General features: G+C 51.1%; 17 protein-coding genes across 17 annotated transcripts; 9 read left to right on the top strand and 8 right to left on the bottom strand.

Annotated features, from left to right (window-relative positions):
- Nucleotides 1–4,617: 4,617 nt before the first annotated feature.
- Nucleotides 4,618–5,412, bottom strand: V1518DRAFT_422460 (uncharacterized protein). Its single transcript, XM_066905461.1, has 2 exons — nucleotides 5,109–5,412; nucleotides 4,618–4,982 (listed from the first exon to the last, which is right to left on the bottom strand). The coding sequence occupies exons 1-2, from the start codon at nucleotides 5,299–5,301 to the stop codon at nucleotides 4,957–4,959; spliced, it is 219 nt and encodes a 72-aa protein (XP_066757318.1). The 5' UTR covers nucleotides 5,302–5,412; the 3' UTR covers nucleotides 4,618–4,956.
- Nucleotides 5,413–9,126: 3,714 nt separating this feature from the next.
- On the bottom strand, nucleotides 9,127–9,664 carry V1518DRAFT_422458 (uncharacterized protein). The gene is made up of 2 exons (XM_066905460.1): nucleotides 9,517–9,664; nucleotides 9,127–9,456 (listed from the first exon to the last, which is right to left on the bottom strand). The coding sequence occupies exon 2, from the start codon at nucleotides 9,425–9,427 to the stop codon at nucleotides 9,221–9,223; it is 207 nt and encodes a 68-aa protein (XP_066757317.1). The 5' UTR covers nucleotides 9,428–9,456; nucleotides 9,517–9,664; the 3' UTR covers nucleotides 9,127–9,220.
- Nucleotides 9,665–17,383: 7,719 nt separating this feature from the next.
- On the top strand, nucleotides 17,384–19,346 carry V1518DRAFT_407470 (uncharacterized protein; the record flags this gene model as incomplete). The annotated part of the gene is made up of 2 exons (XM_066901998.1): nucleotides 17,384–18,011; nucleotides 18,067–19,346. 2 exons carry the CDS (start codon nucleotides 17,384–17,386, stop codon nucleotides 19,344–19,346), a joined length of 1,908 nt encoding a protein of 635 aa, XP_066757316.1.
- A 553-nt stretch (nucleotides 19,347–19,899) lies between these two features.
- Nucleotides 19,900–23,397, top strand: V1518DRAFT_397749 (XRN 5'-3' exonuclease N-terminus-domain-containing protein; the record flags this gene model as incomplete). Its single annotated transcript, XM_066901827.1, has 3 exons — nucleotides 19,900–20,398; nucleotides 20,670–22,323; nucleotides 22,402–23,397. Exons 1-3 carry the CDS (start codon nucleotides 20,394–20,396, stop codon nucleotides 23,395–23,397), a joined length of 2,655 nt encoding a protein of 884 aa, XP_066757315.1. The 5' UTR covers nucleotides 19,900–20,393.
- A 51-nt stretch (nucleotides 23,398–23,448) lies between these two features.
- Nucleotides 23,449–26,274, bottom strand: V1518DRAFT_120772 (uncharacterized protein). Its single transcript, XM_066900692.1, has 2 exons — nucleotides 24,330–26,274; nucleotides 23,449–24,275 (listed from the first exon to the last, which is right to left on the bottom strand). Exons 1-2 carry the CDS (start codon nucleotides 25,994–25,996, stop codon nucleotides 23,759–23,761), a joined length of 2,184 nt encoding a protein of 727 aa, XP_066757314.1. The 5' UTR covers nucleotides 25,997–26,274; the 3' UTR covers nucleotides 23,449–23,758.
- A 278-nt stretch (nucleotides 26,275–26,552) lies between these two features.
- Nucleotides 26,553–27,512, bottom strand: V1518DRAFT_377637 (CRAL-TRIO domain-containing protein; the record flags this gene model as incomplete). Its single annotated transcript, XM_066901586.1, has 5 exons — nucleotides 26,553–26,790; nucleotides 26,837–26,988; nucleotides 27,042–27,170; nucleotides 27,224–27,397; nucleotides 27,453–27,512. The coding sequence occupies 5 exons, from the start codon at nucleotides 27,510–27,512 to the stop codon at nucleotides 26,553–26,555; spliced, it is 753 nt and encodes a 250-aa protein (XP_066757313.1).
- A 1,096-nt stretch (nucleotides 27,513–28,608) lies between these two features.
- Nucleotides 28,609–32,285, bottom strand: V1518DRAFT_422427 (Frag1/DRAM/Sfk1 family-domain-containing protein). Its single transcript, XM_066905459.1, has 12 exons — nucleotides 32,172–32,285; nucleotides 32,070–32,115; nucleotides 31,927–32,014; nucleotides 31,797–31,876; nucleotides 31,625–31,741; nucleotides 31,359–31,574; nucleotides 31,181–31,307; nucleotides 31,032–31,064; nucleotides 30,904–30,979; nucleotides 30,808–30,853; nucleotides 30,725–30,753; nucleotides 28,609–30,666 (listed from the first exon to the last, which is right to left on the bottom strand). The coding sequence occupies exons 1-12, from the start codon at nucleotides 32,220–32,222 to the stop codon at nucleotides 28,732–28,734; spliced, it is 2,844 nt and encodes a 947-aa protein (XP_066757312.1). The 5' UTR covers nucleotides 32,223–32,285; the 3' UTR covers nucleotides 28,609–28,731.
- A 98-nt stretch (nucleotides 32,286–32,383) lies between these two features.
- On the top strand, nucleotides 32,384–33,594 carry V1518DRAFT_422424 (uncharacterized protein). Its single transcript, XM_066905458.1, has one exon. The coding sequence runs from the start codon at nucleotides 32,438–32,440 to the stop codon at nucleotides 33,194–33,196; it is 759 nt and encodes a 252-aa protein (XP_066757311.1). The 5' UTR covers nucleotides 32,384–32,437; the 3' UTR covers nucleotides 33,197–33,594.
- A 90-nt stretch (nucleotides 33,595–33,684) lies between these two features.
- V1518DRAFT_407465 (uncharacterized protein) lies at nucleotides 33,685–34,775 on the top strand (the record flags this gene model as incomplete). Its single annotated transcript, XM_066901997.1, has 2 exons — nucleotides 33,685–33,807; nucleotides 33,861–34,775. 2 exons carry the CDS (start codon nucleotides 33,685–33,687, stop codon nucleotides 34,773–34,775), a joined length of 1,038 nt encoding a protein of 345 aa, XP_066757310.1.
- Nucleotides 34,776–35,450: 675 nt separating this feature from the next.
- Nucleotides 35,451–36,736, bottom strand: V1518DRAFT_422419 (Alpha/beta knot methyltransferase). Its single transcript, XM_066905457.1, has 2 exons — nucleotides 36,417–36,736; nucleotides 35,451–36,368 (listed from the first exon to the last, which is right to left on the bottom strand). The coding sequence occupies exons 1-2, from the start codon at nucleotides 36,690–36,692 to the stop codon at nucleotides 35,892–35,894; spliced, it is 753 nt and encodes a 250-aa protein (XP_066757309.1). The 5' UTR covers nucleotides 36,693–36,736; the 3' UTR covers nucleotides 35,451–35,891.
- Nucleotides 36,737–37,104: 368 nt separating this feature from the next.
- Nucleotides 37,105–39,053, top strand: V1518DRAFT_377622 (uncharacterized protein; the record flags this gene model as incomplete). The annotated part of the gene is made up of 2 exons (XM_066901583.1): nucleotides 37,105–37,764; nucleotides 37,815–39,053. 2 exons carry the CDS (start codon nucleotides 37,105–37,107, stop codon nucleotides 39,051–39,053), a joined length of 1,899 nt encoding a protein of 632 aa, XP_066757308.1.
- Nucleotides 39,054–39,425: 372 nt separating this feature from the next.
- Nucleotides 39,426–41,285, top strand: V1518DRAFT_422417 (Alpha/Beta hydrolase protein). Its single transcript, XM_066905456.1, has one exon. The coding sequence runs from the start codon at nucleotides 39,466–39,468 to the stop codon at nucleotides 41,011–41,013; it is 1,548 nt and encodes a 515-aa protein (XP_066757307.1). The 5' UTR covers nucleotides 39,426–39,465; the 3' UTR covers nucleotides 41,014–41,285.
- Nucleotides 41,286–41,347: 62 nt separating this feature from the next.
- V1518DRAFT_377765 (uncharacterized protein) lies at nucleotides 41,348–42,823 on the top strand (the record flags this gene model as incomplete). Its single annotated transcript, XM_066901589.1, has 1 exon — nucleotides 41,348–42,823. The coding sequence occupies one exon, from the start codon at nucleotides 41,348–41,350 to the stop codon at nucleotides 42,821–42,823; it is 1,476 nt and encodes a 491-aa protein (XP_066757306.1).
- A 1,131-nt stretch (nucleotides 42,824–43,954) lies between these two features.
- Nucleotides 43,955–46,048, top strand: V1518DRAFT_119866 (general substrate transporter). The gene is made up of 4 exons (XM_066900691.1): nucleotides 43,955–44,178; nucleotides 44,234–44,311; nucleotides 44,360–44,445; nucleotides 44,499–46,048. The coding sequence occupies exons 1-4, from the start codon at nucleotides 44,123–44,125 to the stop codon at nucleotides 45,875–45,877; spliced, it is 1,599 nt and encodes a 532-aa protein (XP_066757305.1). The 5' UTR covers nucleotides 43,955–44,122; the 3' UTR covers nucleotides 45,878–46,048.
- A 97-nt stretch (nucleotides 46,049–46,145) lies between these two features.
- Nucleotides 46,146–48,498, bottom strand: V1518DRAFT_422413 (cytochrome P450). Its single transcript, XM_066905455.1, has 3 exons — nucleotides 47,675–48,498; nucleotides 46,945–47,623; nucleotides 46,146–46,895 (listed from the first exon to the last, which is right to left on the bottom strand). Exons 1-3 carry the CDS (start codon nucleotides 48,005–48,007, stop codon nucleotides 46,297–46,299), a joined length of 1,611 nt encoding a protein of 536 aa, XP_066757304.1. The 5' UTR covers nucleotides 48,008–48,498; the 3' UTR covers nucleotides 46,146–46,296.
- A 5,232-nt stretch (nucleotides 48,499–53,730) lies between these two features.
- On the top strand, nucleotides 53,731–54,655 carry V1518DRAFT_119836 (GAF domain-like protein). The gene has a single exon (XM_066900690.1). It carries the CDS (start codon nucleotides 53,948–53,950, stop codon nucleotides 54,566–54,568), a length of 621 nt encoding a protein of 206 aa, XP_066757303.1. The 5' UTR covers nucleotides 53,731–53,947; the 3' UTR covers nucleotides 54,569–54,655.
- Nucleotides 54,583–56,347, bottom strand: V1518DRAFT_422402 (uncharacterized protein). Its single transcript, XM_066905454.1, has one exon. The coding sequence runs from the start codon at nucleotides 56,312–56,314 to the stop codon at nucleotides 54,743–54,745; it is 1,572 nt and encodes a 523-aa protein (XP_066757302.1). The 5' UTR covers nucleotides 56,315–56,347; the 3' UTR covers nucleotides 54,583–54,742.
- Between the last annotated feature and the right edge of the window lie 174 nt (nucleotides 56,348–56,521).

Genomic DNA, 56,521 nt, shown 5'->3' with positions numbered 1-56,521 from the left:
TACATGGCGTTCCACTCGAGTGGACAATTTACAACTTGTACGAAACTATTGTCACGACTCTGAAACTGAGATCGATAGTACAGATTGATATTCCAAAGCCTTCGAAACGGTGAAGTGACCTTACTATTGTGACGTGTACGGAGACACCCAATAACTATTCTCTGGAGTTTTCGGCACCCGTTCCAAATCTATTATCATGTCTTGTGAATTGCTGAGTTTTTGAGGCCTACTCCATCACTCTTGATAGCTTTCCTCTTAATCCCAGCATTTGTTGCAGTTATATGCATCGATATCTAGTGCAAGACGTGAATAACAGTTAATTGTCTGGTCCTTATACTGTGACCTTGAAGTTATTCAAAAAGAAACCAATTGGTTAGTTGACCTTGATGGTGCAAATCAAAACTTTTGGTTGCAGACTCCGGCAGAATGATTTCATGTCTGGGCTTCCGGCCAGAGTGTCGTACCATACCGTTGGAATAATGGCCGTATAACTGGGCACAATAGCCCGGACTGACGGTTCGCATACGTGGCGTTCCACTCGAGTGGACAATTTACAACTTGTACGAAACTATTGTCACGACTCTGAAACTGAGATCGATAGTACAGATTGATATTCCAAAGCCTTCGAAACGGCGGAGCGACCTTAGTATTGTGACGTGTAAGGAGGCTCCAATACTACTTTTTGGAGTTCCCGGTGCCCGTTTTAAAATAATTTTCATGTTTCGTTAACTGCTGAGCCGTTGATACCTAATCGATTGATCTGGATATCTTCGTCTCCTAATGCCAGCCGGCTTGCATATATAAGCACCAATATCCAGTGCATAGCCTTAGCATTGGTGATTTTCTGATCCGGACACTCTAAATCTGAAGTATCAAGCTCATTTAGAGTCCAAAATTATGAGATTGATCCAGAATGGAAAACTGTGAAGTATTCGATTTCGACCACCGCAATTCAGGGAGCAACTAATCGGTCAATTAATGTCGATAGTGCAAACCAGAAGAAGGCTCGCGTTTCGGCTACAGTCTTGCACATTTGAGATTCACTTTATTCAAATCAAGGTAGTTTGGTATTCTAAACTTCCGAGAGAGCAATCGGAGAGTCTGCATGACAACTTGTGTCGAATATTGAAGGATCTCATCAGTTTTCACACGGCATATCGTTGTTCAGCAAATAACCGAGAAGTCCATCTGTCTTCAATTTAATGAAGTCGATTGTTAGTCGCTCATGGCCGATATCTCCATGTCGATCGAGGGTCACTGGATGAGCAACTATTGAACACATGCGAAACACCTGGTTCTTTTGATAGCGGTAAGCTTCGATATGTTGCAAGTCATGTGTTCTGTATTTTTTACAGCACACTAAATGATTTAGACCTTCGATGTTCTCCTCATGACTGCGATGCCTATATATTAGACTAGTTCACGGTCTTACGGACATGTGAGTTTGATTACGACCGCCACTCCACATCAGAGCGTGGAAGGCGGCGACCACGACTGTTTTTGGCTCATTTGAATGAGTTTCATTCTCTTTGTCGTGCAGTATCAGCTCGAGAGAAGATCGCCAATGACTTGAAGCGCGCTTGGAATGCAAGGCCAATTTTCACCTCAGAGACAGATTTATCGAAGTTCAGCATACTGACAAGACAAAGGACCAGCTACAATACTGATATTATCGCAATAATGATGTATACTAGAGGACTAGAGTATTAGAGATGCGCTGAAGTTCGGTAGAAGAATTTGAGAAAGTTAGAACTACGATTGCTTCAGGAAACTTGCATATTTGGAAGGATGTACATGATTCAATGGGACAAGCGGATTCGCGACTTTGGACGGTATCTGAGCTTGTAACCCAGCCGGATGTCAAGGTATTTCACGCTGAAATAGGCAAGTTACAGAAGACATTTATGCCTAGTTACACTATTCCAGACATAGTGGGATGTTGGATTTTCTATCGTCGCGACTGAATCGGCAGTGGATTGCGGCGCTGTCTTCGCTTAGCGTGGACCCAGTATTTTTTGGTGCACTAGCAGCAAATGCTGGGATACTTACAGCTACGTACTATTGAGAGGGAAGTCAGGATTTATCTGTTAACGCGGAACTGCAACGAGAAAGAATCTTACTATGTTCCAGCAGATATTTTGCATTCCAACTTTATGGGCCAAGTCAATTCTAGGAGAACATGCCGCGCGGTACCAAAACATAGTTTCAAGATGTTAAAGCATAGCGTGAATTTGATCGAGGATGGTGCGTTCACCATGAGCGTGCGCGAGAGATTTGCGAGCTTCGTGGAACAGGCTGACACCTCGAAAAAAGGGCGAACGCTCGTGGCATCCGATTAAACTGCGGATGTCAACAGTCTTCAGGCTGTGCTGTAGTAGATCGCGCGTGCACGTGACTCGTGGGCTAGTACGAAGACTGGCATCACAGATCATTGCATCCTTGCATACAACCCAACACGGCACCCAGGCGATATTGAGATGTGAATGTAATTTGGCAAAAGGGAAGTGGCGACATCGTGTTTACTTCTAGTTATCGATACTCGGGACATCTGGACCATGGATGGCCTCGCGCGGCGATCAGGACGGCGACGAATGTTCTGTGATCTGAAACTGGCAGTCAATTGCGCACATTGTCGACTACACGCCTCTGCTGCTACCGGTGACGGCTCAAGACAAGAGTTTCTCGGTCGAAGACTGGCGGAAGTTTATGATCGATTACATGAATAAAGAGAAACTTGGTGTAACTGCGCCGGACCATCTCGCGTTCCAGGACTCTACCGGACTGTACTAGTGAGCAAGGTTCTAGGGAAGCTTTATGGCCACTTTCAGAAGTTTATGTTTAAGAAAGAAAGAGCACACCCTGGTGCTAGCTAGTTACCGGAGGACGAGTATAGTGTGGACGAGCAAGAGCTGTGGAAGACGCGAATTCTGAAGAACAGTGTGACCGTACACGTACACCATATGATGCTGCAGCAGAGTACTGAGAAGGAACTTGAGGACTTTACTGGTTGCATGATAGTGTACGAAGCCGGGGGAGATAATAAGTACTATAAAGACTGGGAGGAGGTTGCTGACCTGATTTCTGAGGTTGCGAATATGATGCACAACAAGGTATGATGAAATCAGTTTTTGCGACAGCACCAAGCCGGCTGATATGTGCGAGAAACGCTTTGGGTGAGCTTATTGCTATGATGCGTGAGGGCAGAAATAGTACTGCGAAAGACAAAGTAGGTTCTGATGTTGACGGACGCGAACTTGATGTACATCATTGACAGCACATGCCAAGATGGAGGAGACGAGAGTCTGGATGACGAGGGCGCAGAGGAGAACGGCGCCTACATCGGGATACAATGACGTATCGTACACTAGGAGGCTTGATGTTGAGCAGACGCTCTTCAGGACAGGGGCAAATAAGGAGGAGGAGGACTCTCTGGGTTTGACGACAAGGACAGGGGGTGAAGGCGCCAATCATGGTGGGGCAGCGGTTGTTGGTTTGCGGCTTCGTAGGACCGGATGAGTGCTGAGAAGGGGTACAGGGAACTTCGTTGGCGGCGCATTGATGGAAGACTTTGGAGAGAGCGGCGCGGGCGAACACGTCGAACAGGGTCAGGATGGCGTAGACTGGGCTTGGAATTGTGGTCTTCGCTGTTTGTGGCTCGTCCGGCGAGGATGCGTCGAGCGAGGTGGTGGCATAGTGGATGCTCAAAGTAGCTGTCAATCATATGTAGCCATGTAGGCGAACCACTCAAACAAGCCGCGCAAGTATATGCGCATGAGGAGGTACATTTTGTGTGACACGCAGTACGTCAATCGAGGTCCAGTTGAGGCAGATCCTATGCTAGAGTGTAGCCATGAATGGAATCACCACAGAGTCTGGCGCGACATTGACAGATTTGCAAGGGATTCTGCCATGGTTTGTGGCGCGGTGTTGCAAGCAGTCATCCAGGTTGCTATATTAAGGCGGTTAGCGTGATCCAGAGACATGAGTGAGAATGAGAACAGCGGTCGGCAGACGAACTGCAGTAGAAATCTTTCCAGACCTTCATGTGATCAAGCTCTGAGAATAATAAGTCTCAGCGGAGACCAGGGCGACTCATTTGATGCCGGCGCTGCGTTCGTACCAGTCTGTGTGAAGGGAGACGTGGATCGTACGAGACTGCGAGTAAGCAAGATGACACGAGAGAAAATACACCATTTGCGGCAACCTGTTTAAGAATGACAAGCAGGCCAGTCTGAGAAGTGACTGTACCACTATAGCGGCTAAGTGAGGGGATCCTTTAGGGTCGCCTAAAAATGCAGAGACCATCGTTTGCAATCGGCAAGAGTATGAGACTGGTGGTAGATATACCACAAGGAAGTAATGTTCAAGATATTCATTCTCCTCCAATAAAACAGCGCGGAATCATTTGGCGCTGATCATTCAATGGATTAATATATCTTTTTGAATACTCTATAACAGAAAACTGAAGAGTAAATTATCAAATTGGATGTGTAGTGTCCGACCGAGCATTACGCTCCAGAAGAGGTAAGGGTTGTTCCAAACATCACGTGAATAGAAGTCGCGGCTCAGCTATCACTTCGCCGTTTGCAGATCAGCTCCTCTCTATCTTCTAGTTATGGTCTTCTGAACTAACAAGGTTATTAGTATAGATAAATAGTACGACTGGACTATGATCATGAAAAGCAAGCTTGTATTTTTCCGTCAGTATTGATTGAAATTTTCTGCCAAACTTGCCACTTATCACTCTACTGCACTAGAAACAACTTTTCTCACTAACTTTACTTAACAAATAGGCTGTTAGTTGTTTTAAAGCCTAGGGGCTCCGAGGACCATAACAAATTTCAATCAATAAATACTGGACTGTCTACCTAAGATATATCATGGCGCTAAGTTGTTCGTTAATTCAGACTAGCGAACTTGTTGGCTACACCGCTTCACTGCGTCGTGATCTACTATTTATAGTGAGATAACGACCCAACAAGGTCTGCCACTATTTTCACTTACTAATTTAGTTATTTCGACGAGCTACCCACACAGGTCACCGTCAGTGGATGCACTATGCATTCGAAGTTAACTCCTGTAGACTAACTACCTACAAAATCACTTAGTTAATAGGACTAGCACATACTCCCAATGATACCCTGCATTCTTCGTTAGTTCAGATGTTGCCAGACAAGGACTCATATCGGTGGCTGGCATAATAACGCCAACAAGAACCAAGGCCGCAACAACAAATGACTGCAACTTATAACTATTGTGGGATTGTGCACATAATTTGTTCGGCAGCTGTTGATTGAACATTTCTTGCAATATACACTACTTTAAAATATGTACGAAATATAATAGGTAGACGGGTTGAGCTGACCCGTTATAGATACCGTATCATCTGGCATCTATGGGACCACCAATGAATTTAACAGAGCTAAAGTGATCACGCAATGTATGCGTTTCATGTCTTAATTCAAAAGCATATTAGGATGCGCCGCTATTCCAGAACGCCGTGCGTACAGCAAGATCTTCTGAAGAGAGTCGGCGCGCTGCTAGCCAGCGTTATCTATTGTCTACAATTTACTCCCTGATATAGCATGACATACAGGTGTCGTCAAAGCTGAAACAGCACTTTACGAAATAAGAAGTATTGGAATCATATACCGCTTGGTAAATACAAGCGAGCACAACTGACAATAATGTAGTTAGCTCCTATTGATGACCGCCTACGTGGTGCAAACTGCGGCACCTTGTGAAATGAAAATAATGAAAACTGAAGTCCGGGTCCAATTTGCAGTGGTAAAAATGTTGTTAAATTAAGAAGAGAGTTACCAAGACTAAGAAATTCGGAGCTGAGCCCGGAACAAGTCATGCAGGCACTAGCAGCGAGGCATTTTGATGTGCCATAAGTCCACTTTGACCAAACTGTTGCATTAGTAGATAATCCAATTAAAAATACGCATTACAGTTTAATAGCGGTCGCATTCTGCGTCCAGCTGATAATGTTGTTGGGCGAAGCGCATTGAAAAATCAATGGTTTGCAGATGACTTGATCCATCGCGCAGCTTAGTCCGGGAGCCGCACCTGCAAGCGCGATAACAACCACTTCATCACTGCCCATGAGTGCATGCTGCCCTCTCTACAGTGTTAAAGGGCTGGATTGATTTCGCCGTGAAAATACTCATGGATGGAAGCTCTTTAAATAGGTCTCGCTATGCAGAAAATTTGCGACGAGCCGTATCCATGTATAGATTGTTAATACGTCACCTAGAGAATACTAGACAGGGTTGTATGGCACTGAGATCTCTTTCATTGGCGCTTTAGTAAGAATTACGGAATTTAAAGCACCAAAAAATACAGCATGTCAAGAATAAAACTTACTCAAATATTTGATATTAGAGCATTCGTAGAACAATTAGTTCTATGCCACTTCACTCAGAAGCTCTCAACGGCTGCAAGCAATACAGCTCTCACTTACGCATATCTCTGTATATAAGACTGATTTTGGGGCATTTCTGGCACGTTGGATCTACAGGATATCTCGTTGTCGATACTGAAGTTCCGGAGCGGCAGAAGAGCACTTCTGTTCTCTAGTAGACCCCGGAGAACGCTCTCTGTCGTTTCGAAAGATTCCCCAGACTTCGTAATAATATGTACGCTTTTCAGACACTAGGATTCTAATTCTCTGATGCCACATTTAAAGCAATTTCTAACAGCCTTCTTTACTTTGGAAACTCTCTGCTGATTCAATAGAGCTGATATCGAAGATTCTGCCGCTGTGCAAACAAATGGTCCCCGTTCAGACCACAAATATAGCTCCATGCCAAATGTATCTCTCATAGGATCCAAAACTGGCGTAAATAATGTCCACTCACTTGAACCACGAAATTTTGAAGATGATACTGACAATATATCGAGCTCCTAAGTCTTGAGATTTAGCACATATTCAATATTCTAGAATGCAGTATTAAAATGCCGTTTGTCAAATTACCCGAACTTGTTAAAAGTTCCTACTGTCAGATGATGCTTATTAGTGAATCAGAGCACAAGCAATATAGTCTAGCGCAAATTTGTGCATGTGAATATTTGTGCGTTCAAGTATGACATACTTCGCCTTCCACCTGATCGTCTCGCGGACATAACGATTCGTGGAGCCCATCTGCATCAACACTTGACTTACGGTGTAATAGTATAACTTCGAATCAGAAATATTGGCCCGAGAAGCAGATATCCAGAAATAACTTTCGTCTCTTCCATCTGTCTGTGGAACTCAATTGCTCCATCTATAGTGATTGTACGGTAAGCCTAAATGTGTCAAACAGCAGCTGTAACTTGTGATGCAATTATAATGGTAGTGAGTATCTTGCTTATCACACGTCCAAAACAAGAGATTCGGGATTCTCTGCCTTTCTCCATATCAAAGGATGACCCTTTGCTAGCAAAACTGAAGACAAACATTCCTTATTCATGCTGTCTGAAATTAATGACATTAGCTCAAAATTTCATTGCAACTCGTCACAATACACAGGATAGATTCCGACTCTTAATACTGTCCATTCAACGCCAAACACCATTCAAAATCTGAGAAATAGTGCCAAGTTTTCGGACTATATATACCATATCAACGAACTGAAATTCAAAATCTTGGACATTGACCAGAACATACTTGTTCGCATCAAATTCAGTGCAAAAAGTCCCCTGTAGATGAGTGCGCTTGCATATATGGTCATGAGCAGTAATAATTTCTTTGTCTTGTGCAAGTGATTCACCTGAATTTCCTTCTGTAGCATCTTCGAATTTCCGCCAAAATGAACTCGTACATCCCTCGAAACATAGTAGTTATTGCGATAGAGTCTGTTTACTGAGTTAGTAAGTTTGTAAAATTGCCAATAATTGGATTTGCAGATCTTGTCTGGACTCCTTCGGACTTTGTGTAATATTGAAATGCATTGGGGTATACAATGAGTATGTCTTTAACATGTTGGTTTGGATACTAGCGAAGTCGCCAGATTATTCACCTTACCACCACAACTTGATGTCGTCGGAATGATGTTCTTAAGTCAACCTTTGATCTCATATCTTCGAATTTTTCTAGTAAATGAATTATTGCAAGTTGGACAACAGTATCTTCTGAATTTCATGTGAGAGGTATCTTGCGAATGCGCCACTCTTCTGAATCCGGATAAGCCTTTGAGCTCTGAAGAGTACTTTTATACAGATGACAGTTTTTTTCGTGCATATCAGAGTTCTATTTGGAAGAGCTATCTCTGGTATGCAATGAGAGAGCATCATTTCATAACAATGGATTCTTGTCGAGACAATTGTGTAAATGTCGAAGGCAACTATAACGTTGTTTATGATTGTATAATGTACACGTGTTACGAATTGTGTGCTGAATAAGTTGTGGGTATTGCTGAAAGTCGTATTGCGATATTCATAGCAACACCCCAGCGTTCAAATCGAAGTATTCTGTTGCACGCCGCTGATACAATGATTTTGTGTATTTGAGAGAGATATTCAAGCGCGAATCTTACGCGTGATTATCTGCCGAATATTGAAAGAGCTGCTTACCAATAGTATCTAGGACGAGGTGCTCTAGTACAGCCTCTAGTACAGCTGTAAAGGACTGGTGCCATCGTTACAAATATGAATTCCTCTTGGACCAGCTTAGTATACTGTGAGATCGGACATGGTAATTTTTACAGCGCTTCTGGGCATCCATTGATGCAAAATGATTCAAAAATGTGCGCGTTCTTTCAGAGTCTCCTTTGGGATAAAGTGAATTATACTGCAGTTTTGCTTATTACTATGGCTGACTTATGCTGGCATTCTGTTGCAGAATCAGCAGGTGTGAACGACGAGTGGAACAGTATTTCGAATATATTGGGAAAATTCAGAGAACAGAGCTTGCTGGAATTAATGTTGAGCTTTGCGCATTTCTGGCATATGAAAGTCGCCTACGGGGCTATGCCATAGAGTTGATATTTGTACAGTTCTGTTGGTTGTCAGGATGTTGCTCTTGCTGTGTACAAGCAATTAATTGAGATTGTTACTATAGTTCCTAACAAATGCTAATTAATAATATAGATTGTAGAGTTTAATTCTCGATGATTTGAGAATGAAGGGTCAGGTCGTGGTCCAGGTGGGAGTTCCCACCCGTGAACAGAAAGGGGAGAAGATTAACTTATGTCTTCCAGATGAGTGCCCGACTGAGATGTAACCCTAACCGCTATTAGAGAAGCTGTTGAATTACCGTCAACAGAACAATACAAGCAACTGTACAAGAAAGCGAGCACAAGAAAGGGGATACGCTTAAAAACAGGCTTGCCCAAGATGAGAGACCGCATAGCTTCAGATAAGCCGAAAATAGAACGAGAGAAATAGTCGTTCTACAGTTCATCGCATAGTTGGCACAGGGGATGGAAGGGCAATCGCACATCTCACGAGCTACGCAAACGCAAGCAGAATGTATGGAGAGTGTATCTTTCGGAATGAAGCAGTTCAAACCAAAAAAATTGACGAGTCAAGGGAGAAATTAGAAGATATTGCAGTAATCTGGAAGATCTGCATAGTAGAGACTGGAGGACACACTCTTGGACACAGACGGATGACGTGACATTGCTAAATAAGACAACAGAATAGTGGTAAACTTCACAGTTAGACCTCAGAATTCCACTACATCTTGCACAGCATGTGCCGTAGAGAAACTAAGTTTGGTGAGTAGTGCGAATTTTGATTCTGCAGTTACCAATTACCATTCAGTGCGTAGGTATGAATGAAGCCGAATCAGTGATGAATGTCATGTCAGCTAGTACAGTAAAGTTTGCGACTCCTTTCAGTAGCTCTAGTGTCAATCATCAACTCAAGGGCAGAGTCTTTCCGCAGAATCCCTTGGTTTAATAGCGAGTCATTGCTTCATCACCGCCTGTGTGAAGGCTTATGTTGACGGTAAGTTTGCGGTTTACATTTCGGCGCGACTGATGAAGACGATTCCGCTTTCCTTTCTGAAGTATCTTCCCTTAAAAACTCATCCGTGATTATCACCGATGTTCGAATATGTCATCGCAGCAGTGTCTGTCTGGGTCTCTCCATCGAGCATGTTCGATTCTTCCACTGACATGTTTAGATCAGTAATTGCTAAAGTCTGATCATTGTTATGCACATACACGAAACTTTACTTGTCGCGCATCTGGTTGATATGCATACTTTGACTCATGAACGTCGTTTAAAGTCTCGTACCGAGCTTTTCAAGATGCAGATTAATTGCACGGCCAGTGTCTCAACTCATTCCTGTGACAATCGTCTTCTTCCCTGCGATGTCTTTCTGGCGGCTCTCTGGTGTTTGAATTCTATTTGACATCTTTCTTGCGATTTCTGCTGATGAGCTAATGGAAATTGAATGCAGCACTGGATCTGGCCGGCGGATAAGGCGAATTTCAAGTTCAGTAGGGATGGTTCTGACATAAGGATAAACTGCTGTATGCGATTTGATATTGTTGAAGTTTAGCTAATGTCATGCCGTTTATTGAAGACCTGGTGAGCTACGGTAGAAGCAGCGTACAGGTATATAGATTAGAAAGACTTATAAAATATCGTGGTCTTGAGTGAGCTCCTACAGAATAGCTTGCTCACAACAGGGGACACTAGACTACCTTTCAAGAACGTCGAGATCCATTTCCTGATGTTCTGCCCTCCCTGATGAAGACTGACATGTCCATCGACAGCACGAGAAGAAAGTTAGGCTTGCAGTTGAACACTGTAGAAGGAGTACGCTTGAGTGAACTAAGCTCCTGAGTATGACACGGCAACATGAGGAGGCACCGAGTTGTGGAATCCCAAGACTCTGTGCAGCACCGTCCAAGAGTTAGAGACGTGTTGATTAATGATGAGGTAGCATCTACGCTCAGCGATGTCACGGATAACACTGTGGAATCTTTGGTAACCTTTGTGATCTTCTAAATTATGTTTGATCAACCCTGATCACTGTTCAACTAGTGATAAGCCTCCACGACCTTCTCCAGAACTCAAGAACACCAAGCAATGGGCTATACCATTTGTGTATAAGCAGGCGCAGTAATTACCGCAAGTACTAACGTCATATATCTTCTTCAATGGACTTAGGTATCTGGATTCTGGTAAACCCATATCTATCTACGCAACTGCGCAAAAGAATCCTCTATTATGTCCCAGTAGGCGCACAGGAGTCACTGGAACGCAGAAGTTTTTGCGATACTTCTCACTTTGTTAAAATTTCAAAAATTCGTCTGACAACTAGAAGGAATGCACATTTTCTTCCAGATTGTCGAACTCAAAATGAAGTCCAAGTCATCGTATCGAACCCAGACACTGTTCTTGCCAACACAAATGTCGTTGGAATAGCGCGGCGGCATACTAGGGGCGGCTTCTCCTTTGTCTTCCATCGTAGGTTTTTGTTTTGGTTCATCTTTGGATTTAACTCCTAATATCTCTTTATCCGTGACAAGATCGTTGTGTAGACCTCTCTTTGGAGGTGTGTTCAAATTCGCGTTATCACAACGCTAGAATGGCAGCGTATTTCAAACACTGAAAGTTAGTCCAATCGGTTGGACACAACATATTATCCCTTGACTTTCGTACTCACCAAAGAGTCAAAGCGCTACTACACCGTTACACATACTGTGACGCTAGTGGTTATACCTCATCGCGTCAGTTAGATGACCGCCGAGCCATTACCACAAACTCGACTACACGTCGCATATAATCGGTGTTGCCTAGTGGTCTGTAAACTCTCCGCCAGGCACGTTGTCGATTAAACGGCCGCTACCCTTCACGACAAGCTCGACCATTTGCTCATCAGCCGTAATTCTGGCCGAAGTTTGTCTCAAGACACTTTATCCCCAGTTTTCATTGAACTAGCTCTCACCTGCCGACTATTCATGAATACCTCCACCATAGACTCCTATATTCATTCCAAGTCGAAAGCCGAAAGCTGAAATACTACACTGTAAAATGTATTCTGAGTTTCTAATTTACTTCCGTCCTCTAAAATTTCCGAAATGCATGTCATCAATAATATTGCCGCTGCGCGTCTAGCAAGACTTTGATTTCCAATCATTTTACTTCGCTTAAATGCAAAACCTTGGTTTTCCGCTATTCTCTAACGCGAAGTCCGCTTTGTGAGAATTTTCCGCTCGCCGCAACCACCATTCTCACCCAACTTCCCGTTCGGCATTACAGTTTGCTCTACTTTGTCTCCCCCTCTACTTTCTCGACCTATCAGGTTTGACGACTCTCTGCCTCGCATAGCGGCGCGCTGTTTCAGTCTGTCTCCTCGATAACATTGCTTCGTATCTCCCGCCCCACTTCAGTCACTGCTCTGCAACGTACGCTCCTCGCTTTCATGTAAAATCACGTCATAGACTCCGTTAAAGTTAGTATTGCCCTGCCGACTTCGTCCGCACAATTGACTCTCCTCGCGACCACCTTCTACGTTCAGTCTGCCGCCGTTATGCCCATCGACCATAATCTCCCAGCTGCCATACCGACATACCCGACTGCTTTGACTTCTTTCATCACTCGCCCTACACTCCCGCCTATGATATCCCGGGCCCAGCGCACTCCCTGTTCTACGACATCTAAGTCGTAAGCCCTCAGCAATTTCGTTTCAGCCAACACTTGTACTCATATTAAGTAGTTGCGGACAATTTCCGACACGGATATCTATTCGACAATCGCTAAATTTCGTTGCACAAGCTCCGCTCCTAGTCTAGCCCGCTCTCGTATCTCTTGAACATCGCCTTGTACCTCACCCTGTACCTCCAAACGGTAACTCTTGACCGCAATCCTCGTTTGCTTTAGCCCCACCCGTAGATTTTTAAATATCCAACTGGCACTATCTCCATGGGTTTAGAATATTAGACAACTTACTCTCATGTTTTCAAACGCAGTATTCTTGAAGTTTGTGTTGATTAAAATTCCCTCTTAAGATGGGTTACCATACATATTGACGATGTGAACCAGGTACATATACATGATGAAATGTCAAAGACAGTAACCCAAGATTGACTGGCGAGACCATTACTAAAGAGCAGACCAAATTACTGCAGTCACCCAGTGAGACGGCAAATTCGGTCGTATTTCAGATGTCTCACGCCTGGCTCACCACGTTTGTATGGCAAATATTGATTGAGTACAAGCTTGCGCAATGCGGTGTGAATCCCGCTTCCCATACCAATATCGAGTACCAACTTCGAGGAATCAAGTGCAAATTGCCACGGTGATCTGCCTGAGCTAATGATGACAGCATATTTGCAATCTCGTTGTGCACGCCGTAGGATTATTGAACAGCACGAAAATGACATCATTGCCGGAGACGATGAGCTGCAGCAGAACTACGCAGAGAAGCAAATTGGGACTAAAAGTTCCTGGTTGGGCAAGCGATAATTGTGGCAGTCGATACAGCTTTCCAGCTACATCATCTTGCCAGTACGGTGCACTCCGAAACGCCGAGCCGGCACGACAAGTTGCCCGCGCGCCTTGTGTGCCTCTCCTAAGCTGCACCGGTCCCCCCTCCTCTCAAACGCAGCTCAGCTTGACGACAGCCACAAGGAATGTAAGATATTCGCTCAGTCGCATGATCTCTTTTCTATTTTAATTGTGCCTCTATCGATAAGATCAGTATTAGCCCAATTGCAAGTAGCGTGAATCGCTCACAACTGATATGATGCCGAACGCAATCAGCTCCAAATCTATCCGTACTTCCCCGACAGCCCACAATGGCGTCACCGATATCTAGGTCTACCTGATGAAGATGCCACTCACATAAGAGGCGCTGACGGACGCCAAAGGCTGCGAGGTACTACGGCGGCTGTACACTACCGTCCGCGCTGTCCCTGACGAGTCACTTGTCAATATATCCATCGGTGATATGACAGTCAGATCTACTATTATAAACGGAAAAGCAGTTGGCCCTATCTCCCCTTTGACTTCAGGTAGCACGGCAGGATGCACCCACCACAAGGCAAGCCGCTTGTGCTAATATCTTTGGAGAATCACTTGGTCGCATGAGTACACATTGGTCTGAGCCATCACACGCTATCAGCACGTTTATCAGCTTCCCACCAACACCCATTAACTCACCTGGATATAGCTGACGAATGAATGTGCATATATGCACGTGTGAATGAGCGAGCAGTGATCACTGTCGCAGACTGTTGGTGTCAGATACGCGCTCTCCATAACTATTCCTCGTCGGTGGTATTAGCAGCTCATTGGACTAGAAACTTACATTTCAGGCAAGTCACCTCATTTAGTGTGAGTTACATTTTGTAGCAGAACATCAACATGTTCCGGCTCAACACTCGACAATAATCAAAGGTTGCTAAAGATATAGACACCAGACAAATACCAATATCCGGCAGATAAGCGGAAAAAGGTACAGGAACAGAGTAGCGACCAGCAATAGCACGGTTCAAGGTTGGGGTTATACAGACTTCATCTTGATTCGTGAAGCAAGAGCGCCATGAACTTGCCACGAAGAGCGTCGAACTGGTGATCTCGTCCAGCATTTCTTCCCCTTCTCGTAGATTTCTATGGCCCTGGAATGATCGAGGAAGTAGGTAATGATCATTGAGTGCATCGGGGCTACTAAATTATGAACTCTTGCGCGAAGTCCTGTTATGTTGGCGGTGAAATTTGGAGTGGGAAATAGGAGTATCTATCAGATCTACTGATTTGACTTTCCAAGTAGTTAGAAGACATTGATATTGGCAATTTCGTATTATTCTTGCTGTATTACAAATATTCAACGGCGACTGCAGCTGCGTAACACCATGAGCTACGAAGGAAGTCGTTTGCTGGTTGCCCGATATACTGCTAACATGAACGACACATATACCAATGTGTTTTTAACCGTCCCAATGTAGAGGGTGTTCAAGATAGGCATAAAGGTCGTATATAAGTGTAGATCCGAATTTCGATCAAGGAATAGCGTCTGGAATAGATGAATGTCGCACATTACTATCAGCTACAGTGCGCGCTTATATGTTAATATTCTCGGAAATATTCGAAGCAAAACATTGCAAATAACAAAATTTTCCCCATTTACTGGAATCATATTACCATGACTTTCCGTGAAACTAACATAAGATCTTCTGTTCGTCCGATTACGTACAGTATTGGCCCTTATTATGTTAAGCGGCAGGTGGGTGTACCAAATGAGTCAGCATTTCTAGGGAAGCGCACTCTGACTTAAAAAAGCCAAGGAATCTCGCGGGACTTGCTGCTCCAGAGAGCTCTCTGGTCTTGTTAGCATCCCACTTCACATGCCGCTGCTCTGCAGTCCTTGCTGCTCAGGGTTACTAATGTCTTAAATGGCTCGCCTAGCAAGCTCGCAATATGACCAGCGTATGTAGCCTGCGCTACGCAGAACTCCAACAGAGGTTGCTTGGCTGTTGCTGCAGGTGATCGAAATTGTTCCGCACCTTCTTATGGCCGATTGCCTTAAGACTTGGTTCACACGCAATAACTGTGTCTAGTCTTGAAGTCACTTCGAAACATACCAATCGGCTGTATATACAATGTCAAATACCTAGGCATAAGAAGGGCTGTTAGAAAAGGCTTGCTTTGCTTGCATGTGTTACGGAACGTATTGAGACGACTGAAGCTGGAGTCGCCGTGCCAGTTAGGGGTATCGAGCTCTGAACGAAAGCAGAGCGCTTCTCTGCGGCCACTGAATGCGGTGTTGCCGGTCGTTATCCGAGGTATCAATATCGCCGTTAGCGATCAGGTACGTGGACCAGCGGCCATTCATCCTCGAGATGAGAGCATAGGACGAAGCTCTCAACACCAGGCGATGCGGCCAAAACTTTCCGATCTGTATATACCATCTTGGCCAATAAAGGTGAAGACTTGATTTTATCTCTTAACCGGGTTGACGCAAGTCATTAGATGTCTTGTCCCGCGACCCTACAATTGTATCAAATTAGTCTCTCTAGTAGTGTGTTCCTTGATTTCAGCTTTTGATTTCGGCAGATTAAGCTGATCATGCCTAATGTGCACGGACGGGTCTTCATGGGGTACTTGCATCTCAAACTAGAGGAGTGCGTAGCGTAGTCTGCAATGTTGCAAGCATTACTGACAGTCTCGCGTAACGTTTAATTACTGGAGACATACTATGCTATCAGCGCGTGGCAAGTCGGTTGGTTGAATGTCATTATCACGTGAATGCGTGCTCACACTGCATTGTGACACCGGTATTGTGCACGCCAGCTGTTCTGCTTCTCCGCGATCTCTCCGTCAGACGAAATGCAGTAACTCAGATGTTCCAGCTATAGGGATATATAGTAAAGATGCTTGTGTACGACCCCGCATCTGTATGGATCGCAACTCTTCTGTTATGGCAGCTGGTAGCAATATGCGAGAACTAGTAGATCGGTCTCATTGGGCTTCGCTTCGACATTCATTGCTGTGCCAGTTCCACCCTTTGTGCACGACTAGCATTTTATGACGTCAGATACTTTGTATGTTACGTGCTTGTATTCGCTTTGTATCCGTCGTGCTTTGTTGCTTTTGCCATCGTTCTGCACTCCGCAATCTCGTTCGTCTTCTGTCAGCTGCTTTGGTATACTAGGAAATGCGGATTGCATTATTTTTACGCTGAACGCGTATCTCTACTTATTATTAACGTTGTTTTGCTGCTTCGGAATATGGTGTGTCATATACATACCGATTATCAATTAATCAGATAGGATAGAAGGAACATTCGGACAGCCACCTTAAACTGGATCGTCGCCTGCTTTGATCTGGCCAGATCTTTGCTCTTACGTCGTTATACCTGTCTGTTTCCCGTGCTTGATACAGTATGAACAGTATTAAGAATAAAATAATGATATATACATGGCTGCACTTGATTACATGTCGGAAGAGTTCGTAATGGCAAGGTATTCATGATCTGTGACGGATATGCGCTGCTAAGGCTATCTTCAAGCTCTTCCATTCATAAAATTTGGTACCTTTTAACGTCTACTCCCATCTAAACGAGAATAGATAAGATGAAAAAAGGTCAGTCGCTATTCGGCTGACATCCTTCAAGACTCCCACTATGGCTCATAGATTGAGCGATCTCTTACGATGGTTGAACGTCTTGCAATCCGTCACGGGCGTCCTGGCCCGCAACTTCGTCCTAGAGCTTCGGTAATTACTGTATCCGGTAGCGAAGGGCTCGGCAATCGGTTGCGTTTACGTGTGACCGCGATGACCTGCAAGTCAGTATCATGAAGAACAGCGCGCCACGGTAAACCCTTGCCCGCAACGCGAAAAAATCCCCGTCGCCTCACGCTCCTTTGCATCGCCAGCCTTCCTCCGCCTCCCCAGTCTTTCCTAAACCGCATCCAGGCCACAGCTCCGCGCTGCTGCCATGGCTCCGCTCACAATGACCGCCATTACGGGCACAGTCGGCAGCCACACTGTCGACGAGTGTCTCGCGCATCCGCTTACATTTAGACTTGCGCGTGATCCAGACGATGCTCTCTTGACGGTCCCGCCATCGTCTTTTGTCGTCCTGGACGCGTCAAAGAAAGGTCCCAAGAAGCGTGCAGTTTTGGAGACTATAAACACAGTCAGTCCTATTACCAACGGTGGCACTAAGTCACCGTTGAAGCGCAAGTCTGAGACTGCTAAGGACGAACTCCGGGAGGAACAGGAGGACGACTCTAATAGCGATTTGGAAGTCTCGTTCAAGGAGCCTGATGAACCGCTTTATCCTAAGCACTCACTGCCGTTGGAGTGGACTCAGCGCTATGGCCCGACACCTGGCTTCATTAATAACGGAATGACCTGTTACATGAACTCTGTCCTGCAAGTCATGCTGCACGTTCCTGCGTTGGTCGACTACCTGCTGCACAAGCATCGAAGTGAGCATTCCAGCAGCTCAGAATCCGAATCCTGCTTTGTGTGTACTGTCTGCACTCTTGCCGACGAGCTCTACAGTGGAGGTAATCGCAGGAAACCGCTGTACCCACGGGCGATTCTAAAGAGGCTAAGAGGTATGGAACTGCTTGCCAGTGTCCCGATTGTGAGGCGGAGAGCTGACTGGTATAGCTGGCGGAGCCAAGTTCTCCGAGCATCGTCAAGAGGACGCGCATGAGTTTCTGCGGCACTTCATAGATGGCATGCAGCTCGCCGTCGCGAAGAAGAGTTTGCCAGAGCCAGTGAAGGAAACATCTGTGATCCACCGTATATTTGGTGGCAGAGTCCGTCAACAGATCAAGTGTCGCACGTGCCACTATGCTTCAAACACTTATCAGCCATCCCTAGACATTCAGCTTGATGTTCGTCGAGGCGGTCTGAGCGTTGTTGATGGGCTGAATAAGTTCTTCGCCGGCGAGGAGCTCAGCAAAGTGCGCGGCAATGCATACAAATGCAGCAAGTGTAAAGCTCATGTTGATGCGACGAAGAGGACGTTGATCTACGACGCGCCTGAGTACCTCACTCTGCATCTCAAGAGGTTTGATTTCACTCTACGAGGAACTTCCAAGATTTCGGATTTTGTGCGATACCCTAAGACACTTGATCTAGCGCCGTACTCAACACAGGGAAAGACGCTGATATACAATCTGATCGGAGTTATTGTGCACCAGGGCCGACGCGCGTCGAGCGGTCATTATTACTCGTTCTGCAAGCTGTCCGACAACTCTTGGGCACAATTCAATGACGAAATTGTGGACCAGGTCACCGAGAAGACAGTGCTTAAGCAGGAGGCCTACATGCTCATTTACGCTCGTGCACCGAATGTTCAAAGAGCTGCCTCGCCTACCCTTTCTTCTCCGACAAAGAGAGCGAAGATGAGCGCTATTACTGAGCAGCAGAGCCCGATGTTCAAAGTCAAGGAAGAGAAGGTTCACAATAGCACGAAGAATGATGAAAATCTTGGAGAAGTGATTTCGCGTGAAAAGTTCGAGAATGGCGATATCGTGGTCTCCAAGCCTGAAGAAGAAGGGGATGATGATGAGGAAGCCACCGCCGAAGTCAGTGATTCTGAAAGCGAAGACAATGAGGAAGACAAGAGCGCCAAGTCCGCGATCGCACGGCAGACCCGCGCTCCATCCTCTCCATCACGAAAGAAACTCAAGGCTGATGATCGCAAACGAATAGTTTCCCAGAAGAAGAGCATGATTCAACTGGGGAGCCTAAAAAAGGCGCGAGAGGCGCGCGAAGCCCGCGACCGCAGCTTCTCGAAAGTTGGACCGAAGAAGAAGAAAGTTCTGAGTCCGTTCCAGCCGCAGAATCAGCTCAACAGATCTCCGCTTAACGAGAGGGCCCACGGAAATGGGAACGGCAAGTTGAAGATTCATCATAGTATGAACGGAAAATCGAAATAGATATATCGGCGTTTGGGTTACTAAAATTATGTTGTGTTGCCGGGGATAATCGTGTCTCTGGTGAAATGAGACTTCAGGGACGCACTGTTTTGGTTTTTCTTATCGCTGTTTTGTGTATATCTCTTATGACTTTGAATCATCTTCCGAGGTACCTCGCAGATGGCTCTCCCAGCACATACTTGGCTCATTTATAGAGTTTCGAGGGCTGTGACGTGTTGGGTGAGCGCGACTGCTGGCCCTCGTGGAATGGGCACATTGTAGAGTTGATGTCGTTTAGTAAGCTTATGATGTTGCCAGAGAATATTGCAGTACTTACTAGCCGACGCCGGAAGACTAGTGTGTCGCACAGCCAAACTGACACTGGCCTTGAGTGCTGGACTAAGCGGACGCGTGTAGATGCGTTTGCGGATCACAAATAGAGCCGGCTAACTAAGCTCGACTGACACTTACGGTAGCTGTAAGCAGTTCCTACCTGATCAGATATTAAATGGATAGAGCCGAATATATAGATCTGAATAGGTGACCGGAATTTGTATGTTCGCGCTGCTGACGCATTACTGGGTGTCGATGTCGAAGTACAAAACACTCACCGCTGACATCGAGTCTCCTCACATTTTCCACTTCACAGGAGTATTTTTCACACTATTCTTCTTCTCAACTCCCCATCCCTCGTGACATCGACACTTGGTAAGTTTACCTCTTCTACAGCCAACAATAATGTCTTGACTTCTTCAATTCCTTTTGATTAGCTATTGTGCTATGATGACTAGAGTGCATTTGGCTCGAGAAGTCTGGTCATGTTGAGAATTTTTCTTCCCAGCGTGATCAGGCCTCGATGTGGAAAAAAACACGCTACCTTTAACTTTTGTCTGAGTATGATTCTTGATCTATCACTTGCAAGAACATTATTTTCGGCTGGGATCACATATTACGTGATTGCTAACTAGTTTCTTAGATCTCTACTGCCGTCGGCAGCGTTGTCCACGTCCGGTTCTCAACAAACGTACCTCCCTTATTTCGGTTTGGGATATATAGCAATAGTACTTCATGGGGTTAGCATTTCCTTTTCTTATATATCTTTGTCGCAAATCTGTTTGATTTGTGCTTGGACTTTGATCCGACTGGCGCTTGGCTTCTGAAATAAATGTTGAGTTGTTTCTGCGTAATATATCTTCCACCGCAATTCCATTCACTACTTCAAAATTGCTTTTGTCTCGTTCATTTGTAAAACCGTCGGTCATAATACCACACAGACAACCAGACTTGCTTGGTCTATGGTGGCCGCACTACCCTGGCATAATAATAACTCATCTCATTGTCTAGAGTTCCCGCTCTATTCCGATGGCTTTCTCGAAAGTATCCGAAGATCGTGACGCCTGTTATCGAGGAGCCTGATGTCGAAATTGATGGCTTCACGTATCCGGCGGACTACTTGCGGCCGAACCCAAATGGCGAGCTTGATAACTTGTATCTTGATATGAACGGTATAGTTCATCCTTGCAGTCATCCCGAAGGCCGTCCTCCCCCAGCATCGGAGGATGAGATGATGTTGGAGGTGTTCAAATATACCGACAGAGTCGTCAGCATGGCGCGACCACGGAAGGTACTGATGATCGCGGTGGACGGCGTCGCTCCAAGAGCAAAGATGAATCAGCAGCGATCGCGGCGATTTCGAGCTGCACGTGAGGCGAAGGACAAGGACGAGCAGAATGCTCGAATGATGGAAGAGATGGAAGCGGTCGGCAAGGTCATCGACGACAGCATCAAGGAGAAGAAGTCGTGGGATACTAATGTCATCACGCCTGGAACGCCGTTTATGGGGAAGCTTGCTGTATCTCTTCGGTATTGGATTGCTTACAAGCTCAACACGGAGCCCGGGTGGAGAGATCTTGAAGTGATAATATCGGATGCGTCCGTACCTGGTGAGGGTGAACATAAGATCATGGAGTTTATCCGCAGTCAACGACAGTCGCCATATCATGACGCCAACACGTCGCATGCAATCTACGGACTGGATGCTGATTTAATCATGCTTGGGCTCGCTACCCACGAGCCCTTCTTCCGAGTACTACGCGAGGACGTGTTCTTTCAGGAGCGCGGACCAAGGCATTGCCACATTTGTGGACAACCGGGTCATATTGCTGCGAATTGCACGGGACAGCGAAAACAACTTGAGGCGCCGCAGACTATTTCCGAAGAGGTTGGAAATCAGAAGAAGCCTTTCATATGGCTCCATGTGAATATTCTACGCGATTATTTGCAGCAGGAGTTGTTTGTGTCGCGACTGCCTTTTAAGTTTGACCTCGAGCGAGCGATTGATGACTGGGTTTTTATGTGTTTCTTTGTCGGTAATGATTTCTTGCCGCATATCCCGTCCCTCGAAATCCGTGAGAATGGAATTGACACGCTGATCAACATTTGGCGCAGAGGACTCGCCAATATGGGCGGTTATCTTACTACAGACGGACATGTAAATCTGAAGAGCACGGAATATTTATTGCGGGGACTAGGCATGCAGGAGGATCAAATTTTCCGACGGCGGCGAGAAAGAGAAGTTCGACAGAACAGCAGCCAAAAGCGCCGACGACTTGAAAATGGAAACAGCATGGGTGACGGTAGCAGTAGTTATTCCTCACCGACTCCATCTAACGGGGTTCTTCCGGTGGTCAAGCGCGGTCAAGTCGATATTGGACCGCGTAACTTGCCGACTGATATCCCGTTGTTCACGCCACAGGGTGTCGCCGTCGGCATGGGCTCGGGCGGGAGTCCGAATGGCATGAAACTGGGTGCGAACGTGCGTAATGTGTCGTCGATGGCGGCCAAGGCAGTTGTGAATAACGCCAACGCTGCGAACAAGAGCGCGGCGTCATATTTGCGAGCTCAGTTATTTGCCAAGCAACAGCACCCGTCAAACGCTGACGACGGCGATGACGACTCTGCACAGAGCACGACGACGGCGACGACGGCGCCGACCGAGGTCTCTGACGATGTTACAGTTGATGTGCCGGCGACGCCTGACATGAAATCTGGCTTGAAACAGAATGCGAGTGACGAGTTCACGCCGAACAGTTTCGGCGGCAAGCGTAAAGCGGGCGATTCTGATGCATCCACGCCGGCTGATATGGACGAAGATTCTACAGCCGAAGACGATGACGGCGTTCGACTATGGGAACCAGGTTATAACGCTCGATACTACGCGCAGAAGTTTAAAGTTCGCTCCTCGCAGGAACAAGAATCAGTGCGGAGAGATATTGTGGAATCATACGTGGAAGGTGTTTCGTGGGTGTTGCTGTATTACTACCAGGGCTGTCCGTCCTGGACGTGGTTTTACCCTTATCATTACGCTCCTTTCGCTTCAGATTTCACGAATATTTCGGGTATCATAGTAAAATTCACCAAGGGCGCGCCGTTCAGGCCGTACGAACAGCTGATGGGCGTGCTCCCCGCCGCGTCCTCGCACACGCTTCCGGAACCGCTTCGTGAGCTTATGACGAAGGAAGATTCTGTGATTGCGGACTTTTACCCGGAGGACTTCCCGATCGATATGAACGGTAAAAAGATGGCGTGGCAAGGCGTCGCGCTACTTCCGTTTATCGACGAGGCGCGGTTATTAACCGCCGTGGGAGAGAGGTATCATTTACTCACCGACGCGGAGCGCAAAAGGAACTCGCATGGCAACGAGGTTCTCTACATCTCGGGCGCGAGCAAACTCGGCGCCTCGGTGCTCCGCCGTGCGTATAATCGAGCGCACACATCCGTCGACACCGAGGAAGTGGTCACGATCCCTTTGCATCCCAAGGTGTCCAACGGGCTTATCGGCTTCGTGCAGCCCGTCGAAGAGTTCACGCAAGGCGGCGTGATCCCGTTTCCACTGGCGCCCGAGCCGGACACGTTTGCGTCCCGCGCTCTAGTGAAGGAATTGTTACGGTACACGGATATTCAGCGGGATAGCTCCGTGGTCGTGTACTACGTAATGCCTCCTGTGCGGTTTGTGAACAAAAGTATGCTGTTGCCGGGCTATGTTGCGCCGCCAAAGGTCGTATTGAGATGAAGTGTGTTTGTGTGAAGACAAAAGGTCGTGTATCGCGAGTGATAGTTACTTTGTAAATTATACCTTTTAATGATAAACCTGCTTTACAAACATACCATAGCCGCCGGCTCCCTACTCTCGTCTTCGCAATGCAGATTGGTTATTTACAAATACAAAGTGAAATAACTTCCTTACCTACACGTCAGAAGACAACTCCCAGGCTGTACAATTATGAACAAAGTTGCAAATCAAAAAGACATATCGTGATGCCGAATCATAAAGAGAAGCACGCAGACACGCAACGCCGATATAAACAAGAAACACAAGCAGAGCTCCGAGCAATCATCAAAACAAAAGAAGTGCAAGAACTGGACAAAAAGGCTCAAGGACGGAGGTAGAAAATATTCTCGCCGTCGTTGCCGTTATGTTCATCGTCGTTGACGAGAATATCTTCTGCCATGTCGCGCAACGTCATGAGCGCGATCTGGTCCTCGATGCTCGCTGTAGTGCTAAGGTATGAAAATTGCTCGTTCGCGCGCACGAGAGCGGCAGCGGACGCGCGTGCTGCAGCGTCGATTCCATCGGCAGTTGCAGCAGGAGTGCCGTTCACAGCATCGCTATTCGTCACATCCACATCCTCATCCCCAACGAGCGCCGCCTCTTCCTCCGGCTTTATCAACTTCACTTGTGCGGTGTTGTAAGAACGGCAGGTGTCGCATTTTAGCCCCAAAAAGTGGAACGACACATTCGATTTGGCGGAGCAGTCGTTGCAGGAAATGACGGAGCGCCAGTTGCAGTATGGCTCCGGCAGACGCTGACGTTCGATTTCACGGTCAAGCAAACGAAATTGAGACTCCATATTGATGACGGAACGGGCGCATGTGGGGCATTTAAATGAGCTAGAACAAGGGGGTCAATAATTTAAGGAGGAAGTTGGATATAAGGGAACATACTTCTTGGTATGCTCGTAGTAGCACTTTTGGTGGATTGAATGGCCGCAGGACATGAAGACCACGGTCATGGTGCTGGTGAACATGTACTCGCCGCATATAGGGCAGTTGCACTCTGTCGAATGCTCAATGCATCTGTGTGCGTTCTCAAGCGATATCGACATGCACACATTACAAGTCTTGCAATGAAAGAAATCTCGGCCAAGGCCCTCGCCAATCCGGCAGATGCCGCAGTCCGCGCAGTGGTAGATTGATTTGTCAGGGTCATCGTCCCACAGCTTGCACTTGTCGCAGTAATATCGCGCGACACGCATACCGCAGTGCACGCAATCTTGCGCGGCGGGTTGGGTATGGAGGCAGTACATGCACAGCATATTTTTTGTCTCGTTGCGCACGAGTTGGTGGTCAGTTTCGACGTCGTCGTGGCAGAAGCGGCATGGGTACCATTGGTCGCAGGTCGAGCACTGCAGCTTGACCCCACGCTGGTAGTGCGGGCAGCCGCGGATCTCGTTGACTTCGTCAAACCAAGTCGATTCCTTCTCTTTCTCGGTGAGATCCTCGTCCTCGGCGTCGAATTCATGATCAATATAGAGGTCATCCTCGGCGCGGTCGTCCTCCACAGAGCTGCTATGTACTTCGTCGGGTGAACTAAAGAGGTCGCCTTGTAGTCTATAGTAGTCCTCCGTCATGAGCCTATGCATCCGCATCGCGCGCTCCTTATCCGAGATCTTCATGTTCTGAATCTCAAATATCTTCGCCCGCAACTCCCGCTCCTTCTCTTCCGACAGAATCAAGTCCACCTGCGTTTTTCCCTGCGCCGATACCGGACTCCTCGCCATGTCACGTGTAGGCGGTCGAGCCGGTGTACGTGGCCGTCGGCGACGGTGGCGTCGAGTTGGAGTAGCTCCAGTGGTGATTAAGTCCTCGCTGCGGATAGTGAGTTCGTCGTCACTGTCATACTGTTCTGCTCTAGCGGAGCGGTCGGTGGCTCCGGCCATGTATGTGGCGAAGTCAGTGTCGATAACGTCTTCGTCTGTGCCGCCCTCGGTGGCAGCGAAAAGGTAGTTTGCGAGGTGTCGCGGGAATGAGAACGAGGGTGGCATGAATGAGAATGAGGGCGGAGAAAACGAAAGTGGGAGCGAGGGGGCAGAGAAGGAGGGCAAACTGAGCGCGACCGAGGACGGGGTCGGCATCGAGGGAATTGACCTCGTGGACAGCCATGTCGAGAGCTGTGGCAATGAGGAAGAAAAGTTAAAACCGGAGCTTTGATGTGTTTCTTCTGAGAAGCTCTGCGACGATGACGCGGGTGACGTCGCGGACGCAAGTGTTCCGCGGTCGCCAGCGCTGTTGGAGGGGGTTATTATCGCCTCAGAACCCTCATCGTCGGTATCAGACTCCGAATCGTCTAGGTTGAGCAGCCGCCTCGGTATGAAGTCCGGCAGCCGGATAGACGATAGCGGTGGAAACCCGCCAATGCGCGAGAGCTGTGGAATGTAGTTGCGCCTGTCCGCGTCGTTGTCGGCTGCGGACGCGCGACGCAGGCGCCGCGGACGTCGCGTGGACGATGGGACCGGCAGTTCCGGCGTGGCTTTGGGGCCAGTTGCCACTGCTGCAGCGGCGCCAGCACCAGACACAGCCGGGAGCGAGATAGCAGGTGTTGCTGTCGCCATATGGCTGGAGCACTTGAATGACGTTCGAGCCTGCGGCCGGCGAGGGTGGTGGAGGGACGAAGGGTGTTGGGTGTAAAGGCGGTAAGGTGTTGGGACAAGTGCGGTGGGCCAGCCCTAGCGTGGATGGTTTCGTGAACGCGCCCAGAACCAGGCTGCCAAGTGATCAGTAAATAGGCCCCTTACTTGCGTTTGATGCCTTTCTTTACGCTCTCGTCTGCGGCACATGACGGGACCAGACGTTGTTGTCGCGAGATAAACGCGTCTTGATAATTATAATCGCACGCTCAACAAAATCACGGTAAGACAACTTTGGGGCACGCGTTCAACAACAAATATCTTAACGGCTGTCTGAACAGAACATATTCCGCTTTGTACCACAATGACACCACGAAGCGAGCGACGACTAAAAGTCACAGATAGATAGACAAACACGAACAAAAGAGACACAAAACAGAGGGATGTAATTACAAAAGATGTCTAAGGGTGCCGTTCGCACATATACACTTTTTTTTCAAGTAAAAAGAGATTATTACATATATAAGACGACGGTTGTCGCTTACATGTACTGCGGGTCGTGCCATGGGCCTGCGTCGGACAACTCGCAGCCGCCCTCGCAGTCACACTGACCGCCGAACTTCGAGGGCAGGTTCTCTACTGGGATCTGCTTCACGAGGTCAGGCTGGTATCCGCTACCGAGGATGAAGATCTTGGAAACGGTGACAGGGTCGAGAAGCGGGCGGATAATTCTGAACGCGGTGGAGAAGCCGAATGGCGCATTGATTATGTAGAATTTGCTGTGATTGTCAGCAGGTAGTCAATGGCGAAACAAGGGTGACTTACCCCATGCGCTCGGGGTAGTAGTTCTGGCCGATGACAGACGCCTCACGGACGTACTGATACACCTGCTGGATGCTGGAGATGCCGACACCCTTGAGATCCATGATCGTGCACGATGTCTCAACCAGCACTCCGGCCTTCCGCGAGCAAGCAGGCTGCGATTGTTAACATTCCATCCGCTCAGCACTGTGTACGATGATCCACTTACCAGCCGCTTACTAACGAAGGTCTCGTACTCCCACACCAAATTTTGGAGCATCCGCTCAAAGGTGGTGATCTTGTACATCTCAGTTAAGTTCACAGCGCCGAGCTGCTCGATGTAAACCGGTCGGCCGTCCTGGTGTATATCGTCAGCACAGATGCACACGATTGTAACACCAGAGCACTTACGACATCGGTTTTGTGGTAGTACTGGGGGTAGTACTTTGACACCAAGGGCTTCTCGTCGTAGTGGAAAGTTGCCATAACATCATCGACCTTAAAATCATCCCTCCACTTCTCGCACGCTAAGAACATCTCCTTCGCCTTGGGCACATCGAATTTCCGCGCACGCAAAAACCGGAGCTGCGTCGTTGTTAATTACCTCCTATTCCATTTGTGCACCCAGAAAACAACCTACCAGCGAGCAGTCGTCCAGCCGCTCCGTGCATCCCGCCGCCTTCAGCTCGTTGCGAAGCATGCCGACCTTCGCTTGTTGTTCGAGGGACACATTTCCAGGGAAACCTGAGGGCGCATTAGGACCGTAGGAAGTGGGGATGTCCGACTCGGCGGTCTCGGCGGGGGCGGTCTTGGGGACGGCGACGGGGATAGTACTGCTGAATTCGCGTGTCGCTTTGTTAGACTTGTGGTCTCTATGCCAATGCATTTTGACCCGTCGCGTACACGAGGGAGAAGAAGTACAGCGCAGGTGTGGATAAGATGTGCGGAGAAACACGATCGGCACAAAATGACGTGGCGCATCGCAGTCCTGGCGCGCGATCAACTTACACACACCCAGCTCTTCTCTCCTCTTCTATCCTCGCGTCGCCAAAGGCATTCAATCGAGCTCACCTCTCCTCCTACGGCAATGGCGGTTAGCTTGCACAGTGTAAGCGGGGCACGCCGGCAGACGCGCTCGCAGGACGCGGCGACGGGGAGGCATAGCACCAGAGTAGAAAAGAGGGGAACATACCTCCATGATGCGCGGCTACAGATGGATATAAAAAAAGGAGGAGTCGTCGGACGCGGTGGGCGGGTGCGGGAGGCGGTGTGTTGCTGCGGTGGAGACACGCGACGCGGTAGGTTTGTGGTGGCGGCGGTGGTGATGGCGAGGACGCAGCGATTCCTCGTCGTCTTCGCGTCCTCAAATACACAACGCCGCACCGGCCTCCTTCGCACCACTTTTCTCTACGCGAGCCCAGCACTTCTGAACGGTAGACAGCATCCTGAGTTGACGCTATCACTGTCGTCTTTACTGTCGTCGCGAGTTGGCGCGCGTGCCGACGCGATAGCCGTTGCACACTGCGCACCGTGCTCTCACTAGTTGCTGTGTGCCCCGAGTGCATTCTGCCCGTTGCGACCCGCTACAACTCTGCTTTTCTTCTACAATGATACCCTCCTACAGAAAGAATCGCTGCCCTCAAAAGGCCGTGTGCTGCTGCCCATCGGTGCTACCACAAAAATCTTTTTTCGCAGAGACGAATACGGATTAAACGCGCGCTCTATCACGTGCAATATCGCGCTGCAACGCTCAATCCGGCCCACCCAATGATCGCGTCGTGAAGCGACTACTAGCCTTCTTCTCAAACTATATATATTAGTATACACAGCAAGTAGTATTTTCTTTTGTGCATTATGTGGACACGATGAAATCACTATTATATATCGTCAACCCTCCTTCATACACATTCCTGAAATGTTCACGCGTAGTATCGCGGCTCGTCAAAGACGTGGTACCGATGTCCGCGCACGCCCTCGCCTCTGAACATGGCTGGGTAGTGATACACTTCCGGTACATCTGCCTCGGGGATCTGCGTATTGCTCGACGTGGCATCCACGCCGACTACGAACTTGCCGGTCTGGATCTCCGTGTCGGTGATGGTCGACCTGCTGACACGTGCATACGCGACGCGCTTGATGCCCTTGTACAGAATGTACTCACACCATCTGTCCCAGTCGGACGGGTCGATATCGTTCATACCGGTGTGCTCGGACACATAGGTCAGGTAGTTACCTTCTAGCGGCTTTGTTACGAGGTAACTCAGAAGAATCGTCGGGTTAGAGCTTCCCGCCATGATCTCAGACACGCCGGCGGTCTGCAGTCGTCGATCTTCGACATCCTCCTCCTGGCCGGAGTGAAAGACAACAACATCGACAGGGTATCCATACACGTCCAACGTCGCGTGGATCGCAGGGGCGAGTTCGCCGACCGGCGACGGAAGCAGGTGGTGCGTGGAGTTCAGGATCGGGAACTTCGACAAAAGCGCCGCACCCCACGTGTGCTTGTTCGGTCCTGGACCGTAGTCAACGTACATGCCTAGCTCCTCTGCGATCTGCTGCGTCACATCGCGGTTGCCCATTATGACGCGCTGCGTGTCTGACTCGAGCAACCCGACAACATCGAGCTCAAGCTCACGGATTGCATCTGCCATGCGTCCTTCGCTCGCCCACATATCGTTGTCAAGTCCAAAATGAATCGTCCAGATACCAACAGTCATCAGCTTGGCCTCGGGGTGGTATGGCTTGGGCGCGTCCTTGTTCACGCGCGTGTACGCAATACCAACCGTCAGCGCCGACAAGATCGTGAGCGCCACTACTGTCGACGAGTGCAGCTTGTTCAGCACGTTACTGCCCTTCTTCGTTGCACTGCTGCCGCTACGCGGCACCTTGCTAGCACCGTAGATGCCAAGTCCGATCAACGCCATGGATGCGCCGATGAGAATATCCGTGCGCTCACGGAGTAACGGACCACCTGGCACAAACGCGTACGCCACTACCCACACGTGGCCGAGCACCAAGAAGCTGTAGATCAAGAACGCAAATCCAAACGTGCGTCCCGCCGGGTGAATCGACGCCGACTGCAGAAGCGTAGGCACAATGGACATGATGTACACAGTGAAAACTACAGATCCGATGTATCCGGTCCAGTCCTCGAACTTGTACAGCACAAACGCGCCTGCGCAGCCGACCAAAAATGGAATCCATCCGCCGACCGCATTTTTCTTGACGACGCCAACATACACGCCAAGGATCATCGCGAGAATTGTGACGGCGCCATAGGGCACCGGCAGAGGCCCGGTCAGCGGGTATCCGTTCCACGCGAAATAGATCAGCGTGCTTGAATCGGACAACAGTGAGTGCAGCGTGAACAGCAGCGATCCAAGACCGGCAGCGGCGAACACGCTCGTTCCACGCTTGGACGACGACACAGTCTCGCTTGAGCCCACCTGCGGATGCGCAGCCAGCAGCGCCGTGACGATACCGACGACAATACCGGTCTTGTTCCAGCCACCGTTCTCGGCGTGCATAATCGGCCACACGGGGTTGTTTGCGTAGAACGCAAACTTGGCGATCACTGACATAATCAAACCAATCGAGAACGCGGTGCCCTTTTGCAGGCCCAAATAAGTCCGCGAGGTGATATTCCAGAACTCGACGGCAAGCGCAATCGTGCCGAACATCGTTCCGGCGGTGACCGTCAATAGACGATCACTAGGACCAGGAATAAGGTAGGCAAGCGGACCAAGAAGCTGGCCCAAGTAAGCTAACTGCGGGTACTTGAAGAAGAAAGAAAATACGAATGGGATGCCCAGTAAAAATGGTGCAATAGTCGAGAACAGAGTCGCCTCGTATCCCTGTGCCGATATTAGACTTTACTCCGAGAACAATCACACCATTAATCCAGCGACTTACACTAACGCCCATGTACCACAGCGGGAAGTCTATAAAATATGTCAGAGATCAAACCATATCACCGTTTGTAGCAGGTATCTTACACCAGATGAGCGTAGTTAGTCCCGACAGCGTCGTCCAGAACATAAACTGCAATATCAGCAATTGAAACAAAAAATTCATCTTTGATCTGTACTAACCGAGTTGTAAATAGTGCTGAAGAATCCGAAAAAAGCGGCAAGGCTAAACGCGCCCAAAACTCCTGTCTTTGCTTCACTGCTCAGCTCGTTAGGGTAATTCGCAGAACTGTCAATGGATCGTTACTAACCGGGAAGAAGAGGAGTTTACGGAGGACGAGAATCTAGAAAAAATCATGTCTCAATATTGCTCGCTCTACTATGACGATGACCACACACACGTAACTCCGATATGCCGATATGTTTATGACCCATTTACACATTGAATTCAGGTACGTACCCAGCTGTGACACCATCCATGTCAACAATTCTAATTTCAAATGCCTTGAAATCCAATGCTGTGACAGAGTCGTATGCGACGTCGAAGAAAATCAACGACCACTCGAAGAATGCATATGTCGTGTACGCTATAGTCTATTAGTATTCTATACTTGGACCATAGACTAAGAATTGCATACCTCCCGCGATATGGTTGACCTTGTGCTGAATAAAGTAGTACACCAGCGGCACAATCATAGCGAAGAACGAGTATCCGTATATCTTTCGCCATTTCTTGGCCTTCGTGCCGGGCTTAGTCAAGTAAATGCCGCCTAAAACCCATGGGATCGTCAAGATCATGTACGAGATCATGAAAATATCGTGCCAGTCATGATCGTCGGTCGACGTAATGTAGACTGTCCCGTTAGCAAATATCCAAGCATCGTAACTTGAGACAAATTCTTACCCCATCCACCACAGGTGAGAGTCCGCACCAAGCCAACGACGCCATGAATCTTAGGAAACAAAGCACCAGGTTTGCTGAATAGCAGGTACGTCAACAACAGCAACAGGAATCGAGGACCTGATAGCGAAGTCAGCACTGGCCTACGTTCATAACTCATGCATGTCCAACTTACCCGCCGTCAGTGCAATGAAGACCTGAAAAACACTCCGTTCGGGGTATCTGTCGCCAATAGTAGCAGAAACCGACGGAAACCTGCTCGGCATTAGAAAGATGGCGTAACTAGTAACGTCGAGTGAACGAACCATTCCTCAGGATATCCGAAGTACTCATTCTTAACAATCTTGTGAAAATGTAGGGACATTCCCACTACAAGAGCACTAAGAAAGGCATCTGCATACTCAATTAGTACAATCTCCGAGTAATCAGCGGATAGTAGACAACATACAACCGGCGAACGTGGAATGCGCATAAGATATCCACTTGCCGTTGGCCTGGAGATAACATTAGCTGAATCGAACCTCCCAGCTACGGTTCGAGAATCACCTACCGCGACGACTACGGTGCCGGGCTTTGTCAATTTCGCAGGAGCACCCGACATTATTGCGCCAGGTGGAATGGCCCGCGAATTGGCAGAGGAGGGGAGCTGACGAAATACGTGGAGAGGCGTGCCTGGGACAAAGTTGTAGTGCCTCGGGTAACCTAGCTTGACGGGCGCCGCTGACATTCTGAGGGTTTTGCTCCGTGTACGGATTGTTTACAGCGCGACACGTCCAAGATCATCACTTCTCTAGTAGATAATACTTTGTGCTGGAGATGGAGACGCTGTATAACGCCTCATTCTTAGTCTTCACTACTACACCACTCACCTACAGCGCGCTTGAGTCTTATAACTGCCACACTTACTTTTCCAGCCTGAAATTACAAGCTGCTCCGTATCTCAATGCCCCCAACGTACCGCGATACACCTCTCCGTCCGGATCGTGGACTGCTACAGCTGTTCCTAGCAGTGAAAATGCCGGTTTTGAGCTCTTTGTGCACAATATTGATTTATCTGGTCATAAATTCGCTATTGTGGCCTCATCGCCCGCGGAGCCAGGCGCACGGTTAGTCATACTCTCACGCGCGTCCAAGCAAATGCGCGAGGTGTTTACAACTTGGCTTGAGATGTATTTTGACATCAACGTCCGTCCAGCGTCGTTGTCGTCTGATTTTATATTGATTTTCATCGACGCCTATGTGTCGCAGTGCTACACAGAGCGAGAAGTCAGCGCCGTCGAGCTCGAATACTCCACCGGCATCGCGGAATGCCGTAGGATCACACTTGCGTTTGAAGCGACTGACACTATGCTACTTGTACAAGCTGGTGAGCAACTGTCGCACAGCCTGGAACGGCATATTGAAAACGTTTCGGGAATTCGTCTCGCTAAACTGGCAGTCAACAGAGCAGTCTGCGCTGGGGGGATTCTCTCAAGTGAGGGAAGAGTCAAATTCATTTCTGGACCAGCTGATGGATGGCGGGAAGCGTTTGTGAGTGAATGGATCGAGAAGCTCGTTTCGTACGTGCTACGGTGAAGCGTTGTCATCCGATCAAAGTCACCACTGATATTGCCGTTCCAGGCACACTAAGCGGCTTTAACGTACACATATGAGCCGATGCGGTTATTGGGATAGCACATATTTCAACCTGAGTCGCGAAATACGGTTATGCGATATCTCAGTTGAGCCTGCTACTCTTGCGCTTCTCGCCTGCGACGCGCACCCCCACATTCACACTGCGCAGTAAGCAGCCACAATTACGCTAATGACTTGAACGATCAAGCAATGTATTCTAGAGCAAGCCAAACTTGTAGATTTTACGACAATAGTCGGGCCTGACTTGATAAGAGGAGGTAGAGACGTGTCTCGCTCGGCATGACATACAGATTTCTGACCTCGAGGGAGTCGCGAACGCCGCACGAACTGTGCAACCCCTAAAAATATTGTTCATCCTCGACGCCCACCTTCCTCGCTAACTAACACCACGATCTTGCGGTTTACCTACCACTTCAAAACGCACAAGAATGACGTCAATTAAGCTATCCCGGCCAGTTGCCGACTTCCATGTCCACGTACGCGACGGAAAGATGATGGAGTTGGTCGTGCCAACAATCAAGCAGGGCGGTGTCTCTGTTGCTTATATTATGGTAACACTCTCGCTTTCGTTCTGTGCAGGGCTATTTCTGATGCATGACGATAGCCGAACTTGGTGCCACCGGTCACTTCCGTGTCCGACGCCGTCGCGTACAGGAGCCGCCTACAAGCCGTCGACTCTAGCATCACTTATCTCATGACGCTCTATCTCTCCCCCAAAATCACTCCCGAAGTCATCCACGAGGCCAAGAAGGCCGGTATTACCGGTGTAAAGTGCTACCCCGCTGGCGTCACTACCAACTCCGATTACGGTGTTGCCTCCTACGTACCGTACTACCCCACGTTTGCCGCGATGGAGGAGGAAGACATGGTTCTCAACCTACACGGCGAATGTCCGTCCATCGGACACATTCACGTTCTCAATGCTGAAGAGGAATTTTTGCCGACCCTGAAAGATCTCCACACACGTTTTCCCAAACTGAGAATAGTGCTCGAGCACTGCACCTCCGCCGCAGCAGTCCAGGCAGTCCTCGAATGCGGCCCGACAGTGTCCGCCACCATCACCGCACACCATTTATTCCTCACAATCGACAACTGGGCTGGTAACTCATTCAACTTTTGCAAGCCCGTCGCCAAGTTCCCCGATGACCGCGCCGCGCTGATCAAGGCCGCTACGTCGGGCAACCCGAAGTTCTTCTTTGGCTCCGACTCTGCGCCGCATCCAATTGTGAACAAGGAGAAGGGCAAGGGAGCCTCCGCGGGCGTTTTCACGCAGACTCTTGCCGCCGCATATGTCGCGCAGGTATTCGACTCCGTCGGCGCGATTGACAAGGTCGAAGGCTTCCTGTGCGAGTTCGGACGGGATTTTTACAAGATCGAGGAAATGGCACCATCGTTCAGCGTGACTCTAACGAAGACCGACACCGTGGTCCCAAACTTGCTTGGCGAGGGTCCCGGTGCGGTTGTCCCGTTCATGGCCGGCGAGACGCTGGGTTGGACAGTGAAGACCGAGGATTTATGAGCGCGACGACAACGAGGAAGAGCTTTTAGATTCCTGTGAATAAAGCGAATATTGTGTGACCTGAGCCGCGTGCGGCGTGTTCGAGCGCATCGAGATGGGTCTTAGAGTTTTAAGTTCCGTACTGCATTATCACTGACAGATCTCCCGGTTGCAGAAGGCGAAAGCGTGCTTTGAGGTATGCGACAGCAGTTATCACTCTCATTGGTGAATGCGGATATGCGGAGCCAAATGTGCCAGCTGAGCACGGATGCCAGATGCGTGGGTTAGTGTGGGCTCCAGGGTGGTTGGGGAATTGCTGCTCTAATGCGGTAATGCACTGGCTGCTTCTACATATGTGAGTTCGGTCGGTATTCGTACTCGCGCAGGCAGGTGCGGCTATAAAATATGTAACTATTGCGGTTGATGTTGCAGAAAAATGATCTACAGGGCAGTAACCATGCTCATGCTCTTTCAAGATAGTGCCGTAACTGTGCGAATCTCGGTAAAGGAATTTCATCTCCAGTAGTACGGCAGTATTTCTGATAGACCCAGCAGCCGATGATATGCGCACTACAGACTTGAGTCGTTCCGCATTGAATTCTGTGCACGATACCGCAGAGAACGGCGCAAGTCGCGTACATGAACGAAGTGCGCTCTGGCTTAGACAAGAGACCAACGCCAATTCCGCCTTATTTAGCGGCAGTGGGGGCATGGAGTGAAGCAGTAATGACGCAGTTGCAGATAGGTTTCATAAGACGTATGTCTACATTCATTTTGGAGCTTGCAAGAGGTGCTGACTTGAGCAGATAATGATGGATAACGAAGTGGCCGGACTCTTGCGAGATTGCCCAAGCTTTCACAAATACGACGGCAGTAAAGCATTTGTATCGACTCTAATTCACTACCTGCAGTTTATTGCCTTGACTAGTGCTCAGAAGATTACGTCGAAGATGTACCCTGTCATACTGTTTGGACGATAGGACGCCGGCATTTGTGGGAGCATTCTGTACGTTTTGGTAAGTTTTGCATCATAGCTCAAGACGTGACTTCAAATGCTACTATTCCAAGAATAATCAAGCAGATTAGAAGAACGAAGAAAAGCAGAGAACTCCATTCAAAAGACTATTATTACACGTATCACATAATCCCCCACGCGTCCTCGCAACCGTGACAGAATTTGCTGCACGCGACGGAGGCGGAAAGCGAATATTGCGAAACTCCGATCTTCTCGTCGACCCACTGATCCGCAAAGTCGTCGGCGCCGTGCGCCATGGCGCCCACAAAGACGCAAATACTCTCGTCCGGCTCTAGCGTGGTCACGTAGTCCTGCACGCGCTGTACGGGCGCGTCAGCGGAAAGTGTGATCTTGCGGCACTTCATGGGGAGGTGGTCTGTGATTGGATTTTTGATGACCTTGAGGAGTTTCTCTTGTGAGTTTACGGAGCGGATCGAGAGCTTGTGTAGGAGCTGGACCATCAAGCCTGAAAAGCGCTTGAATGTGCGAGGGATGCGGACGGTGGGGTTGACTTCGATGAGAACGTTCCTGGAGGTGAGGATATACACTTGGAGTTTTCCGGCCTTGTTCACGGGGGAGTCGAGCAGCGTGAGGAGGCACTGTTCGCGTCAGCAGGTGTACCTACAAAACCTCTCGAAATGGCGTACCTGGTGGGTGATATCCGGCCGCGCATCGGCTATGTCCCTCTGCATCCGCTTGAGCAGACCCTGGTGATCATCGCAGTTGAGCAATGCATAACGATCGCCCTGGGCGCCGTTACGGGACGGAATCTTGTGCGTCTCAAGACAGGCCTGGGTGAGCACGACGATGAGTCGCTGAGTATCCTTGTCGCGGGACGAGATGGGAGTAGCGGCCTCTGGGATGAACGTTGGCGGTTCGGAGTCGTCGTGCTTGCGGTGCGGGGTGGTTCGGAGTGGCGGCATGTTGTGTGTGGTGATTGGGGGTGTACGGTGGTCAGTTGGTAATGTGGAAGGCCATGAAAAAATTGGGCGTTGGGAGTTTTGCAGACCTTTCTCGCGTCGTTGCGATGGAGACGTCACAACCTCTCTTCGAGTAGTTGCAAAATGCTGTAAATACTCCGTGCACATCATGGCCGACGACGACTTTGACTTCGACGACGGGGACCTCGATGAGGACGACTTTCGTGAACTGGACAAAATCGAAGAGACCTACATTCAGAGTCAAGTCGTGTTCAACCACAGCCTAGCACCTGCACCGCCAGCAAACAAGGCACGAATCGAAGATGAAGTGCTTGTTCCGCGGGATTTTATGCGGATAGACGACGTGGAATTGGAAGATGCAGATCTTGAGTATGCAGCTGCTGCTGTTGAGCACATGACGCAGAATGAGGTGTTTGCTGGCAACACGGCTCGTGTGCAGCTGCAGGAACCTTCTGATTCTCGCGACCTACAAGCGGAGATCCAACAACTGCGCGCAAAAATGGAACAGATTTACGCAGAAAACGCCATTCTTCGTGCTGAACGAGATAAAACAGAGAGTCAGCTCCAAACCGTGACAGGCGAGATCTTGATCATTCGCGACCAACGACTACGCACAATGATTGATAATGAGCACCGTCTCACCGACATGCGCAGCGCACAAGCCTCTGAGCGTGAGAAAACACAGGCCGAGATCAGCGAGCTGCAACATGCGATCGCGACGCTGAACAACGAGAAACAGTTTATGCAGCAGGATCTCAAGGAAGCCCTGGACAAGCTGCGTACACGAGCGCAGAAGGAGCATCTTGAGGAAGGTGCACCGCTGAGTCCACGGAAAACCAATCGGAATCGTGATAGACTGAAAGACGGATTCGATGTTCTTTCGATATCGCCGCTGAAGAAGAGACGGAAGATGCTAGATTTCGATGTGCAGGAGAACATTCGCGCCGAAAGGGAGGATACGCAGCCGCCGCCACAGCGAAAGGAGGTTGTGGAGATTGTAAAGGAGGTGGAGGTGGTTAAGGAGGTAAAGGTGTATCTAGAGGACAAGTATGATGTAAGTTTCCTATGATTGTGGGTCATGGATTACTGGCTGACGCGACACAGTTCATAACATCGTTCCTGGGGCTGGAGGTCCGGCAAGGCGTTATTGCGCTGGACGTTCTCTCGAAATTCTCGACCGACGGAACCACCATATCCTCGACTATCATGAACTCACTCCAACGGTACGATAAAAGTTTACAAGAGATAATTGAATCGCTTATAGACTGCATACTCGATCTAATGATCCGCGAATACCGTAATGACAGCAACGAGCCGATCGCGACGCTATTACATATTCTCGAATTTGCAGTGTTTCATGGGCCAGACATAGTGTCTCTAGAGTACCTGCAGCGGATCGTCGTGCTGTTTCAAGAACTGGTGGTGAAACTTGAGAGGCAGCCGTCAGAGGCATGGAAAGCCGGGTTGAAGCTTTCGCTTGTGCTGTTTTTCGAGCGCATCGCAGGTACGGCGGATTCACGGGATGGCGACTATAGCAAGCACGATAATCGGATACTGGTGATCTGGAGATCGATGTCGAGCGAGGTTGTTTCGCGAATTCTGTCGAATTCTCAGTTTTGCGGGCAAGACGTGATGGCGCGCGCTATCGCGCACTCGATACTGCCGGACTCGTTTGGACCGATTGTCTACGGAGAAAATAACGCACAACGAACCATAGAAATGGAGCTGGTTGACATGCTAAGTTTTCTGCTTTTATCGCCGCCTGATTTTTCCAATGACGAATGCATGGACGGATCGCTGGGCGCAGTGCCAAGCGACGCAGTTGAGGTCCCGGCAGTGTACGATTTTGACGAAGACAAGGTCGCGTTTATGCTCGACGTGGTGCGCACGTTGCAGATGATCAGCCGGACGGATCATGGACATGCAGCGCTGGTGAGTGCTACGAAGCACGCGTCACGGCTGGCGTGCTTTGTGTCGGAGCAGCTTGATCGGTTGTATCAGAGCGACTACTTCGACGACGTAAAGGATCGCTGTGTGTTGATCTCCGCAACGGTACAACTCGTGCACGATATCGTATTTGGTACAGGGTCGCAGGGCGAAGAGCCCAACGAGCTACAGCGATGGGAACACTCGGGTGGTAAATCGCGACACGAACTTGTGGTGGGCCTAACGCGGATCGCATTCGCGGAAGGCGCCACGCTTCACACGTATTTCGATGAGCGCACTGTGGAGTGCGCGCGCAAGCTTGTGGGTGCTGGGCGGACGATACAAGATGTGAATGTGCTCTTCGTAGCAGTGAATGCGGACAGCGTTGATTCATCGATGGATGAGGAGGGCTGTTAGCGATGAGACGAGACATGCGCACGGCGGTTAGGGATGGGGATGGGGAGGTGGAAGTTGCATTTGGAGTTCTGGCATGGTAGAATAGCTGAGATGGCGGGTATGTGTTCGGGTTGCTGGCGCGTGTGGCGACGGGCTGGAGTGTATATAGCTGTAGTGAAGCAAGTCGAAGGCATTAAGGGCGGAGGCGGAGTAGTTAAGGGTCCTGGGCTGGGTATGTGGGTCTGAGTACAGATTAGCGAAGATCTCTGCGGGTTAGGTTAAGCATCAGGGGTAATCACGTGCGATTGCGCAAACACGCCGCCAACTCGCGTCAGAAGAATTTTTCGGCTTTGTCATTCAGCGCCTGAAGCTGGTGCTTCAGGCACTCGAGATCTTGCTCTTCTCATTTCTCATCACCCACGGGTTCACCACCATGGCCTCCCGCATCGCGCTTCCCCATTCGCTGCGCACAATCGCGACCCCACAGTGTCGTCGCGCCGTCTCCTCTGCAGCAGTTCGCAGAGCAGCCTCTGCAGCCCAACCACTGCCAAGCCAACCGCCCATCGCACCACCCTCTTCCGCACCTCCCACTCCTCCCACAGGTGGCAATGCGTCAGCGGCACGCAGCGGGCGCGCGCCGTCGAACCGCCCGCTGTCATTTCCGTGTCTCGACGTGCTCGAGCATCGCACTCAGTCGTTCGATTCCGGCCCCGAGCCGACCTACTCGCGCAACACGAGCGGGTACACAGTGTATCACGCGGTCGCGCCGCTGAGGCTCGATCACGGCGGGATCTTGCCCGAGTTTGATATCGCGTACGAGACGTGGGGAGAACTGAACACAGATAAGTCGAATGCGATATTGCTTCACACTGGGCTGTCGGCGTCGTCGCATGCGCACTCGAACACCCACAATCCCGCGCCAGGGTGGTGGGAGAAATTCATCGGGCCGGGGTGCGCACTTGATACCAACAAGTTCTTTGTGATCTGCACCAATGTTATCGGCGGCTGCTACGGGTCCTCGGGGCCGAGCTCGATTGACCCTTCCGACGGCGAACGCTACGCGACGCGGTTTCCGATCGTCACCGTCGACGACATGACCCGCGCGCAGCATAGATTGCTCGTCGACCACCTTGGCATCGCTAAGTTGCATGCGTCCGTCGGCGCCTCGATGGGGGGCATGCAGTCGCTCTCCTTCGGCACGCAATTTCCCGACGCTGTTGGTCGCATCGTGTCTATATCCGGCTGCGCGCGCTCGCACCCGTATTCGATCGCTATGCGCCACACGCAACGGCAGGTGCTCATGGCGGACCCGAACTGGAAACGCGGGTTCTACTACGACGCGGTCCCGCCTCATGCTGGCATGAAACTCGCGCGCGAGATTGCGACCATCACGTACCGCTCCGGACCAGAGTGGGAGCAACGCTTCGGGCGCAAGCGCGCAGATCCGCGTAAGCCGCCAGCGCTATGTGCGGATTTCTTGATCGAGACGTATCTGGATCACCAGGGCGAGAAGTTTTGTCTTGAATACGACGCGAACTCACTGTTGTACGTGTCGAAGGCTATGGATCTGTTTGATCTGTCGCTCTCGCGTCGCAATGCGGCGGTGCAGACACGTGCAATGCTGCAGCAGTCGAATGTGGAGCCTGCGACTTGTGCGCTGCCACGGAACCCGTACGAGGAGCAACCCGAGGACAGCGGCGACCTGCACCAGCTTAGTTTCGACGAAGCGCGCGCTGATCTCGTCGACGGCATGCGGATACTCAAAGACATTCCTGTGTTTGTCCTCGGTGTGGAATCCGATATCCTATTCCCATCGTGGCAGCAGCAAGAGATTGCTGATATCTTGAAAGAAGGCGGAAATGAGAGCGTGCAGCATGTGGAGCTTGGTTCGGACGTAAGCTTGTACGGACATGACACGTTCTTGCTATCGCTCAAAGACGTCGGCGGCCCTGTCAAGGCTTTTTTGGAGAAGAGTATCTGATTTGGTGGTGCGCTTTGCTACACGCAGAACTTCGATATGGTTACTGCAATGCATGGTTATGATTTCGCATTTGTTACGGTTACACTGAAGGGGTTGGCACTCAAAACGGGGTATAAAAGATTTAATTATGAGGGCAATGCGGCATTCCCGCGAAAGCTCTGGAGTTTAGAGATTTGTTTTTGGTTTTAGTTAAGATGTCATGTTCTGTCTCTTAAAGGTTCGTGCCTGAAGAGGGTTCGCATAAGTGACGTAGTTAAGCCGCAGGGGAGGCGAGTAAAATTTCGTGATGCTCACCGGCAACCACAAGCGCGGCGGGAATGCGAACACTCTCACCATGACCTGGGATCGAAAATTGATAGTACTGGCCGCGCTGGTGTTGGCGACAGCGTCATCAGTTACGTCTGTGTTTGGAACGCTTGCGTATCAGTCTTATGACCGGAAACGCAAGCTCGCGGCACTGAAGGCCGCGATAGGGCCGGACAGTGACGACAGGGTCACGCCGAGCATCTCGCGCACCGTGTCGCAGGACGATGAGATTCACACGCGCGTTGAGAGGCTGAACGAGTATGGCATTCCTGCGGCACACGCGCGAGAGGTCGGGCTCGGCACGATTCCGGAGGACTACGAGGGGAAGAAGGAATGGGACCCGGTGCTGATTGACGAGCAACTGGCGCGGAATCGGATTTTTTTAGGCGACGAAGGACTCGCAAAAGTGCGGAAGGCGTTTGTAATTGTGGTTGGATGTGGAGGCGTTGGCAGTTGGGCTGTGACCATGCTGGTGCGGTCGGGGGTTGGAAAGCTGCGGATCATTGATTTCGACCAGGTCACGCTGTCGTCGCTGAATAGGCATGCGAGCGCGACGCTGGAAGACGTGGGAATACCCAAGGTTGAGTCGTTGCGGCGGTTTTTGGAGAAGGTCGCGCCGTGGGTGGAGGTTGAAACGCATATCGAGTTATGGCGGAAGGAGAGCGCAGCGGAAATGTTGCGGGGGACACCGACGATTGTGGTGGATGCGATTGATAATATTGATACGAAGGTGGACTTATTAGAGTACTGCTATCGCAATAGGATCGAGGTGATCTCGGCCATGGGCGCAGGTTGCAAATCCGACCCGACGCGCATCCAGATTGGGGATATCTCGGGGTCTATCGAGGACCCTCTTGCCCGGGCAACGCGACGACGGCTGCGGATGCGGGGCATCACGACTGGGATTATGACTGTGTTTTCCTCGGAAAAGCCAGCGCCGGATAAGGTGACGCTGCTACCGCTCGACCAGAAGACGTTTGAGAAGGGCAAGGTCGATGAGCTGAGCGTGCTGCACGATTTCCGTGCTCGGATCCTGCCGGTACTGGGTACCATGCCGGGAATGTTCGGGCTCGCTCTCGCGACGCATATCATTACGCACATCGGCGGTTACCCAGTGGGCGAGTACATCATCGGACGCAACCGCGTCAAGACGTACGACTCTGTGTTGCACAACCTCGCGGGGCAAAAGATGCGGCTCGAAGGCTCGCAGAAGCTACCGCTCGATATGGACGATGTTGGGTACATCATCGAAGAGGTCTTCCGTGGGAGATCTGTCGTGTCGCGCGAGGCGGGAGGAAACCGTGTCGCGCTGACCAAGTGGGATCCGGCTGGAGACTGGACTTCGAAGAATGTCGTGCTGATGTCGAAGGAGGAGGCGAAGGTGCATGAGGAGCGCGTGCTCAAAGGCGGCACGCGGTTGGAGGACGCGTATCCCCCGGAGGTGCACGAGCTTGTGCGGAAACGGTTTGAGGAGGAGAAGTGGTACAGCAGGTTTAGAGAATGATAATGAGCATTCGGACGTGTTGTAGCACGAATCCGGATGCGGACCGCATGGCGGGGCCAGAAGGTGAGGGCTGGAGACTGCCTCAAGTCGCAGGTGATTTCGCGCACAGTGCTACGGCGGTCCGCGACAGAACCTCGCGCAAGACCGGAGAGGAAGGATCGGTATAAGATGACCATGGATCGCCGCTCTCGACGAGAGGGATATATATCATGGAGCACCGTCTTCGCAAACTTCGCGGTCGGCAACTTTCCTTAGCACCATCATTTGCACACCCACTTCTTCGTCCACGCACTGCTGGGGTCATGTCGAACAAAAGCAGTAGTAACCACCCGGCCGATGGCACACAGAGCCAGAGCAGGAGCCAGAACAGCAGCTACAGCCACTATCGCAGCGCAAGCATCGGCCGACGCAACAGCATCTTCTTCACGACTCTTGAACTCCCCGGGGACGCGAACGCGATGCAGCTCGTCAAGGAGACGCGGGAGGTCTCACGTCGCAATGAGGAGCTCGAGCGACAGCACGAAGCCGATGAGATCGAGCTGCGGCGGCTGCGCGGCACGGTTCTGCAGATGCACGACAAGACGAAGCGTCTTGAGAAGGAACTCGTCGAGGCAACACGCGCGCTGGACGCCGCGAGCGGAGAGCGTGAACAATTGAAGGGCAAGTGTTTTGACTTGCAGAGCGACAAGCGGCTGCTGTTGACACTGTTTACGGAACGGCGCCGCCGGTAGGAGTAGCTCGGAGTGAAATGCAAGGCGCGGTTCGCGATATTGGAGGCGTCGCCGATAAGGCTGCGCGGCGACGTCACCGTGCGGCGTGCGCGTCAGTTGCCGCATAAGGACGGCACGGCTGGTCAATGTTTGCGTGGTTGTGCCGCAAGCGCGCTGTCCGTGCGCCCTCAGACTTATCGCGCGTACTGAGCCTGTTCTGCTCGGTCGCAAGCAGCCACTTCATGGCGCGAAAGGCGAAAGAAGGGCAAGCCGCTTCAGCAACAGGACAGAAACAGTCTTGAGAGCAAAGCTTCAATTGTTTGTACCAGTAGAATAATCCACAGCGCTGCGCAGCCACAGCCATCGACCCACACGTGACTGCGTGCCGGCGCGCTCCCAATCTTGCTTCCCCGGTCGCGCGCAGCTGCCTTTGCTGTTCTTTCTCCGCCGTCACGACTTGCGTCCGCTTCCTTCCCGCACTGCGCACGCCCAGCTCACCTATCCCACACTAAACGGCCGCCGCTGTCCTTCGTTCTGCGCGGCACATCGCCAATTGCCTGTTTATCCTTCCGCATAGACCTGTTGCACCATGGACGCCAGCAGTGGTGTCCGGAAGTCCTCCTCCCTGACGGGCAAGGCTCTTCTGTATGCCGTTCTCGTGCTCTGTTGTATTGTATATATGTATGGCTAATTTGGACAGATACTTTACGTCTATCTTCGTCTCTCTCGGCGTGTTCCTCTTTGGATATGACCAGGGCGTCATGTCTGGTATCATCACGTACGCCTCCTTGTTCGCCCCAGCATGCCGTGTACTAACAACATCCAGTGGACCGTACTTCTTGGAATATTTTGACCATCCTACCCGTGCACAGCTCGGCACCATGGTTGCCATTCTCGAAGTCGGGGCGCTCAGTACGTTCCATGTTACCCGTCTCATCCGCCTAGTACAATGCTAACCTGACCAGTCTCCTCCCTCATCGTGGGGCGTGTGGGCGACATCATCGGCCGGCGGAAAACAATTTTCTACGGCTCTATCATTTTCGTTATTGGGGGTGCATTCCAGTCGTTCTCGGTTGGCATGGATTCGATGATTATCGGCCGCGTGGTGTCTGGTTTTGGTGTCGGCATGCTGTCCACCATCGTGCCCGTGTACCAGTCCGAGATCTCGCCCGCGCACCACCGTGGCCGGCTCGCATGCATTGAGTTCACCGGTAACATCATCGGTTACGCGTCTTCAGTGTGGGTGGACTACTTCTGTAGCTTCATCGAGAGCGACCTCAGCTGGCGTGTTCCGCTTATCCTGCAGTGCTTTATGGGCGGATTACTGTGTGGTGGGTCGCTTATTATCGCCGAGACGCCACGATGGCTGCTTGACAACGACCACGACGCCGAGGGCATCATTGTGATTGCGAACCTGCACTCAGATGGCAACACTGAGGACCCGCGCGCGAAGCAGGAGTTCAACGAGATCAAAGAGAACGTGCTTATCATGCGCGCGGAGGGCGAGCGCTCGTACGCAGATATGTGGCGCAAGTACAAGAAGCGTGTGCTGATTGCCATGTCGTCTCAGATGTTTGCGCAGCTGAACGGGATCAACGTGATTTCGTACTACGCGCCGCTGGTGTTTGAGGAGGCCGGCTGGGCTGGTCGTGATGCAATTCTCATGACAGGTTTCAACGCGATTGTGTATGTGATGTCCTCGATTCCACCGTGGTTCTTGGTGGACCACTGGGGTCGTCGCCCGATCCTGCTCTCTGGCGCGCTGATCATGGCGTTCTCGCTTTCTATGATCTCGTACTCCATCTACATCGACGTCGCCGCCACCCCAGATATGACTGTGTTCTTCGTCATCATGTACAATGCCTTCTTCGGCTACTCATGGGGCCCGATCCCGTGGCTGTACCCGCCCGAAATCCTTCCCCTTTCTGTCCGTGCCAAGGGCGCGTCGCTCTCGACCGCAACGAACTGGGCGTTCAACTGGGTCGTTGGCGAGATGACGCCGGTGCTACAGGAGTGGATCGCATGGCGCTTGTACCTCGTCCACGCATTCTCGTGCGTGCTCTCCTTTCTGCTCGTGTACTTCGCTTACCCTGAGACCAAGGGTGTGGGCTTGGAAGACATGGACGCAATCTTTGGCGAGTTGCCATCGACGACGGCGACGCCCAGAGGCAACGACGACGATGAGGATCCGCTGTCCGAGGAAGAATCAGTGCTCGAGGCTACCGGCGACGAGCACGGCGCCTATCCGCGCGAGTCGCTCTCGTCTGTGTCGCCCCGAGCCTCTGAGGAGCAAGCCTTCATCTCAAGCTCGCCCGCCAAGCGGAGTCACGGTCACCAAGAGTAAAATCACACCAGTTACAACTACATATATACATTAGGTATGCATGGCGGAACGAAGCGAGTTAACAAGACGTATACTGTGTTTGAGCTCTTTTGTAAAACACATGGACGCAAGAAAATGGGTGTGTTTGAGAATTGGGGGTACGAGGAGGGTATAAACTCTAGGCATTTGGTTGTGTTTTTCTTTAACCATACTTCTTTGGCAAATTTGTGTTATTATTATGTGGGTTTCGCGCATGATTTTGTGTGGCTGTCATTTGTATCTCCCGCTGGTAGCTACGAGGGCGGAATGCGCCAAGAGATTTTAAAAAAATCGCCCGATTATAAATATAAACTGAGAATTACATGTCCAATAACTATATCTTACTCTCATCTGTATACTACTATGACGCCATAGCCGCGAAACCTGACCTATCCCCGGAACTACCAATCCGACAAACTCTGCACCTGCAGCGGCAGCCCGCCGATAGGTCGATACGTGATTATCGAAGTCCACTTAACTTCCTGTCCAGGTCTAAGCGAGAACTTAAATGACCCGATCAGAGATAGTAACAACGATTTAAATTCGAGTTCTGCGAACCGGCGCCCGATGCACGCACGGGGACCTTGCAGGAACGTCAAGAACGCCATGTTACTCAGCGTGGCAGTAGCCGGATCATCCCAGCGATCGGGTTTAAACTCAAGTGCATCTGGTCCCCAGAGCTCTCGTTTGCGATTCATGATCGCGGGCGAAATCATGAAGAAGGTGCCCTTCGGGACATGTTCGCCCGCGATGATGACGTCCTCGCTCGCCATGCGTGTTGTGTTCATCACGGGAGGCATCAGACGGAATACTTCACGGGTGACATTGTGTAGGAATTTCAGAGATTCGACGTCTTCGTGCGCGCGGATGCTGTCGAGTCCGTTCGGAAACGCGGAGCGAATTTCGGCGCGTAGGCGAGTTTGCAAGGATGGGTTCAGTGAGAGGTAGTACAGCGCGATGGTGACTGCTGCCGCGGTCGTTTCGTGACCCGCGACGAAGACTGTAGCGAGTTAGTGGTGAACCACAGAGTACCCGGATGCAGAACGTACAGGTCGTCAAGTGCTCGATCGCGGCCTCGACCGTCCACTCCTCGTTTCCCTCGGTGATCATGACACTAATAATATCAATATCCGCCTTCACATCCTTCTCCGACATCCCACCCCGGGCTTTGTATTTGGCGAGTTTCTTCTCAATCGCGTCGTACGCGAACTTGCGCACAATCATCTTTGATCTCCACAGATTCAAGTTCCCGCGCAACGGGATGTACCTAAAATACGGCACATGATTCTGCAGTAGTGATAGGAAAATGCTGCCTCGCTTGTTCTGCGTAAACAGTTTCCGGTACGCAACTGCGAGCTCGTTTTGCGGATCTTCCAGGGAATTGAAACTCAAACCGAGACCGGCGCTGTAGATAATATCCAGCGTCACTGCACTTAGCGTACTGTTGACATCGATCTCCGCGGTATCGGAGTAACCCCCTTCATAGACTCTGCGCCGGTAGAACTCGACAAGACGGCGTGATTCGCTTAAGAATACAGGCACCAGCGAGTTGATGTGTTGGTACGAGAACGCGGGCATCAACTGCTTGCGCTGGTGCTTGTGCACGTCGCCTTCCGCGAAAATAAGACCGTCGCCGAGGAACGAGCGAAATAGCTTCACAAATAGCGGCGGCTTCACAAAAGAGTAGCATTGCGACTGGAGTACTTCTTGGACCGCTCTCACCGAGATCTGTCAATGTTAGCATAACCATCTACAGATTAAAGAGAACAGTGCGCTCACAGGATAAACGCGCTCGCTATTCATAGTCCCGTATAACACCATCAAGTCCTGGCCCGACAACTCCTCCGCCCAGGCGAGCAACTGCGTGCCGTCCGGTGTCTTCACGCTCGTCGCGAAATCACCATACAACCAGTGCGGCGTGGCTGCGGGCCGCGGCAGCTTCCGCAGCGGCGACACGTAGAATGGGTAGATCCGAAACTTGTATATGCGCCTGCTGAGAAGGAGGACGATAAGGAGCGGGTAGAGCAGCACTGGTGGAATGCTGGCGACGGTGCGATTGTAGAGAAGCAGTGCGCCGGCAGCGCCGAGGGTGAGTACGGTCGAGGTCTCCATGTGGACAGACGATTTACACAGCGGCAAATGGACAATGAGCTCTGTTTGGGTCCGCGACGCGGATAGCGATCCACACAGAATCTCCGTATCCAGGAAAGATACTCAACTACCGCTGTATTCGCAACCAGCAAGAACAATGCAGACGCGACTGCACTTTGTCATCAATACTAAACATAGTTTCGCTGGCGATGCCGTCAGCAACTAGCAAATTCAACGAGCCGGATAGAGTTTGCGAGGAAGTTTTACTTCCTGGTTAGCCGAGCGTCCTGGTTAGCCGAGCGTGAACAGAGTTTTCTGAAACGTGATCCAGGACTGCATTTTCGCGTTGAATACGCCAGGGCAATGATTTTGTGCATGTGTGCACAGGCGTGGCAAAGAAGGCGCTCTCTTTAGGGTTCGCGTTCGACGTTGCATATGAAGTGCTTCGCGAACACGTATGCGTGGTGTGTCTTCGACGCGTGTTCGACGCGCGTAAGTTTAGTGATATGACAGAGCCGCCAGCTGAAGGCAACGCTTTGGTGAGCGTAACTGAACGGTCCATCTCAGCGCGCAGCGGGGAGATTTATCGAGCATCTCTATCTTGATATACCTGCTGATGGTGCGGTGCGCAGCGAATATGGAGACGATATGACCGCGGAAAGGAAGCGAAGTTTCGCAGTCGATTTCAACTTTCAGACGCAATATAGGAAATGATGAGAGGCTTTATCGGAAAATTTTATACTGTCATGCGTTTACTGTCTAAGCTGATACAAAGCTGACACGACTCAAATATCATCATTTGGCCGATTTACTCTCAGATCCCAAGGTTTTAAAGACAGAGTATGCGCTCTGATGCTCATGCGCTGCATGTGCTGTCGGGACCTGGACGACGGAGACATAGATGAACATGCTTCGGATCGCCCTCAGAAGAAGTACTTGCCACCATCCGCAATTCGTCGCCGTCCTTGCCCTCCACAGTATGTCATCATTGGAACTTGCGTGGCTGCGTTGACTAATAAATGCGACAAAATATTCGTCGATGTATGTATCAACTTGTTGAGCCACGATAAAATCCTAAACTTACGCGACACGCTGGATTTGTTTGCATATATCCCGAAGCACAGAATGATTTTGCTCAGAAGCCCTGGGATCTCTTTCGCAGTTTGGCGCTGGCTGCAGATTAGCTCCCACGATGAGTTCTTAACAAGTGGAATATCATTTTGGCTATTTGTTTTCTTGTCCTGCGACCAATATCGTTGCAGACTGCCACATGGACATACACGTTAGTCAATATAGCACGTACATACCTACTGAAACGCAACCACTTCTAAATTTACTTCATCTCATAGCGAATCCAAGTGCAATATTTATGAGAGTTGTTTGTCCGGCCTACGTCTATCCTCATGCGCCTAGTTCAGCATACAGCCGACACCCGGCCAAACGTCGGTTGCCATTCCAGCATGTTGCGTTATGGCAACGTCAATAAGACATGCCAGGTCAGTGCTCTCCGAAGCAGCAACACAGTACAGAATATAGATTTGTCACAGCCTTAATCAAACCGTCATAGAACGCGATCAGTGTGGAAATGTCCGTCGGTCTCGGCAAGAACTGCGCACAGGAATGCGGCCGGTCAACATTCTGGGATTTCCTCGATCCAGTACACCTGCTGGCCGGAACAGCGCATGCCAGATTAGTTTATACATGGATCCTGTAGAGAGCCACGCCGCGTATAGTGGACGTCATCGGTTTGGCGTATTATCGCGTACCTTCATCAAGGAAATTGCAGCCGACGTTGCTCGTGTGAGGTCGTGTGTAGAACAAGCTAGACCTGTAAAACGTCGTCGATTCGTCAAAAGTTTGGATGGCGAACCGCTGGCATGCGACTGGCGGCAACTCTCGTTCATTCCGCCAACTTTGCGAATAGCGCCGTCACTTCTCTATAATTGCGTGATCAACTTATCGCTGGATATGCGCCTTATACGGCGCGAATGTCTGTTCTCACTTTATGCACGAATACCTTATAGTGCCGCGGGGTGGCAGAGGTCAACTGTGTCTGCCCTGTGACAATTAGAGAGAAGTGCCGATATACAGTGAACTGGTCGGGAATCACCGGCGCAAAGGACATCTATAGAACCGACGATACAGTGCTAGAAATGATAATATTCCCACCGTGCTGATGAGTTTCGCTGTATTGTAGTGTTGTGCACCACGTACACTTGTGCACAAAATACGTATGTCTCGAGGGTTGGTCGAGGCAAAGTATCCATTCACTAGGTTATCAAGGGGTGCGCCTGCCACGTAATTTTGGGTGCTGCCCTTGTGAAATAGTTACTCTAGTTGATGCTTACGTATCTCGAAGCTCTTAGTTCGCCGAACGGCCCGTGAAGGCCAGGTCTTGGAGGCATGCCAAGGTCAGAGTGGTGCCAGTAAACTTCGCCGTGTCAAAATTCGCGGTTAATTGCTAGCTAACCGCGCGTTGAAGTCCCAGCAGTCTAGTCTGCCTTATGCCATGCTTACCGCACAGCCTGTAGGATCACCAACTCCCGAGTTCCGAAATCTGCTGCCCGCAGTCATTGCCAGAAGTGGTCGAAGACGGCCTGACAAGTGTGCATGGCAAGTAGATGCTAGCGCTTGTTTCTCCATCACCGGGCCCAACGAGCCCGGCCAAGTTGAAATCGGAAGCGGATTCCACGAACGTATGAATGCAGTCTAAGCACGCGCTATGCGAATTTAGCAGCAAGCCGCTAGCAGGGGTAGACTAGCACGGGAGTGTTTGGACTGTCTTTCCGCCAATCGAGCGCGCAGACCCGGTATTGGCAGAAGTCCACACTCTCTTTGTCATGTGCCTGACACCGCCAGGACGCGAGTGGGGGGGAACTCGAAAACGCCGCATACTGGCCCCGGCTTTTTTTCTGCTGAGGTCTGACCATTCCTAGAACAGTGCCGCGCACAAGCTTCTTTGAGATCAAACTCCCGCGGGGGGGAAGTCACAGAGTGTAATATCCCGCAACGAGGGGCATGGGGGGCCTGCAGGGCGGCGCGGCGGGAGAGTTAAGACAGGAACAAGAGCGTGCTGCAGTCCTCGACGACTTAACATGCAGCGAGAGTACTGCGTACGGCAAGTGCCGTACCTGACGTCACGCAGCACAGCGGTGAACACTACTCCGTCAGACTGGATCAACTCCAGCAAGCTTTCGCAGGGATACTGCAGTCGGCAACCGTACGCCGCTAGCCGCGCTGCTTCCAGCATCCTATATCATGCTTCCAGAGATCTCGCATATGTTATCAGTCGCTTTGTATGTGTCCTCCGGCAAGCATCCGTGCCCGCGCGGTATTCTGTGGCGCACGTGCACCGCCGCTCGTGCGATTCTGGACCTGGAAGGAGTCTCGACAAATGCATGCGGTATGCCAGAGTAGGCCTCGTTCTCCTCCTGCCGGCCGCATGGCTAGAGGGCATACCGTTGTCCACAGTTGCCAACCATATGGCCTCGGCGTGACACCTTCACCGTATCATATCAGGCGGCGTATATCCGGCACCGTACGCACACGTCATCCGTGATACGTGACAACTGTCGGTCAACCTAAGCCCAGCCCCAGCGCAACAGCTTCAGCGCAGGTCAAAGATCGTTACGCCCAGATAGGAGCTCAAACCCTGGTGATTTTGTGCAGAGATCCAGATCATGGCACTAAACTTTTGGATCAGAGAACTCGTTGCCGTGCCTGTTATGCCGTGCGTGCTCTGATCTCCGAGGCACTTCGTTAAAGTTTAAAGTGCTCAGTCACGCGAAATTGATTTCACATTTCGCAGTCATTTGGGTACCGACGCAGCAGCAGCTATTACCAGATTTTCAAAAAAAAATACTTTATCGATTTTCACAGTTCACACAGGCATGCACCCAAATATTTTGCGCGCACGACACAAACTTCGCACCTCTCCTGTTTAAAGAACAACGGCTTTTAATGGCCGTGTCGCCTGGCGGCCTCGTGCGAAATTACAACGTCTACACAGAAAACGGTTTAGAAAGCTAAATTGTCTTGGCGCTTTATGCGAATGTGGCAGACATTCTCCCAACGCTACGTTATCGCGTTGGGATTCTTGGCTGACAATCTGACATGCATGGTGAGATGACGAGTTTAGCATGCGGTCGCCGGGTATCGGCCGAGATGAACAGCTATTAACTACAGCTAATACTTCACAATATGAACGAAAGCGAATGACGGGCGGGAGCATCGCAGATCAGATTGACAGAAGATGTGCATTAATTGGAGCTGCTGTAATAACCTCTTGTTCCTGATGCATACGGACAGTTCATATAACTTGGAGCAGAAACTGCTGAGATGAGAAAGGAACAGCGTATTTCCCGGCTCTGAACGCGGCCCGTCGAGTTCACACGCATGACCCATGTATGCCTAGCCAGAGCCGCCGGCTACAACGCTCGTCTCCGTAAAAAATGAGCATTGTGAAGTCTAGTTGCTTACACAGAACAATATTGCGCAGTGGGTCGGCCGTTAACGTTGTGGGACCGGCGTTGGGCTGGGGACCGCTAGAAACGTCCTTCGAGCGGCAGCTATGCGGTTTTGGCACTCTACGGCGCATAGTCAGGCGAAGAAGTTTCTTTGATTGACGGACGTTTCGCAGGCGCCGCAAAGTGTAACTACAAGCATGCAGAGTCCATGCGGTACAAATATGAGACAGAAGAATACGCGTATACTATGCGCTCACGCCACGATAGAGGTGGCGGCTGGCAATGCACGTGTCAGTTGCCGATTCATGCTACGACGATGGCACAGTCGCAGTTAGGGACAGCAGCAGCAGCAGCAGCAGACAGTTTCGTTTATCAATAATCATAGAGAACGTCGAGTATCTATCTGCCTGCAGTCAGTGACGGGCTGTCTTAATTTTGGGGAGCTCGAGGCCCGTCAGCCCCTGAACGAACTGGGAAGTGACGTGTCGTCCTAGTAGCTAGATTTGCACAGAAGAGAATCGACCAATCTGCGCACGGCCCCGTCGCCGTCTTCGTCACTGGGCGCTATCTCTGCAATCTGCATTATGTATTCCGTCATCCACTCACGACGTGTCTGTGGCAGTACACAGTATTAATAGCGACCGTGGGCCAGCACAGAGTAGCGTCCGGCAGCAGCTGTCTCAGGTGTGGCAGTTCCAGTGCGTTCCTGACGAATGGCGGTCGGCGGGAGAAGATCAACAGATAGACCCTGCAGATTCGTGATGCACTAGTCCCTACTCTTGGCGACGGTGCAGGGGCGGCCTGCCGTATGCGAGGTCCTACTTCTGACTCACGGCCAGTGCCTCGGCGAGTCCGGCAACGGGATGTCTGCTGCCGCTGGCGCTGCCGCTGCAGCAGCGCCTGCGGTGCGAGCTCACGATACCCACTAGGGACACATGTGAATTCAGCCACTGACCGCAAATGTCCGACCAACGTGTGACTCGCTGCTACCCGCGAATCATAGGCCGGCAGCTTCTTCAGCGGGATTGGTGCTCGACCCACCGAGCTGTGCGTATAGGACATAACCACCAAGTCGTTCGTGATCTTTACGCCGCTGGCCGACCGGCGCGACGGCTCTCTCCCGCCGTCTTCCACGCCCACACAGTCATTAGTCGCCGGCCCGTCGTCACACCACGGCCGGACACTTCTACTCTCAGTAGTTCTTGCTGCCGTGTTCACGTCGTGTTACGCTTCGCGCCCAACTCAGACCTTGGCGTTGATCGCCCTGGCCTTTGCCCAGTACGCACACCTGACCCGTGACCGCGGCGGACGGAACATGCCGCGCGGAGTTCGGAGTTTCGGCGAGCTCTCGCGTAACTGACGTTCCTCGTGACGTCGAGTTGTGCTTCGTTCACAACCACTGGCGGCATACGCTTGACACTGTGTATCCGCATTGTCACATGCAAATCGGCGCCTCCCCTGCCCCCGCAGCGCAGCACCCCCCGCCAGCGACATCATGACTAGCACACCGCCTGCAGTCGGTTCTGCTGCCCACGACAAGGATCCCGACAACGCCGCTTCGACCAGCGCTGCCGCGTCGGTCACAGCCAAGCACCACGCCGACAATGCCGACTTTACGTCCGTGTCAACGTCCACACCGGCCATCTACGCGCAAGCACTTGACGCTGCGCGCGCGCTTTTCGAGTCCCAGACATTCTGGCCCACCAACCTCGCCAACGCGGCGTCGCTGCTGTGGTATGCGCTGGCCGCGGCCGACAAGCACGTTAACTGGACCGGATTCTATGTGAACTCGCCCGAGCGGCCCGAGGAGTTCCTTCTTCTCGGCCCCTTCATGGGTAAGGTGGCATGCCAGACGATCTGCATCGGCCAGGGAGTCTGTGGGACTGCCGCCGCGGCGCGGGTCACGCAGGTCGTGCCCGACGTCGAGCGGTTCCCGGGACACATTGCGTGCGACGGCGAGACGAAGAGCGAGGTGGTTGTGCCTTTGATCGATCGCAACGATCTCGTCCGCGGTGTGCTGGACGTGGATTGCACGGTGCTGAATGGATTCGACGCTGAGGACGTGCTCTTCCTCGAGCAGTTCGCGCATTTGTTAACTCGCAGTTGCGATTGGTAGGAAATTAGTCATAGTTAGATCCAATGCAGCATGTCATCTGAACCAATTGCTGATATATCTGTATTCATAAACTAAACTGTATAACTTATGCAAATTATAGAGATGCATGTAAAACACCGAATGTCCCCGCATGGGTGTAGCAGCTTGGAACTCGCTGCAACAGCGACTTCGTCATTACTGATATCGCGAAGGGTTGTGGGGTGGGGTAGGTGAGTATTGTTGTTGCTGCTGCTGCTGCTGCTGCATGTGATAGTAATGCTGTTGTTGCTGTTGCTGTGACTGCGGTGGCGGCTGTGGATGCTGCGACTGATGCTGTTGCGGCTGCATCGGCTGCTGTTGTTGCTGCATGTGCATCTGCTGGCTGTGATAGTACGCCTCCGCTTCCGACATCGGTGGCTGACTCTGTCGACTCGCCTGCGATTCCGCGCCAAGAGACGATGCTCTGTTGCCGTTCATGTTCTGCTTCTTGACGAGCTTCGCGTGGTGCAGTCCGCACGCGTTGCACAGCGTGCGCGCGCCGTCCGGGCCGCGTCGCCATTCTGGCGTCTCAGAGATACCGCACTGGTGGCATCGGCTCGGCTGGCTTCCGCGAACGCGCTTCTTGGAGATCTGGTTCTCAGTTGGCGAGACGACCGACGCCGCCTGCTGCTGCATGGCCTGCACTGCACCCCCGCCATCCACATGCACCATGCCATTCGGATGCGGTGCCACGTATCCTTGCAAGCTGTCGCCCTCGTAGAAACCGGGGCTCTGTGTGTAGCCGGAAAAGACAGTGTTCTGGCGGTAAGTTGCATCCGCCTCGATCGCGTCGCGCCAGGATTGCAAAAACCGCACGTTCTCCTGCGCGCGCCGTAGAATGTCGTCGATCATGGATAATGGGTTCTGGGCCAGCTGTGGCATATGTGCATGCTGCCGCGCCGCCGACTCCTCGGTCTCGAAGGCACAGGTCGGCGACAGCGGAAATGGCGAATCTGGAAGGTGACAGCCGTTTCGCGTGACAAAGTGGTATATGTGTGAGGAGTTCTCTTGCACGCGCTCGATGCTCCGGCGCTGCTCGGCGGTGCTTCGCGCGTGGTACACCGCATCGGTGTGGCCGGACTGGGAGTCCCGCTCGTAGTTCGTCGTTACGATGGGTTCGCTGTAGCTCCGCTGCTCGTTCTCCGGCACCTGCTGCTGGTAAACCTGCTGCCGTGCGGGCCGCTGTTGGGGCTGGTGCGACATGGGCTGCTGCACCTGCGAGGGGCGCAGGGCCCGCCCGAGGAGCGGCGAGCTGTGCGACGGCGGCGGGGCGGGCGATGGGGGCAGGCTCGTCTGCACTGGAGCCCCTGACGGAGACACGATAGGACGCAGCACGTCTGGCATGCCGCGCGGCTGCTGGTGATGGTGGAGGTACTGCTGAATGGGGGGCGGAGGCGAGACATAGTCGCTACGGGTGTAGCTCACCCACGCGGCGGGGTCGGACGAGCGCTGGAGCGACAACGTCGCGGCGATGGGCGGCAGCTGCGAGGACGACCGGAGGTCCGGCGCGCCTGGGCGCGGAAGGAGGGGCAGCGGTCCACCCTCGTGGGCGGGATCGGAGAAGGAAGTCATAGACTCGAAGGAGGGGAGTGCCGCGCGGCGCAGGTCCTGGGCGGAGGGCATCCTGGCGGGCCAGTCGCGGGGCTGTGAAGGAGAGGGTGCGGGCTCGACAGCGGCGATGGGGCGCAGGGGCTGGAAGGCCGGCGTCGCGGCATACAGGTCGTGCATAGTGGCGGGCAACAGCAGGATCCGCGGGAGGGTGGGGGGGGGGGGGGGGGGGGGGGGGCCGGGGGCGGGGGGGGGGGGGGGGGGGGGGGGGGGGGGGGGGGGGGGGGGGGGGGGGGGGGGGGGGGGGGGGGGGGGGGGGGGGGGGGGGGGGGGGGGGGGGGGGGGGGGGGGGGGGGGGGGGGGGGGGGGGGGGGGGGGGGGGGGGGG

Source organism: Limtongia smithiae (genome assembly GCF_038497785.1).
Source record: "Limtongia smithiae strain NRRL Y-17922 unplaced genomic scaffold V1518scaffold_14, whole genome shotgun sequence".
Lineage (NCBI taxonomy): Eukaryota > Fungi > Ascomycota > Lipomycetes > Lipomycetales > Lipomycetaceae > Limtongia > Limtongia smithiae.
Note: the sequence above shows the minus strand (reverse complement) of the source record. Positions and strands in the feature narration are given on the sequence as shown.

Excerpts from the sequence above, each read along its gene's own strand:
- V1518DRAFT_422460 (XM_066905461.1), bottom strand. The coding sequence starts at position 5,301 with ATGTTCAATCAACAGCTGCCGAACAAATTATGTGCACAATCCCACAAT. Across the intron at positions 4,983-5,108 it reads GTATGTGCTAGTCCTATTAA|CTTGTTGGGTCGTTATCTCA; the intron begins CTAAGTGATTTT and ends ATAGTGGCAGAC.
- V1518DRAFT_422458 (XM_066905460.1), bottom strand. The coding sequence starts at position 9,427 with ATGTGCGATTGCCCTTCCATCCCCTGTGCCAACTATGCGATGAACTGT.
- V1518DRAFT_120772 (XM_066900692.1), bottom strand. The coding sequence starts at position 25,996 with ATGGCGACAGCAACACCTGCTATCTCGCTCCCGGCTGTGTCTGGTGCT. Across the intron at positions 24,276-24,329 it reads TACTACGAGCATACCAAGAA|CTCATTTAAATGCCCCACAT; the intron begins GTATGTTCCCTT and ends CCCTTGTTCTAG.
- V1518DRAFT_422427 (XM_066905459.1), bottom strand. The coding sequence starts at position 32,222 with ATGTCGGGTGCTCCTGCGAAATTGACAAAGCCCGGCACCGTAGTCGTC. Across the intron at positions 31,877-31,926 it reads TTCGGATATCCTGAGGAATG|GTTTCCGTCGGTTTCTGCTA; the intron begins GTTCGTTCACTC and ends AATGCCGAGCAG. Across the intron at positions 31,742-31,796 it reads CTTCATTGCACTGACGGCGG|GTCCTCGATTCCTGTTGCTG; the intron begins GTAAGTTGGACA and ends CTTCGCTATCAG.
- V1518DRAFT_422424 (XM_066905458.1), top strand. The coding sequence starts at position 32,438 with ATGGAGACGCTGTATAACGCCTCATTCTTAGTCTTCACTACTACACCA.
- V1518DRAFT_422419 (XM_066905457.1), bottom strand. The coding sequence starts at position 36,692 with ATGCCGCCACTCCGAACCACCCCGCACCGCAAGCACGACGACTCCGAA. Across the intron at positions 36,369-36,416 it reads GGCCGGATATCACCCACCAG|TGCCTCCTCACGCTGCTCGA; the intron begins GTACGCCATTTC and ends TGACGCGAACAG.
- V1518DRAFT_422417 (XM_066905456.1), top strand. The coding sequence starts at position 39,466 with ATGGCCTCCCGCATCGCGCTTCCCCATTCGCTGCGCACAATCGCGACC.
- V1518DRAFT_119866 (XM_066900691.1), top strand. The coding sequence starts at position 44,123 with ATGGACGCCAGCAGTGGTGTCCGGAAGTCCTCCTCCCTGACGGGCAAG. Across the intron at positions 44,312-44,359 it reads GTCATGTCTGGTATCATCAC|TGGACCGTACTTCTTGGAAT; the intron begins GTACGCCTCCTT and ends AACAACATCCAG. Across the intron at positions 44,446-44,498 it reads TCTCGAAGTCGGGGCGCTCA|TCTCCTCCCTCATCGTGGGG; the intron begins GTACGTTCCATG and ends TAACCTGACCAG.
- V1518DRAFT_422413 (XM_066905455.1), bottom strand. The coding sequence starts at position 48,007 with ATGGAGACCTCGACCGTACTCACCCTCGGCGCTGCCGGCGCACTGCTT. Across the intron at positions 47,624-47,674 it reads ATAGCGAGCGCGTTTATCCT|ATCTCGGTGAGAGCGGTCCA; the intron begins GTGAGCGCACTG and ends TAACATTGACAG. Across the intron at positions 46,896-46,944 it reads GATCGAGCACTTGACGACCT|TCTTCGTCGCGGGTCACGAA; the intron begins GTACGTTCTGCA and ends AACTCGCTACAG.
- V1518DRAFT_119836 (XM_066900690.1), top strand. The coding sequence starts at position 53,948 with ATGACTAGCACACCGCCTGCAGTCGGTTCTGCTGCCCACGACAAGGAT.
- V1518DRAFT_422402 (XM_066905454.1), bottom strand. The coding sequence starts at position 56,314 with ATGCACGACCTGTATGCCGCGACGCCGGCCTTCCAGCCCCTGCGCCCC.